This window comes from Silene latifolia, chromosome 2 (genome assembly GCF_048544455.1).
Source record: "Silene latifolia isolate original U9 population chromosome 2, ASM4854445v1, whole genome shotgun sequence".
Lineage (NCBI taxonomy): Eukaryota > Viridiplantae > Streptophyta > Magnoliopsida > Caryophyllales > Caryophyllaceae > Silene > Silene latifolia.
In genome coordinates, this window is record NC_133527.1 from 83,851,914 (window position 1) to 83,924,002 (window position 72,089).

The window sequence follows — 72,089 nt, forward strand, 5'->3', positions numbered from 1 at the left end:
CGAGCCATCTACCACATCAGCAAAAATTTCATCAAATACGAATCCAATTACACCCAACTGGAGAAGACATTTCTCGCCCTGGTTTGGTCAACAAAGAAGCTACGACATTATATGCTCAGCTACACGGTTCACATCAACTCCAAGATGGACCCCGTCAAATTTATCTTCGAAAAGCCCATGCTAAGTTGAAGGTTGTCCAGGTGGACACTCATGTTATCCGAATTTGACCTCAAATTCGTACCCCTGAAGCTTATCAAGGTAAGGGCACTCGCCGATTTCCTATCAGAAAATCTCACCAACGAGGTTCCAACGAGCGACATATGGTCACTCCCTGACGAAGACATCCTTTGTGCCGACACCGACGCATGGGACCTATACTTCGACAGTGCACCTAACCTGGGAGGCTTTAGAGTATGAATCCTTCTAAAATCACCCGAAGGGGGACACGTTCCGATCTCAGTCAAACTACACTTCGCCGTCACCAACAATCCCGCCTAATATGAATCATGCTTCATCGGCCTACAAGCAGCCATAACACTTGGCATCAAGAGGTTGAGAGTCCACGATGATTGAAGCACTCATCATCAATCAAGTGTCCGGATAATAGAAAATCCGAAGCGACAGCCTAGCACCATACCAAGAAAAAATTAACCAGGAGGCCGAATTTTTCGACCAAATTGACTACTTCTACTTGCCATGGAAAGAAAACCAATTTGTCGATGCCCTAGCAAAAACTTGTTGTACTCGTCAACATACTTAACGACATGATATCTATGCCTTTGTGTGTCGAAAGAAGGAGCGAGCCAGCTCACATCTACGCCATCAATAGCGACAAGAAAAACCATGTCGAACCTTAGTACGAAGCCATCCTTAACTACAAAACCAAAAACGAATTCCCTCCTAACTCTGATACAAGAGGACAAAGAGCCATCCATTTATTTGCATCACAATTCATGATAAACCAAGAGCGACTATACAAAAGAATACCCTAGGGGATCCTTCTCCTTTGCATTTACCAGAACAAAGCCAAGAAAGTCATGGAAGAGGTCCACGGCGGATAATGTGGCCCTCACATGAGCGCAATTATGCTAGCCCGAAAAATCACACGGTTAGGCTACTACAGAGCAACCATAGAAGCCGATTGCAAAAACTACGTCAAACATTGCCACAATTGCCAAATCTTCACCAACATACAACATATACCACCATCCCTTTTATACACAATCACATCACCCTGGCCTTTCTCGACCTAGGGCATCGACATCATCGGCAAAGTCAATCCGATAGGCACCAAAAGACATTGCTTTTTCCTCGTCGCAGTCGACTACTTCCCCAAATGGGTAAAAGCGCAATCCTATGCAGTCTTGATCGCCAAACAAGTGGCCATGTCCATCCAAGGCAACATCATCGGCAGATAAGGGGTACCCCATGGAAATCATTAGCGATCAAGGCTCCCCTCTTCCGGGCCGAAACACAAGCATTGCTAGACAAATACAAAATCAAACGACACCGTTCAAGTTTGAATAGTGTCCTCCGCAATAGTGCGTCTACATAATAAATCTCGTGAAAGGAATATTAGAGAAATAATATTTTATTTGTCAACTGATTAACGTAAATCGGTAACGCTCGGCTGACTAGAGTTTGACGTTACTGTCGTATGACGGCAGTGATCAATTGCTCCCTCGATGTCAGACCTATTGGATGGAGCCCAAATGGAAATCTAATTATTTGGATAATTAGTACCTTGAAATATATATTGACTAATGGTCAGTCAAGTGAGTTTAAAGCTTATTTATTATCATATTATGTGATAATTGACTAATAAATATTATATCTTATTAATGTGATTAAATGAGATAAAAATTTAGTAATTAATAGTTAATTGACTAAATTAGTATTATTTACTGATAAAGTATTATTTTTAATACGATGAGTTTATTAAGTTTGAGTCGGAGGTAATTAGCTAATTAAATTTACTAGAGGTTATAAAATTAGCTAATATAATTTTATGGGACACACTCAATATTGATAAAATGGTCTAATAATACTTAAAAGTTTGGTGAACATTATTTGTTAATTTATATTACTTAAGTGTTAAATAATTAAATTAATATTTAGTTATATAAGATAATTAAATATACGACTTATAAACATTTGTGGGACAAATGTCGGAAGTCGAAATGGAACCGATAATTACACATGTGCCGCCACTTTTGATGATGATAGTCATCACATGTGGTTTGGCAAGTCCCACTAACAAATGTTCTTCATTTGTTTACATTTCACCTTCTATATATACCCCCTACAACTTAATCATTTAAAGGGTTAGAAACATAAAAAGAGAAAAAATGGCCTTTTCTTCACTAGTTGGCCGGTTTTGGTCTACTAAGAACAGTAAGTTGTTCTTCATTTTTCTCTTCTTATTTTACACATATAACTCATCCAAAACTCACATAAAATAATAAACCATCAATTATTACTATAGTAATAATAATTTATAATATTATTTCAAGGTAATATTCTACATAATATCTAGTTAATATTAGTAGAATTTTTGGGTGATATCTTGGGTGCTATCAAGAGGAGATCACCCAGGTTGATGATTTGGGTTAAGGAGGTTCATCCATCACATTTAAGCTCAAGATCAACAAGAGGAAGAAGTCCTTCTTGTTGTGCCCATTTTTCCTTTATATTATGTAAGGATTTCTTATTTTTTAGTCATTTTATAAGTTTGCATGTAACTAGATCATTAAGACTAAATTAACAAGTAATTTAGTAACTACTTAGAGGTGTATAATTAGAGGTCCAGTACCTTCAAGTGATATCAGAGCATTGGTGTTTCATGCATGTCGATTTTAGGCAATTTTATCGTGTTATAAGATGACATTATAAAACCGGAATTTTTTAGTGTAAAATAGTTTGGCACAAAAAATTTGGTTGCATATATACATTCTGACTTAAAAATGATATTGGTCAAATTTGGTTAATTAGGGAATTTTATTGCTAATTAAGTGATTTTTCTGTCTTAAAATTCACTTAATATGCATAAAATTGTTTAATTGTTAAGTAAAATGAATTGCATGTTAATTTTGGCCATGAAAATTTCATATAGTTACACATGCATAATTTACTTGGAGTAAGTAAAAATTAGAAAATTAATTTGATTAATTTTGCATGGTTATTGATTTTAATAGTTAAAAGTCAATAAAATGTGATTATATTAGTTAAAAATCATAAAAATGAATTATATGGCATGAGAAATTTATCTATAGATACTTGCATGTTTTATAAATTGGATGTAAATTTAGAAAATTGATTTAATTGAAATTTCCATGTATTTTAGTTTTTTGAGATAAAACCGATAAAATGTAACCATTTTTTTCTCAAATTTTAATGGAATTTTTTGGATAATTTTTTTTTTTTTACATTTTTAGGTTATGGAAAATGTTTAAGAATATTAAAAAATTTATTTGATGATTTTTCGAAATTTTTGTATTTAATTCGGAATTAATACATTAAAATTGCGAAAACAAGGTTTAAATTGTATATTTGATACAAAATAATTTTTGGATAAATATTTTTGAAGTTTTGAGTTCCTATAAATGTTACAAAATAAACAAAAATTATATTTCAAAATTTCTTTTTATTTATTTAGATTTATTTCATAAAGGTTATGATTTAATAAGTTTTAATTAGCAATAATTCATAAAAAGTTATGAGATCATCATGAAATAGTGAAGACTAATTTTTTGAGTCCGAAAACAGGTTGGGAATTTTTTTAGTGCTTAAACTTGATTTAAGTACTAATTTGTGTTTTTTAATGGTTAAAAAGCGCTTAATTAACCAAAGTTACGAGCTTTATATCAAACCGATGGTTTATAGGGCGATTTGGCATTTTAGAGCATGTTTAAATATGATTTATATTCTGCATTTTTTTAGATGAATGTCATTTAAATTTATGTAATATATTAATGTAATTTGTCTAGTACGGCCTAATTAGTTAAATTGGTACTACCCGTGATATAAGGGAATACTAATTTGTTTTGTAATTAATTGCGATCTCGTATCGCCGTTTTGTAATATTAATAGATTTATTTTAATTTTAATTTTATAAATGGATAATAGGAATTGCTATGTAATTCATTTTATACTTGTATTTTTTTTTTTACGAAGTCCGGCGGAATCTTAAAGGCGGAGCCTTTCAGAAAGGAGTTCCCATGAAGACCGGAGTTTCCAAAAGACCAAGCTATATTGGAAGGCGTTCCAATGAAGTTCAAGGGACCAAGGAGTTGGTTTCCGAAGTTGTAATAGTTAACTAGATTAGGAGGCCATACTAGAAATTCTTTTTTACATGTGTTTTATTTTTGCATTCATGCCAAATCGCCAATACATGTATTTTTTTGTTTATTTTCGTCTATAGTCAATTAAAATTATCTATAATTGACCAATTTAGTTCACTTAGAGGTGATAGTGATGTGACTCTTAATTGCGCACATTTAGTCCCCTAATTGAACTCATTTTGCATACTAATATAGCATTTCATGGCCAATTTATCCGTCTATTCCCTCCTATTTTGCTTTCCTAGTGCACTTTATATGCCTTATAGGAAAGGAGATAATGAGGTGGAATTCTCGTCTCTCGCGCATATTCGGAAGCTTATTGACGATCCTAGATGGACTAGTATGAAGAGGAGGCAAGAATGATGACCGACGAAGTACAAATAAAGAGTATACATAGATCATGGGCCTTGAAGCAAGAGGATAGAAGACTCTGCTGAAATCCGAGCGTCCTGCACACAAAACGAGCGGGTTGCAAAGACCAGATCCGAGCGGCCCGACAACGAGACGAGCGGATCATTGACTCTTAATCCGAGCGTCTCCTCCCTATACCCGAGAGGATTCCTTCATAGACTGGCCGTGCTCCAAGTTGATCCGAGCGGAATGTGGTAGGACTAGCAACGTGATATGCGCATTTCCTTCGGGACTTGCATTTCCCTACTTAACACTTAGCAATTCTATTTACTAATCTACCCTTGCTTAACCTAATGATGTACCACTATATATACTCCATTTGTAATAATCAAGAGAAAAAAGCCCTCTAGAAGGAGTCAAACCTTCCTTAGATTAGATTAGGAGTAAATTAAAATAGATTAATCTCAACCATTCCACAAAATCACACATTAATCTTTCCTTAATTATTGTTCAAGCTTTATTATTATTGGGTAATTGAAGATTATTGGGTTATTATTGGAGAATTGACAACTCTTCATTAATCAAACAAGTTTTCAACTATTATTCTTTGCTTTATTATTTGGATCATCTATAGTTTTGTATAATCTCTTTACCTTATTCTCTCATCATGTTTATACTTGTTGTGATGATTGACACCATTAATGACATGTTTTCCATGATAATGAGTGAGTAGTCTTTTAGCTAGGATTAATGGGGAACTAGGGGAAACCAACATAAGGATTGATCCATGCTTAATCGTCTAATATGTTTTCATAGTTAATTTGCTTGCTTGTTGTGATTTCAACCTATGCATATGTTATGTTTGATGAAATGCGAGCCTATGAATCCTTGCATTTTCTACCCATCACCTACCTCTTTAATGAAGCTTATAAGCTTATGCACCAACTCGAGCCTCGTTAGACCATGCATATGAATAGGAAGGAATAAGTCGACTTGTAGGTGTTGTACAATCTAATCGATTCGGCTCTGGGACCCAAACCTTCTTAGGGATTGTAAGCTTATACACCAGCTCGATCCCATCACAATAATAAATGCTTGCTATATAAATGAGAGCATGTTTGTATGATCAACTCCCATGAATCCCCTATGATCCCATGACATCCTAGTGTCTCTAATAAATTGTTTACATCTCTTAATTGATTGCTTGTTTTACTTTATGACTTCTATCGGTTTAGACTCACCAACTCCAACCCAAATCAATTGTGACACTAGCATAAATTGAGATAGATAGACTTTGAACCCAAAGCACACCGTCCCGTGGATCGACCTCGACTTAACCACTAACTACTTGTTTGTTGATAGATATAAATGTGTTTGATTGAGAGCCCCAATGACACTCATCATCAAAATGGCGCCGTTGCCGGGGACGGTGTTATGTGATTAAGTTCTAACTTGTTTGTCTATTTTAATTGTGCTTTAACCTCGAGGAACTTGTTCCTCAAGGTTCGTTTTTACCGTTTTATTGTAGTTTCCATGTTGGTAGTTGTATCTTTATCTTAGCTATGATGGCTCAAGACTTGACATATGGAGTATCTGGCGGATCTTTTGTGTATGAGTATGGGTATAGGGAGTTTGAGGAGCAAGTCAACACAAACCTACCTTACAATTCATACAATTAAAATCCTAACTGCTACGCCAACTTTTATCACCAAAATCCCCACATACATTATCCACAATAACCACCCTCCCAATACCCACTTTACAACCAATTCCAAATGCCACAATACGACCATTTTCACACCCACCCACGACAACAAGGTGAGCCCATTCAAAATGTGATTCTCCAAATGATGGGAGATCAACAAAACTTCTTCAAACAAATGCTAGAGGAGAGCCAAAATAGGGACAATGTTCTTCAAGGCATTGTTACCCAAGGTGAGGAGTTGGAAATTCGAATTGCCCAAATAAAGGCAACCCAAGCAACCACTCCTCGCGAATCTTTGAGCATTGACCATGAATGTGAATTTGAGGTAATTCCCTTTGATATGGAAGAGGAGAAGTGGGAAGAGCCATTCCCCTTGAGCTCTTGTGAGTACGAAAGTTTTGTGTTTGATGAAAAAGACATGAGGTTGAGTACGCCAAATAATCTTAACCTTTGTGAGTATGAGGGTGTGACTTTTGATGTAAATATTGAGAGGGTGGAGGATGAATTATTGAAGAAAAGTGAAGCCCCCATTTATGATTCTTATGAGGATAGCCATGATGACAAGATCGTGTAAGAAGCTTATGACGAATATGTGCCTTATAAGGACCTTTGGAATAGGGGAGCGGAATGGACTTGTGGAATCACCTTACTTGAGGAGCCCATCGTTGTGAAATTTTCGAGATATCATATCATGAAGAAAATGAACATGCCCCCTATTGCCTATGAAGACCATTTCACACCCACCATGGAACCTATGATTGTTGGAGATGATATGCTGGATCTTCTCCAAAAAGTCAAATCGTCATATAAAGGGTACTTGGTGGAAAAGCTCAAGAACAAATTTGCTAATGAACTTAATTGTGGAGGTTTGGCATCCACAATTTCAACTGCTAAAGTGTCCGGTCATCAAAGTTATGAGAATTATCCTTCTACCTTGGGAGGATTGAATAATCAAAGAGCTATCGTTATCACCAAAACTAGAAGAGAAGTTGGTAAGTGGAAGTCTCCGGACAAAAATGAGCCATACTTCATTCCTTATGTTGACAAGAATCATGGGCATGTCGGTTTGAAGCATTGCAAAGATTCAAGTGCCAAGGGCAAAGTGAAAGAAAGAATGAACGAGAAGTTCCCTTCAAGCTTTATTTGGAATTGGAGCAAACCATACTTATGCTTATTCGGAGCTTGTTCACAAGCCTTTGATCTTCTTCTAAGAGTCTTGAGCTCTATGGACAAAGAATCTCGACATTTCAAACTAGTTTGGTGGAGTCTTATCTCAAACCACCATTTGTAATATATTCCTTCCCATGATCTTTACATTGACTAATATTGTATATACCCTTATTTTTTCTTGCATTTTCCTACATGAGAGTATTGAGGGAGGGTTGCTTACCCATTTATTGAGCATATTTTCAGAAAAAGATAAGAAGGAATCACAAAAGGGTGCAAGGGAAAGATTTCGAATGAAAGAAAGGAGGCATTGACGAAGGACGGCACGAGACGCTCGTCCCAACAATAAGACGCTCGTCCAGAGCCTTGCTTCATGCAAAAATCAGCTCTATGTAAGAATCCGCCCGGATTGTGAAGGAGACGCTCGTCTCAAAAGAATCCGCTCGGATTGGCCTTGGAACGCTCGTCCTGGGAAGTGCTTTGGGAACATATATGTACTGGATGAGAATCCGCTCGGATTCTCAACAATCCGCTTGTCCCAGCAGAGATGCCCGTCTCTCCCATGATCCGCTCGTCCCCAATTGGATTTAAAACACCCAGGCTCACTGACGTTGAATCCGCGCGTCCTCCTAGAAACACGCTCGGATTGCAGCTTCAAGACGCTTGTCTCGTGAATGGGATGGTCGGATTGGCACGGCTTTTTGCTAAATCCTCGAAATATCCGCCCGAGCCCGGCCCTGGACCGCTCGTCTCCTACCCCGTTTCCTTCATAAACACCCCCATCATCCCTCTTTTTCCTTATCTTATCTACTAAAAATCTCACATCATCATCTCTTAACAAACCCCATCACAAAAACCAACCCAAAACCATAACTTTTCAACCAAAAATGATGAACCTAAGAAGCAAAGGCAAGAAATCCGCCGAGGCCGCACCTAAAAAGCGCAAGGGTACTATTGGGATTCATTAATCTCATTTTTTTACATATCCAATATATGATAGTTTAATTTAGTCATAAAATTAAATCGGATCTTATGCATGCAAAACAAATACAAGAGTAAGGAGAAAATCGGTTCCTTACATTTGATATTTCGGATATATGGGCACTAGTAAGGTCGCCTACATTAGCTAGTTCTTGAGCTTTCCTTATGGATGAACAATATTCAAGTGTAGAATCTCTCCCCAAGGATTGTACCAAGATAATAACCTTAATAGTTTAAATTAATATGATACTAGTATTAATAAAAACTACCTTAAAAATTGACATAAAATAATTGTATTATACTCTTGAATATTTCGGTCAAGAGGGAGGATTTTGTGAGATTATTACTTTTGTTCAACAACAAAAAAACTAGAGAGATAAGTTAATCACCAAGTCAATTAACATATAAGAATGAATTATTAAAAAGAGAAGAGAAAACATTCTCTTTTCTTTAGGGTGGCCGGTTGGTCTAGGGTAGAATGCCCAATCCCTTTTCATGCTTGTTCATCTCAAGAAGTAGGCATGCAAGCCTATCATTAGTAGGTTCTGATTATGTTTCCTTTTAATTAAATAATCAAAACACAACTAACCCCTAAACCCTCCATTAAATCGGCACACCCATATAAAATGGGTCCATTTTAAGTTTGTCAAAATGTCAATTTGTGTAATGTGACACATTGGACATGTTACTAGACATGTTAATTAAATAATGCATTTTTAACAAATTAAAAATCATTATTTTAACAAAATAAATCACATACAAAAATTAACTAGTAATTCACAATTACAATTACTTAAAATGGGTCATAGAATTATAAATCACAACTACTTGTATTTACAATAACCATTCATTCTAATATTAATTGTTTCATAAACAATAAATAAACCTAAGTAATAAAACAATTTAATTACTTAATACGAACCTTATATAATTGAATTACAATAAGATACGTAATATCACTCACAGAATCATTTGTTCAATTTTAAGGAATTAATTAACTCGTATCGTCATTCAATTAATTAATTAATCAATTAAGAGCATTACCCTATAGGTATGACCTTAGGGGATCAACTTGTCGCCACCGTCGTACGACAGTAATGTCAAACTCTAGTCAGCCAATCATTACCGATATGTGTGGACCAGTTGACTAAGAAGTATTGCTTTCCCTTATGTATTCTTAATATGAGATTTAAACATGTGATCTCAATATGATCAACAATGTGATCGCATTATTGTCGGGGACACTCCAACATGTATTTCTTCATCCACCCCAAGGGAGGCAAGGGGCCATCACAATGTGGTGATACAAGGTGTTGAACAACTCGAATACTTCCCCGAGGTAATCTTCACTTGCGGTGAACACCGCAAAAAATTCGTACATTTGCTTTTAAGCATTACGAGCCCAATCAATTTTTTGATACCGCTGTTTTAGAAGTTCTCGATATAAGGTATCAAACCGAAATGTTCTTCGATGGTTTGGGTCTCGGGAAGTTATTCTATGCTCATGAGGATACCTACCTAAGTCTTACCCTCGAGTTTTTATGTAGTCTTCGCATCGTCACTAATACTCGGAGAAATGTTTGTTTGGAGTTCCGACTTTGTAATCAAGACCATAGGTTAACCATTGACCAATTTGCAAACGTTTTTGCTCTTGAAGTGCCGAGGGAAAACACCGATAAGTCCTCCGACTTCAATGTTAACCACATTTGGAGAGCCATCTCCGGGAGGGAACTCTTTGCCTTAAAACAATGCTATACCTTTGCCATCCAACATCCGGTGATTCGGATCACCGAGCGTTTTATAGCCGGAACCATCAATGAGAGGCTAGAACAAGATAGGTGCACCCTTCTTGACATGACCTTCTTAGAGTCCTACTTAAATGTTTAAGGGACAAGGGCTTACAATTTCAACACGCCTCTTGAGATTCTTACAAGGCTCTTTGATTATACTCAAGGGAATTCTAACATTAAGTCCTTTGTGATGGGAGGCCTAATCACAATGTTGGCAAATGATCTTTGCCCCGGGTTTAACCTTCATGGAGCCTATGAGAAGCTCCAAGGGAGCACATTGATTGACGAACCTTATATAATCGAATTACGATAAGATAAGTAATATCACTCACAAAATCATTTGTTCAATTTTAAGGAATTAATTAACTCGTATCGTCATACAATTAATTAATTGATCAATTAAGAGCATTACCCTATAGATATGACCTTAGGGGATCAACTGGTCACCACCGTCGTACAACAGTAATGTCAAACTCCATTTCATTACTCATCAAGTGGCCTTGAGATATTGTTTTAAAACTAACAAGGGGGTGGACAATTCCTATTGCACTATTCCCTTCGACTAGCCACAACTCATCATAACCCAAAATAAGTCCTTTTAACCCTATTTACGAAGGTCGTAGGAACATAAATCAAAGTTACTCTGAAATTGTGCCACCTTGAGCAAACAGTGTTTAGTCAAAATAATCGACTCATTAGAATACTATAGTAGCTCTCGCCACGACCAGGTTATATAAATTTGCCAGAACTCTATAAACGGTCATTAGCCCGACAGAGTGTTCCAAACCGTCTGCCTATGTGATCGACTAGTCATCTCTTATGACTCTATGGCACTTGAACTTGTCATCAATCACATCACACTCTAGTCACTTCGAGACGTCACCTCATACAAGTGACTATGGGCGAATACTATGTTAATCCTCGTTCACTTTAATGGGGTTCAATAATTGTCTCTACAACCCATTTGGATGTAACAAAGTAATAAAAGAGTTTTTAAAGTAAAAACTCGAACGACAAATGTGATTATCACATATGAATAGTCAATACCTGATTACTACTTCATATTCTTATAATCCAATTTGATCATGTATGTAGTTGTACATCTCAATCCAATTAAAATGACATGACTCATCATGTTAAGCCTATGAGAAGGCTTTGTTTAGTAGGTTTTACCAACTTCTTGTACCTTACTTAACCTTACTACATACTCGTTTTCCTTTGTAATGTATACATTTGCATTACAAAACTTTCTGAATACGTGTCTAGATCCAATCTAGACATAAGCTTCCACTATTTTCACAGTGTACGGGACCCATACCTCTCGCACATCTCATGATTGTAAGTGTACTTTTATTTCTGTGGTAACTTGTAAGCATCTCTCATTGTTCTTTATTGCCTAGAACAATTCTAACAAATCCATTTCGTAAATAACATAGCCACAATGGTTCCTTAACCATCTTTAGGTGTTTTGAATACGGTTTTTGTCCGAAACCTTATACAATCTCAACAATCATTAGTGTAAGCCCTTACACAAATTAGTGAATTGCATCAAAAACACTTAACTTTACATCCTTAATGCTTCCTCAAGCACTTAAGGATAATCTATATGGCTACTAGGTAACTATTACTTAAATTCGATTTGAAACAATTCATCATAATCAAAGTATATGAATTGTTATACATCATTACTCATTTAATTGATCCGGCAGCGGAAACTAATGGAATCAATCAAATATGTTCAGCTCGATTGAACTAATCATGAATCTTATCAACATAAGACTTCTTATTTGGCGCTAATATCATGTGGATTTATCTCCTTAAATCCGGATATTAAAGATGTATTATATTTATCTAGAGCTTAAATCATTCACAATGATCAATATGTCATCCACATATGAGACTAATAAAATTTCCGTAACTCCCACTAAACTTCATGTATAAACACAACTTCTCGACCCATCGAGAAAAGTTTTATAACATGATCAAAACATTGACTCCAACTCATTCATATCCTACTTAAGACTATCTCTTAAGTTGCACATTGTCTTAGGATTGTAAGAATCTATAAAACACATGACATGTATCGAATACATTCCTTCTTTAAGGAAGAAATGGGTTTTAGATTCACTCGCTATATATATATATATATATATATATATATATATATATATATATATATATATATATATATATATATATATATATCATCATAATGAAACACAATTCCTAAGAAGATCCGAATAGTGCAAAACACTTTGCAACTAATCAAGCTTTGATATCTCTCTTTGATATCCAACAATTCAACTAGGAATTTATTTTGGATTTTCATGGCTCTAAGTCTTGTTATGAGTTGTGACTTAAACACTCTCATGTAAGTCATATGTTCATTACTTTCCAGAAGTAACTTGAATCAAACAATTTCTTTGTAAGTTGCAATCTATTGACTTTCTAAAAGTAACACGAATTCATCATCTTCAACAAGTGATGAGTTCAACCTCCTAGGTTTCGAAGAAACAACATCATGTAGCCAAGAAAGACCAGTTTCTTGCGACATACAATTTTTGATACAATTCTTTTGTGGCTCTTAAATATTTTCTCCCACTCTGTCTTGTAGAAATAAACTTGTATTCTAGAAAGACAGCTTCACGAGCCACAAACCTGTTGTAGTTGTGATTATTGTAAGGAAAAATGAGCATTTGTTTCTTGTGAAAACTTACAAGCATGGTACTGATGTGACCATTATTTGAGCATATTTAGTCCCCTAATTGAGCCTATTTTGCATACTATTATATCATTCCATGACCATTTTATCCGTCAAATGCTTTCTATTTTGCTTTCTGACACGTCTGTCGCGTACCTGTCAAAAATAAAACCTAACGGTCTCAACTAAAATGTAGTAGAGGCAGTCGAGTATCGAATCCTCAGGGAGGTAATGCAACTACAGCTATCTATTTCTAATCCTATGGTAACAATTGGGTTTGATTGAATTTTTGGTTTCTAAACTACGGAGTTGAAGGGAAAGAGAAGTAAAGCAGAAGGCAGTAAAGCAGGAAAATGAATTAAAACTATCAATAAGAGGGAGACATGTCGGGAATTCGGTTCACTACGATAGTTCAACAACTTAGCAGTAAATGACTCAGATGAACTAATGCGAGACAGATATTAGAAGGTCCTTTCGGTCCACTTCCCACCCTAAAATACCACTAACTTAACCTTCGTCCTCATTAGGGTAGTCTACTGTTTATAGCAGGCCTATTTAGTCCAATCTTTCGATCCGGGATTAATTGTAGCGCTTTAATGTGTGACATAGAAGCGTGCACTCAACTAGGTCGAGAATTACAGTTATATTGCTATAGTGACAGGGTCTCTTAGTCAATTCGTCTAATTCATTCACTACGTCGTCATTTCACTACCGCAGATCCCCTAATCCCAACATGAAAGGGTTTAGCTACTCATATTCTTAATAAAACTAACAAAGAAACAATTTCCCGGCGAAGATGACATAATGAAATAATAAAAGAATTCAGTAACGGAAATTAGGGCAAGAAAGAACGATAACATAAACAAGAATTAAAAACGCAAGAAGGTTAATTATTATTAAGAGAAGAGAGGAGATTACAATCCAAGCAATTTCCGGCGTAAAGAACACGAAATTCAATGAAGCAATCCCGAAGCACGAGTAGCGATCGAAAAGTAAGAGTAACGTAGGAAAATGTTCTTCTGTAAAAGCTTTAGAGAGTCTAATGAATAATAGCTAAAAAATATAAGTAAAAGAAGATGCCTAATTAACCTAGTAAACATAGGTTAAATAGCCAAAGTCTAAGAGTCTTTGCGGAAAAATACTAAAACATGGACTAATTAAAGCCCATAGCGTCGAAGCCTCTCGATCGAGTGGATTACACCACTCGATCGACCATCGTCTCAGCAGAAGTCCCTCGATCGACCAAATGGGTACTCGATCGAGGACTTGTCATGTGCAGCTTACTCGATCGAGTAAGGAATAACTCGATCGAGCCTCAGGGAGCCTAGGAACTACTCGATCGACCACCAAACAGCTCGATAGACCACTTGGGTCTTCAATTCAGCTCACGTCTTCACCCAAATGCCTCGTAATGCGTGCAACGACACTTCCAAGTGCAACATCTCACTCTGGGACAATCCCGTCTCCTCTAAATGCATGCAAAAGGGACGAAAAGGAGTATGGTTCCGCTACTTCCGCGATCATTCCTACAAAAAGAACAAAAATACACCAAAGTAGCCAATTCGGGGCAAAATACTATAAAAACAAAGATAGAAATGCATAGAAATACGTCTTTGAAATAGGCCAAAAAGACTATACATTAGGCACGTATCAAATCTCCCCAAACCAAACCTTTACTCGCCCTCGAGTAAACTCAAAACTAAACTAATGGAACGGAAATGATAACTCAGAGCCAGCTTAACTTGTCTACTTGAACCAATTTAATGCAACAAAGATCAACAGTTGAGCCAAACAGTCAATACGCAAACGAATTATAAGTCGTTCATAAATAAAGTCGACCTATCGACCTTGCAAGACCAACAAAATCGGACTCTCACGTGGTCACTCTTCTCTCATGAAGCAAAGGGCAAATGTAATATGTAAAAGAGAGAAGAAAAGACAGTCACTCACCTAACTGCGACCTACATAGCATGCATGCAACAAATATGAAAGACAATTCAAGTACTAATGCACACACTCCAACCAATAATGTCCGTCACAGCCGAGGATTTGCAAATAATATGGGAATAGTGAGGTTCAGGTGAGAAAAGGCAAAACAAGTTATGGAAATGTGGAGGTAAAAGCGTCAAGCTAGTTCCTAACAGGACCATAATAAACCATCCGGATCTCAAACTGACTGAAAGACTAAACACGGGTGCCCTTCACTTGGCACAAACTCACTAGACTCAAAGCACAATCTCCTCAAAAAAAATAGAATAAGAGTGAGGAGTCAGACGGTCACAAAGTTCCCTTTTTTAAACACATCGTCTGAAACAGCTAACTGAAACAACCAACCCTCTTGTCGATTGTACATCTTCGAACATCTTCTCAACTCTGACAAGAGGGGACAACTTTTTACACAATCTCTATTTCTTTCTTTTGCTTATCAGCTCTTTTCTGTTTTTCTCATATATTTTCTCTTTTTTTTTTTTTTTTTTTTTTTTTTTTTCACGTTTTCCTTCTTTTTTTTTTCAATACTCTTTTTTTTTCTTTTTCCTCCTTCCTTAATACAGACACCAACTCCAACAAGAATGACGGACCAAACTGCAATGGAAAACATACCACAAGAGGACAAACTAACTGGCTTGACTAGGCAGGCTTAGTTTGGAATGTAGCTAATGGGTCAAAAAGGCAAGTTTTGGCTAAAGTGGAGCTAAATGGGTGAAAGATGTAAGAAAGGGGAAATTGCAAGACCCTCCCTGCATGTGACACCAACCACAAACCCGAATATGTGCATTTGACGAGAAATTGAATGTCATAAATGTGCAAAAGAGACAGACATGCTATGCAAGGAGTACTACTCAAAATTCCTAATGAACTGGTCATGAATGTCACCAGTTATGGCTCTAAAACTCAGAATTTTTAAGTAGTTTGCCAGTTTATGGGTCAAGTCTAAACAGTCAGCTATATTTGAACAGAAATTCGTAGACTATGCGTATCACAAAGCTAATGGCTATCAATACAAGTGCAAGGCTCAAGTAATATGACAAGCTATAGTGCAATTTCATCACGGGAATCTACCGTTCCGACTCAACCTATATGCTAAAATAAACGTGAATTTTTTTGAATTTTTGAAATTTCTAATTTTTTTTGTATTTTTGATTTTCTATGAAAATAAACAACAAATGCAAACTGAAAATTAAACGTGAATGCAAAACAAATGCAGATGCAGACTCAAAAGGATGCAATACACTCCCCAAACCAAAACGGACAACGCCCTCGTTGTCCTCCAGCATACACCAGCAGAAAAATGGGGGATGGGGGTATACAACCAACCAAAAGAAAAATAAATAAAGGAGACGAAATAAAAAGGAGTAAGGTACATACAAAAGCGAACTTCCCCAAACCAGCCAAAAAAACTGGGGAAGTGTGTAGACCAGTAGCTACTCGTCGTCGGCACCGCCGTCTCCTAGGTACTCCGACTCAACAAAACGGTCTCCCCAAACCAGCAACAAACAAGGGGGAGACTCAGTCGTCATCTCCAGGCTGATCCTCCGGACCGGGTACGAACGGAGGATCACTCTCCTCCTCTCTCGGCGGCTCGGCGTGCCGCCCGCTTCTCCCGTAATCGCACCTCTCATGCTACCGCTATCTCCTCCGCTCCTCCTCGAGTCGAAGAAAGTGGAGGGTACCCGTCCGCTGGGTATCGGTAGAAGGAAGGATGCGGCCACCCTCGGAATCGGTCGTCGGGCTCGGATATGGAACTCGTAGAGCGGGAATACGACCAAAGCCATATCCCGTCTCATCTCGATAATGTACCCGCACATATCCGAAAGCACGGCATCACGACGACCTTGGTCCATGACCTCGGGCGCCTCTAAGACAGGAGGGCAGACAAAATTGGCCGGAAAGGCCGGATCAGAAGGAGGTGGAGTGAGTGAGGGTGGAGGTGTGGGAGTCTGAGTGGGTGTAGGCTGAGGCGTGAGGGTCGGTCCGGCTGGGCCTCGAGTCGGAGCTGAGAGCTAGAGGATGCTCCGGCCTCCCGCTTCCTCTTCCTAGAAGAAGAAGGAGGGGTGAAGGTAAGGTGGTAGGTAGGTGGAGGTGGCCTCGCTCCCTCAGCAGCAGTGGGGAGCGATAGAAGTGGCGGAAGGGTAGAGCACGACAAGGTAACAGACGTGGAACCACAGATCTTCCACGTCCTCGCGCTCCCCTTCGCCTTTGGGAACCAGGCGAAGTCTGTCATGGCTCCCAGGTCAAGGTAAGAAGCCTCCCTATCAGGTGGAGTAAGTGAAGGGTCAGTGGGGTAAAGGTGGCGGGCAATCCTAGTCACTAGCCCGCCACAGACAACAGCGGTCTTGACCCGAGTCCCAATTCCGTTCCAATGCTGAGCTACCAGATAGGCAATGTTTAGAACAAACGGGGTACCGGAGTCAATGTTGAGGTACCCCGCGAGAATCGCTAGCTCAGTGTTGGTCACGTTATTGGGCTCAGGTCGCCCAAAGATGGTCTCTCCTATCAGACGCAAGTAGTAACGGGGCGCAGGTAAGTGAATGTGAGCTCCCTTCCGTGAGTGAAAGGGAGTGTGAGAAAGAGCAGCCCAGAGTGGCTGAAGGAGGTCTCGAGGTGGGTCGGTGGGACCGTCACTAACTAGTCCTAAAACCTGCCCAAACTTGGGCAAGGTCCGGTGGTGTGACTCATTGCGGAGTCGAAAGTAAATGCAGGAACTGGAGTGGTCAGCATCATAAGAGTCGGTGTCAAAGGAATAGGAGCTAAAGAACTCGTACGTAAGGGTACGGATAGTAGCCTCCTGCATGGTAATCAGACCCGACATACCCGTCCCGTTCAACAAACTACAGACCTCCTCATAAATGCCTAAGGTCTCTAGGTCAGTCCGCGCAAGGAAACGGGTGGGGGAGAGGGGGCAACGAAGTAAAGCGGTTAACCGTTTCCGGTGAGCCTCTGAAGTGAAACGTACCGTGGGCAGCTTCAGTAAAGGTGTGAGAGCGCCATCTCCCGTAACAACAGCCTCAGAAGGGCTGGAAGTGATGGCTAACTGGCTAGCCTGCTCGTGTGGCCTCGGTGGCAGCATACCAGGCTGCTGGAAACGGGGCGTGAATCCGCAGTCTAGCAGAGAGAAAGGCCTGGTAGGAGTAGTGGCCGGTGTAACCTGACCCGAGCTCCCGGCTGAGCTAGCCGCGGAGTAAACTGTCCCTGCAGCTGAGACAAGTAGAACTGGTGCTGCAGTGGTGACCAAGGCAGAGCTAGTGGCAACAGCAGGGACCACTGAATCGCTCACGGACGAGCTGGAGGACGTACTAGTGGAAGGTACAGAACTCGCGTCCATCCTGCAAGGTATCAAAGGCATGATAAGAGAAGATAGCTGCTAACCGTGGCTAAAATGAAGCGTTAACCAGCATGTGACAGCCAAAAAGAATGGCCCTATTAGTCGAAAAAATCGACTCCCAGAATGCAAAACCCAACAATTCCTCAAACTTCGAATTACAGCATGTGAGTGGTGGTGATATGATAAAATAATGACTGCTAAAGGCTAATATAGCATGAAAATCAAAAATGGGAGCATGTATGACTCCTAGCAGTCGAAGATTTCTACTCACAGCACGGGATTTCCCAATAATTCACATCAAGTAATGGCGATAGGGGATGGTAACGGCAGTTAACAACAGCGATAAGTAGGCATAGACTGAAGTTAAGCAAGCAAGGCAATAGAAAGACCGTCTGACAGTCGACATATTTCGACTTACAGGAACCCTAATCGCGGAAATCGCGAAAAATTCGAAGTAAACATGTAGACACCGCGAGGAATTGCGAAAAGATCATCAACAAGCTAATTAAGGGCATATAAACACAAATAAGTTGAAACAAAATCGACTGGACATGGATTTTCGAGCCCTAATTCAAATCACCTCAAAAAAAATCGAATTAAATGAAGAGAAGATGCAAAGAGTGTGATAGAAATACTTACTTGATGATGATTATCCTACAACAAGCAATTAAACTTCAAATAACAAGCAACAAAGGCGGATTATGATCGAAAAAACCGCAAACCCTAATTCCCTTTAAAATCCGCAAAAACGAGCACAAAAGAGGGGAAAATAAGGGGCTATTGAAGAATTAAGTGCTAGTAATAGAATGTAGGTGGTGGATTAGATAATTTTAGGCAAAAATTGGGGATTTGGGGGAAATGGGAATCGCAATTAAGGGAGGGTTAGACGGAAATTAGGGACAAAGTAGAAATAGAAATTAGAAAATAATAGTTTTAAGGAAAGAAAACTCCCATCTCCTGTTCATTTCACTCGATCGAGTGATTTTCAGTCACTCGATCGAGGACTTGTTTGATGTCCCTCTGCTCGATCGAATACGAAACCTCTCGATCGACCTGTTTCTTTTTGGTCTTCCTCGATCGAGTAACCAGCCAGCTCGATCGACCCCTTTTTTCACTCGATCGAGTACAAAAATACTCGATCGAGGACTTCCTCGTGTAGACTCTTTGAAATTCCGTCTTTACTTCCTCGAAATGCGTGACACTTCCCCAAACCTGCGTAAAACATATCCAAACACATCCCAAAATACCAAATGCGTAGAGAACACAGTCTAAAGTCTCAGTCTAAGCTAAAGGATTGTCTAAACTAATTGTCCTAATTAAAAACGTAATAAGGAAATTCAAAAGAAATTCAAACAAATATCTGTTACAATTCGTTACACGGGGCATTTCCCCGTTTAATTCCCATCAGCTTTCAGTAGCCCCTTCGTGGGCTTCTGACTGGAGGACGTCACTTCAGCGATACTGAACGTCCTCTTTGATTTCCATGAGCTTGAATTACTGTTTGCAAGAGGAGGAGGAACATAGTTCCAATCTATGTAGGTTCGAACTTTCTTCGTTCTCGCTCCTCTGTCATCTTCCTTGGCATCCTTGCTGCCACTTTGATTGATAAGGTCCACACCACTTCCTTTGACAGTCCCATTCTTGCTTTCATCTGTACCTGCAGTAAGGACAACAGACGAATTTGCCTCCTTCTTGCTCTCAGTGTGAGGCGGAGGGTTAGCGATAACAGCAATATTCTCCAAATTTTCATCTGGAGTGTCAATAATAGGGTCAACAGAAGAGAGGGCATTGCAAGGCTGAGCTTGCATGGGAGCCCTCCGGAACTTGGACTGATGAAAAGTCAGCTCCTCATCCCCTACCTGAAATGTCAAAGTCTTCCCACTGACATCTATCACTGCGCGGGCAGTGGATAGAAATGGTCTTTCTAAAATAATAGGGGTGTGTACATCTTCGGGGATATCTAAGACGACAAAATCAACGGGAATAAAGAACTTCCCGATCTGAACAGGTACGTCTTCTGCTACACCTAGTGGCCGTGATAAACTACGGTCGGCCATTTGGACAGTCATGTTGGTGCAACTCAGCTTTGTCACACCATGTCTCTTAGCTAGAGATAAAGGTAGAACACTTACGCTAGCGCCTAAATCGCATAGCGCATTATCAATCAATTGCATACCGATGTGACAAGGGATCGAAAAACTACCCGGGTCTGATTGCTTAGGAGGTAGATTATTTTGAGATAGGGCTGACCCCACCTCAGTCAAAGCTACAGTCTCGTTATCATTTATAGTCCTCTTACGTGCTAAAATTTCTTTCATAAATTTTAAATAAGAGGGTACCTTGGTCAGCAATTCAGTGAACGGCACGGAAACTTCCAAACTCTTCAAAAGCTCAACAAATTTGCTAAACTGTTGATTAATCTTGGTATTCTGCAGCCGCCTCGGGAAGGGAACCGTAATTGGAATCTCGAGCCCCTTGTTTCTCGCTTCCAAAGTGTCTTCCGGAGCAAGTTCAGTATCCTTCGGACGCTTCTTACCTCTCGAACGAGGCCTTTCTGGTAATTTCTCGCTTAAACGAGCACTAGCAGGCTTTCGAATAAGCTTCCCGTCATCAATATCACTCGATCGAGAACTGTGCTCACTCGATCGAGCAGTTTCTTCATCCGCGTCAGTCGATCGAGCAAACTTACCACTCGATCGACCATCTTCAGCTTCCTGTTCACTCGATCGAGCAGAAGGATTACTCGATCGAGGACTTTCTTCACCATTTCCACTCGATCGACCTCCAGATTTCAGACGATCGAGTAGCTGTTTTGTCGTGAGCCCTTTTCTCTTAACAGAACACTGTTCATCATCGGACACTTCCTCGGGTCGATTTACGTACTTCCGGTCCCTCATAAGAAAGACCGCTTCTCAACTCTATCAAATGTACCGTCTCATTTGGATTCTTCTCATTTTGAGTCGGTAAATGACCCGGCTTCCTCGAGCATTGATTCGCGGCGAGTTGAGCAACTTGAGTCTCAAGTGCCTTTATGGACGCGTCTCTCTGTTGATCACTTGTGCTTCTTTGTTGATCACTCGCATGAAGCTGCTTTGTAATGGCTTGCATCATAGACTTTAACTCGCCCATTTCACTCACCCCACTTGAAGATGAACCGTGGTTAGGAGGGTTAAAAGACGGAGGCTTCTGATAGCCCTGTTGAGTCTTATGGGGTGGAATATACGGCTGCTGCTGCTGATTCGGAGGAGCGGTGGGGTTGCGTACGTTCTGGTTACTCCACCTCAAATTGGGGTGGATATTCGGCTCGTAATGAGTGTTGTTTTGCCTGTAATGTTGAAAGGCAGCACATTGCTCATAAGGACTAGGACAATAATCAGAGACATGTCCATCTACCCCACACCTCGTATGCACGAAAGGGACCGTCTATCATAGCATTAACCTGGTACATCCCTCCCTTGAGAGCTCCCCCTAGTTCATACTTGTCGAACCTCGCGGTAAGGGCTTCTAATGCGGCTCTCGAAGAGGATTCAACGGCTCTCCTTTGGTTTCCTCTTGAATTCCCATATTCAGCCCTATGAGTGGCTAAATCATCTATGATTTTCCATCCCTTGGTCGCTCCCAAGTTGTCAGCAAATCGACCGTTGGCTGCAGCGTCTAAAATGGCCCTCTGATCATCATATAAACCATTGTAAAAATGGTTACACAGGCTCCACTTTTCGAAACCGTGATGCGGTATGGTCCGCACCAGTTTCTTAAATCGAAGCCATGCCTCGTGGAAGTTCTCGTCAGGCCCTTGTTTGAAACTTGTTATCTGAGCTCTAATGGCGATGGTTCTCGAAGCAGAGAAATACTTTTTATAGAACGCTAATGCTAGCGTATTCCAATCTGTTATGCCGTGAGCAGCTCGGTTCAAATCCCTGTACCACTCCCTTGCAGCATCGCGGAGTGAGAATATGAACATAGTTTCTTTGATCGATCGATCACCACGCCGGTGGGAGGGGGTATGGAGCGCGAATCAATGAAAGTCTCCATACGTGAGCTGCGTCTTCAGTTGCAGCTCCCCCGAACTGATTTTTCTCGACCATATTGATGTATGCAGGCTTAGGCTCGAACTTCCTAGCATCTCCCGGCAGTTCGAACCCTTTATAGAGGTTGTCAGCCGTGGGCTCGGAGTGACTAGCAATGGTTGCTTCCTCAGCCATTTCGGGAAATTCTGGAAAAGTAATAGATTCAACGATGAATTGGAAACTGGAGAAGACGGTGGATTGTCCGGTTCGCGTACTGTCAAAAATAAAACCTAACGGTCTCAACTAAAATGTAGTAGAGGCAGTCGAGTATCGAATCCTCAGGGAGGTAATGCAACTAAAGCTATCTATTTCTAATCCTATGGTAACAATTGGGTTTGATTGAATTTTTGGTTTCTAAACTACGGAGTTGAAGGGAAAGAGAAGTAAAGCAGAAGGCAGTAAAGCAGGAAAATGAATTAAAACTATCAATAAGAGGGAGACATGTCGGGAATTCGGTTCACTACGATAGTTTAACAACTTAGCAGTAAATGACTCAGACGAACTAATGCGAGACGGATATTAGAAGGTCCTTTCGGTCCACTTCCCACCCTAAAATACCACTAACTTAACCTTCGTCCTCATTAGGGTAGTCTACTGTTTATAGCAGGCCTATTTAGTCCAATCTTTCGATCCAGGATTAATTGTAGCCAGTTTAATGTGTGACATAGAAGCGTGCACTCAACTAGGTCGAGAATTACAGTTATATTGCTATAGTGACAGGGTCTCTTAGTCAATTCGTCTAATTCATTCACTACGTCGTCATTTCACTACCGCAGATCCCCTAATCCCAACATGAAAGGGTTTAGCTACTCATATTCTTAATAAAACTAACAGCAAACAATTTCCCAGCAGATGACATAATGAAATAATAAAAGAATTCAGTAACGGAAATTAGGGCAAGAAAGAACGATAACATAAACAAGAATTAAAAACGCAAGAAGGTTAATTATTATTAAGAGAAGAGAGGAGATTACAATCCAAGCAATTTCCGGCGTAAAGAACACGAAATTCAATGAAGCAATCCCGGAAGCACGAGTAGCAGTCGAAAAGTAAGAGTAACGTAGGAAAATGTTCTTCTGTAAAAGCTTTAGAGAGTCTAATGAATAATAGCTAAAAAAGATAAGTAAAAGAAGATGCCTAATTAACCTAGTAAACATAGGTTAAATAGCCAAAGTCTAAGAGTCTTTGCGGAAAAATACTAAAACATGGACTAATTAAAGCCCATAGCGTCGAAGCCTCTCGATCGAGTGGATTACACCACTCGATCGACCATCGTCTCAGCAGAAGTCCCTCGATCGACCAAATGGGTACTCGATCGAGGACTTGTCATGTGCAGCTTACTCGATCGAGTAAGGAATAACTCGATCGAGCCTCAGGGAGCCTAGGAACTACTCGATCGACCACCAAACAGCTCGATAGACCACTTGGGTCTTCAATTCAGCTCACGTCTTCACCCAAATGCCTCGTAATGCGTGCAACGACACTTCCAAGTGCAACATCTCACTCTGGGACAATCCCGTCTCCTCTAAATGCATGCAAAAGGGACGAAAAGGAGTATGGTTCCGCTACTTCCGCGATCATTCCTACAAAAAGGACAAAAATACACCAAAGTAGCCAATTCGGGGCAAAATACTATAAAAACAGTATAGAAATGCATAGAAATACGTGCTGAAATAGGCCAAAAAGACTATACATTAGGCACGTATCACTTTCCTAGTGCATTTCGTATGTTTTGTAAGAAAGAAGATAATAAGGCGGAAATTCCCGTCTTTCGTGCATATTCGGAAGCTATTTGACGATGTTTGATGGTCTAGTATGAAGAGGAAGCGAGAACTAAAGACCAATCCTACGAGAATAAAAAGAAAGTTAAGGAAAAGATTCTGAAGCAGAACCCGAGCGGATTTGCAGGTAAGACGCCCGTCCAGAACGACAACCCGAGCGTCCAAGCAACAAAGACGCTCGGATTCCTCCACTACACTCCGAGCGGATTCCCAGAAAGACGCCCGTGCACCACCTCAAGAATCCGAGCGTCTTCCCTTCCAAGACGGACGGACCGCAACGTCTTCAGCCGAGATGCTCATCCCTCCAAAAAGACTAGCATTCCCTGCTTAAAACTCAAAAATGTAATTACTAGTTTAGCCTTAGTTAACCTAATGAAGCTCTACTATATATACCCCATTTGTAAATAATCATGAGAGGGGGTTGGAGATTAGGTTAAGCCTCTACATTAGAATTCCTCTTATATTCAATTAGGAGTAGATTAGAATAGATTGCTTTTTAATCTTTCCACAAATTACACATTAATCTCTCCTTAATTATTGTTCAAGTTTGTTACTTTTGGGTAATTGAAGATTATTGGGTTTATTGGGAGATTGACAACCTTCCATCAATCAATCAAGTTCTCTTATATTATTCTTTGCTTTATTATTTGGAATCATCTCAAGTTTGGTATAATTCTTTTACCCTTTTACTCTTTATTGTTTAGTTCCTCATTCTCTTATCATGTTTACACTTGTTGTTATGTTTGACACCATTAATGACATGTTCTCCATGATAATGAGTGAGTAGTCTCTTTAGCTAGGATTAGTGGGTAATTAGGGGAAATAACCATGGGGAATGGTTCATGCTTAATCTAATATGCTTCCATAATTAGTTTGCTTGCTTGTTGTGATGTCAACTTTATGCACATGTTATGTTTGATGAAATGCCAAGCCTATGAATCCTTGCATTTACAACCACTCTTATCTACTCAACTTGAATTGTAAGATATAAACCAACTCGAGTCTTGTTAGACCATGCATAGAAGTTGAATATGAGGAAAGTAAGTCGACTTGTAGGTGTTGTACAATCTAATCGATTCGGCTCCGGGACCCAACTCTTCCTATGAACCGTAAGACATAAACCAACTCAGTTCCTCCACAACATTAATTGCTTGAAACTTTGTAAACGTGTTTGTATGAACAACTCCCATGAATCCCCTATGACCCCATGATATCCTAGCACCTTTAGTCGTTTGTTTACATCCTTCCTTTAATTGCTTGTTTTACCTTATTGCTTGCAGTAGCCTAGAATACAACTACAAACCCAAATCAATTGTGACACTAGCATAAATTGAGATAGATAGACTTAGAACCCAAAGCACACCGTCCCATGGATCGACCTCGAATTAACCACTAACTAGTTGTTTGTTGAGAATTATAAATGTGTTTGATTGGATGTGATCCGATGACACCACACCCATTAGGTACCCTACTTTTGCATATCTCATATGAATCGTTTTAGATTTAGTTGAAAAATAATTTAGACAAAATGATAAAATCCCCAAAAGGATCAAGTAACTCAAAGTAACTTAATTAAAGTCTAAACCATATCGAATAAGGTTTGATATTTTCATTTAACCACACTTTATCCCATAACGCGTGCTAAGAGAGATTAACTTGTGATACTATATCACATTTCTTTTGGCTTATATCAAAGTATTCACTTAGATAATCCCTTCACGACTAAATCGTGATTCCTAGAACTCTTTGAACTTCTTCAAAGATTTCTCTTTTCACCTTATTAAGTGAACACATTAGTGTCAACTTAAATCGTTGGCAAAAGAAAATGATCAAACTATTCTGGATCAATGATTTACATCCTCGATCTCCTTTTCAACCAAAATTCACGAGACATTTTGCTTTGAATACAAGATACGCATATACCATAAGATTGACAATCTAATGGTTCCAAGAGTACTCGCTTAACTCTTTGCGTTCATCATTCCAGAATTTAAAATTTAATCTTGGGTTACCAATTTGAGTCCTGCATCATCTACATGATATATCATTCTAGTTTGGTTTAAAATATAATCACCTTGATAATGGTCTAGCCATACATCAAATCGTGGTGTATAGGGTCACAAAAGTTAAACCTCTTTTGTATCTTAACAAGATTATATTCTTATTTAGAGTTTATGCACTTAATAGTCATAATTAAGTACAACTTTAAACCCAAAAACTAGATTGAGTACACAATGACTCTATCTCTCGGCATTATTTGATGCTAGTCGTCATATTATAATCATCTTATGTATCGAATACAATGATGAAAACCACCACCGGTTTCTAATATTAACGAAGTAGTACTAGCAAAATTTATATCAATCAAATAATCATTTGCAGAAGAAAGTCCCATTAGATGTCCCACATCTAACTTGTTGATTCTTCAATAAATTGGGGTAGTTTCCTTTCAGTGTCCAACACTTCCAAAATGGAAACTTTATCGGTTGGGATTGATAGGATTAGTATCGTTATTCTCAATAACTTTACTTTTATCATTACCTTGTATCAATTCCATTCTAATTTTACCTCTTTGAACCTCGTCCTTTTCTGAACGGTTAAGAGAATGCTCCCACTCATTTCAATGAGTCTTTGCTTGGAGAAGCAAAATTTAATTTCATGAAGACTACTCTTCAATTCATTCGTTTAGTCCTAAAACTTCCATTGAAGTGGTTGCGGTATTTTGGTCAATTTCGATTTCTAACAAATCTAGTCACCAAAAATGATTTAACGTTTCAAAGTACTTAACTTAATTAAGCACATGAGAAACAATCCATTGTAAGTAGATATGTTAGTCAAGAATCAAAAACCCTTTTAATCACGGATAACTTTTATCTATACTCTTCACAAGAGATCCTTGCAATGGTAAAAATGAGTTTTTAGAAGAAAATTCAATTTTTGTCTTTAGTTACGATGTTTTAATGGAGATTTGGACTAAAATCGAAATGATATCGTATATAATTTGAGGTAAAGAATTAGAACAATATGATAACGGAATAATGGAAAAAATTAAACATTTATCGTTAAAATAATACTTGTTAACATTTTAAACAAGTTTTAAGCATTTATATAGTGACCTCCACCAAATTATTATAAATGATCCCGAGATCTAAATTCATATCAACTCGGGCACGGTGAGCCGATTCATCCCTTGTCAATATAACTCGGTGGATTAACTCTTTAATCGATTCTACTTCTAGAACTCTCGGTCGATAAAATTACTCTTTAGCCCGGAACACATGCGACTACGGTCACGAATACTTCCGTTGAACTCAATCCAAATTTCGATGTAATAACATTTTACTACCGGCTTACCCAACGTAATAAGGTTTGTATTACGGTGAAGCCGGATTAACTCCCTTATGAAATTGGGATTCATTGTTTCTACTATTTGGTAAGGCTAAATCTCAATTATTAATTTAGCGAGAGGTCATGTCAATTTATTATCTATCATGTTTTAATTGAACTAAAGCGGTGAACTACGATAATTTTAATTGACACGGTCGATGACTCGATTAAAATAGAATGCATGTTTAGTTATGGCGATTTAGCGATGCATGCAAACATATAAATAAAATGCAAAGCATAAATATAAACTCCTAGTATGGCCTTCCTAAAACGAAAATTTAATTAAATATTACAAATTTGGAAACCAACTCCATTGGTACCTTGAACTTCACCTGGCACGCATTCCAAGGCAACACCATCTTGTCGAAACGCCTTTCCGAATGACACCGTCTTCAAGGATCTCCGGAATTACAAGTAATAAATAAAATTTACATAATTTCCTATTATACATTTGTAATAAAATAAATCTATTAAATTACAAAACGGTGATTCGAAATCACAATAATTACAACCGAATCGATATTCCCATACATTCCGGGTAATACCAATTAAAAACTAAGGCCATACTAGGTAAAATTAAATAATTCAAAAATTATATAAAATAAAAAATATGACAATCATAAATAAAATACAGCATTAAAATATGTATGAACATGTTTAATTTTATGCGAAATCGCCTTTTAAGAGCCAATACCGTATGTTTTATCGGTTTTTATGGATTTGCGTGATTTAACTTATTAAAATCACAATATGTTACATAAATTCATATTTATATTCAATTTAATTACCCTAACCATCTTAGGACTCAAAACTTAGTCTTCCCTAACATTTTGACAATAATTCAACTTGATTTCTTAATATTGTTCATAATGGACCCAAAAATAAAATTTTATATTATAAACTCCAAATTAAATTATAATAATTTCAAATAATTTCAAAATTTGAAATTAAAACTCATGAACATTATGGAAAAAATACCATGACACTCATAATGTTCAAAACTTTGGTTAAAAATTTCGAAAATTTTTCGAGAAAAACATCGTTGCAGTTTATCGGTTTTATCAAATATGACCATTAAAATATTAGAAAATTAATTTTAATCAACTTTTCACTTTTAGATCTGAAATATGGGATAAAATGCAACATATGACGTTTTTCTTTAGTCATGAAATATGTATTAGTATTATATACTAAATTAAAGCCACTATTTATCAAATTTTTACTCAAAAATTCATAAATCATGCAAAAGGAGGCCAATCCATCTAAAATTTTTACACACACTGAGTAAAAATGCATGTGACAACATATAAAATTTTCATGACCATATTCGAAATTTAACTCATATTAACCTAATAAACCCTTTAAATTCGATTTTGACTTATAAAATCCATATTTTAATTACATAATACGAACCTTATATAATCGAATTACAATAAGATACATAATATCACTCACAAAATCATTTGTTAAATTTTAAGGAATTAATTAACATACAATTAATTGATCAATTAAGAGCATTACCCTATAGGTATGACCTTAGGGGATCAACTGGTCACCACCGTCGTACGACAGTAATGTCAAACTCTAGTGAGCCAATCATTACCGATATGTGTGGACCAGTTGACTAAGAAGTATTAATTTCCCTCATGTATTCTTAATATGAGATTCAAACATGTGATCTCAATATGATCAACAATGTGATCGCATTATTGCCGGGGACACTCCAACAGGTACTTCTTCATCCACCCCAAGGGAGGCAAGGGGCCATCATAATGTGGTGATACAAGGTGTTGAACAAATCGAATACTTCCCCGAGGTAATCTTCACTTGCGATGAACACCGGAAAAATTCGTACATTTGCTAGGTAAGCATTACGAGCCCACTCAATTTATTGATACCGCTGTTTTAGAAGTTCTCGGTATAAGGTATAAAACCGAAATGTTCTTCGATGGTTTGGGTCTCGGGAAGTTATTCTATGCTCATGAGGATACCTACTTAAGTCTTACCCTCGAGTTTTTATGTAGTCTCCGCATCGTCACCAATACTTGGAGAAATGTTTGTTTGGAGTTCCGAATTTGTAATCAAGACCATAGGTTAACCCTTGACCAATTTGCAAACGTTTTTGGTCTTATGTGCCGACGGAAAACACCGATAAGCCCTCCGACTTAAATGTTAACCACATTTGGAGAAGTATCTCCGGGAGGGAACTCTTTGCCTTAAAACAATGCTATACCTTTGCCATCCAACATCCGGTGATTCGGATCACCGAGCTTTTTATAGCCGGAACCATCAATGGGAGGCTAGAACAAGATAGGTGCACCCTTCTTGACATGGCCTTCTTAGAGTCCTACTTAAATGTTCAAGGGACAAGGGCTTACAATTTCAACACGCCTCTTGAGATTCTTACAAGGCTATTTGATTATACTCAAGGGAATTCTAACATTAAGTCATTTGTGATGGGAGGCCTAATCACAATGTTGGCAAATGATCTTTGCCCCGGGTTTAACCTTCATGGGGCCTATGAGAAGCTCCGAGGGAGCACTTTGATTAACGAAGATGCTTTATTAAACCACCACCGGTGGTGCACTTACAATCAAGCCGGAAGTGTGGAGTGGTTTATAAAGGGATGCGCTTCAATTGTCCTCATGGGGTTGAACGTACCACCTACCGAGCCACGATTGAGTCGGTACTCACCTACACTGAACTAACTCCTCCCCATTGAGATTTATCCCAACCCACCACAAAGAGAAGAGGCACCTCGTCAACCTCGTGAGTTGCCGGAACGGGTTAATGCACCACAATCATATGTACCCATTCCGCCCTACCCCACACAACATGTGCCTTTCGCTCCCCAAGATCCAAGAGCTCCAAACATGAATGATTTAATTGAGCTTATGCAACGTGTCAATCATGGAGTTTACGATGGGAGGGTTGAAAACTACTTGGCTCAATACCCCTCCTACTACAACATGGCTCAACAAGGGTATATCAATCCTACAGGCGCTCGCCCATCTTGGGCTCAACCGCACCTTTTATTCCCCAATCAAGGGAACCAAGACGGGAACTTTGGTGGCCAAGGTGGAGGATTCGTTGGCCAAGGAGGAGGGTATGACCAAGGAGGTTCTAGCGGGCGTGGATACCGCAATGATGATGATGATGACGAGTGAAAGGGCAAGAGGTGTTTACCACACCACCTCCAATTGTATGATACTCTTTCGTTTCCTTTCTCTCATGTATAGTTGTATCGCATTTTCAATTATCTTGCATTTAGTCGCATTTGTATTATATTCCATATTGCATTAGTTAGTTCATATAGTATACTTGCATTGTAACATAAATAAATTAGTTTGCATTGTGATATATTTTATATAATTAGTTGCATTCACAAATGACCAAACCTATTCATTTCTACACTATAAATAGTGCATAAATCGGTTTGGGGAGGTTTGATCATAGGTGACCCAAGCATCTATATATATCATGCATCATCTAGTGTAGATTAATTGCATTTATTTGTTATATATGTCATATAGAATTGCATTTAGTTAGAGCGTTAATTCATTCATATCATATCATTGCTCTTGTACTTCATTTCCATAAATTCAAAAATCCAAAAAACATGTACTTTCTTTTTCATTCCTACTCCTACATGTACATTGAGGACAATGTCAAAATAAAGTGGGGGATGGGAATTTATATTCCAAAATACGTAAAAATTAAAAAATTTCGAAAAATCCCAAATATATGTCTTTTAATTTCATAAAAACAAAATCCATAAAAATTTGAAAATTACAAAAACCAAAACATGTTCTTTAATTTAGTAGTGTAGAATTGTATATACTTGTGTTTTTGTTCTCTTCTCACATAGATACAACACTATATTTGAGGCATTGTTAAGGGAATGTGAAGACCGCTTGGTATGATCGCTCTAATCTCTATTTCCCTTCCATTTATTTTCATTATTCATATGAGGAGGATGGGCTTACATGTCAAGGAGGATGTGGTGTATTTTGTTGTTGCGGGTTGTGTATCTATGTGTTGTTAGTAGTTGCATTTAGATTACATGACATACTAGTTGATAGAAGCATATGCATTAGGTTGTATATATTTTAGTTGCATCATGGCATGTAGTTTGCATGGTAGAAAATTTTGTGAAAATGCCTATTTAGGAAACTTGACAAGTGTATATAAGGCCCTTGTAGATAATTTTTCTACTTGAAACTTTGTTTGCTAGAATACCCTCAAGATACCCTAGGATGTGTCACACTAGTATGTTTTGACCCATGGACTAAGGCCTAGTCAAGAGTACCTTATGGTGTGATAACTCCTTGGCTACCGTTTATTCCAAGGTGACCTTTGAAGTCATGCAACCGTTCTTAAACTTCTATCATCATATTTTGCAAACAAAAAGGGAATGGGCACAAAATAATCAAATTGAGTTCAAGTACCAAAATCAAAATCAAAAAGTTTGCAAATTGCATCAATGAAAAGAGGAGTAAAAATAGACTCCTATGCTTTAATAAAAGTACCCTTATTACAAATGGGGTTACTTTGAAAAATGTTCAAAAATGCAAAAATTGAAATATTGCCAAGTATCAAAATGCCAATCATCAAAAAAAAATGGCAAAGAAATGTTCTCAAAAAGTCAAATGCCACAATTTGGGGGGAAAAACAAATCAAAAGCAAACTACCATTGTGAAACTCAAAGTGTATTGATCCCTTTTATCCATTGATCTCATTTTTTCTGCATGGTGGAGAGGGGATGACCCTTCTTCTTGTCTAGGCAAGAGGGGGAATTCCGCGATCCTACACGGTTTCTAACACCATAAGGAGACTAATCTTGACAAAAGCATTTAGCGATTGAGGATAAAAGTACCCTAGTTTGACACAACTTGGAGGTGATTTGTTGGTATCCTCTTAGACTTAGTAGCTTAGAGAAACAATATCTAGATGGAATGTGTACCCTTAAATTGCTTCCCTTGTAGATGATTTCCGCCACTTAGATAAGGAAAGTGGCTATTCATTTGTAGATGCATCCATTATGTGTTTTGAGTGCTTAATGCTTGGATGTATCGCCATTTTGGCAAGCCCCACCTTGCCTTGCAAGAAGGCATCTTACCTCATGGATGTCTTATTGTAACTTGAAGGGGCAGAGTGAGACCCGCTAATTGTCACACATCGGTTATATTATTAGGATAGTTTAAATAAAGGTCTAGTTCTAGTCACCTCTTTACTCGGGACGAGTAAAGGTTCGGTTTGGGGATGTTTGATGTGACTCTCAATTGCGCAAATTTAGCCCCTAATTGAACCCATTTTGCATACTAATATAGCATTTCATGGCCATTTTATCCGTCAATTTCCTCCTATTTTGCTTTCCTAGTGCACTTTATATGTCTTATAAGAAAGAAGATAATGAGGCGGAATTCCCGTCTCTCTTGCATATTCGGAATCTTATTGATGACTCTAGATGGACTAGTATGAAGAGGAGGCAAGAAGGATGATCGACGAAGTAAAAATAAAGAGTATACATAGATCATAGGCCTTGAAGCAAGAGGATAGAAGACTGTGCTGAAATCTGAGCGTCCTGCACACAAAACGAGCGGGTTGCAAAGACCAGATTCGAGCGGCCCGACAACGAGACGAGCGGATCATTGACTCTTAATCCGAGCGTCTCCTACCTTTGCCAGAGCGGATCCCTTCACAGACTGGCCGTGCTCCCAGCTGATCCGAGCGGATCGTGTTAGGACTAGCAACGTGATATGCGCATTTCCTCTGGGACTTGCATTTCTCTACTCAACACTTAGCAATGCTATTTACTAATCTACCCTTGTTTAACCTAATGATGTACCACTATATATACTCCATTTGTAATAATCAAGAGAAAAAAGCCCTCTAGGAGGAGGCAAACCTTCCTTAGATTAGATTAGGAGTAAATTAGAATAGATTAATCTCAACCATTCCACAAAATCACACATTAATCTTTCCTTAATTATTGTTCAAGCTTTATTGTTATTGGGTAATTGAAGATTATTGGGTTATTATTGGAGAATTGACAACTCTTCATGAATCAATCAAGTTTGCTTCTATTATTCTTTGCTTTATTATGTGGATCATCTTAAGTTTGGTATAATCTCTTTACTCTTTACTCTTTATTGTTTATTTCCTCATTCTCTCATCATGTTTATACTTGTTGTGATGATTGGCACCATTAATGACATGTTTCCTATGATAATGAGTGAGTAGTCTTTTAGCTATGATTAATGGGGAATTAGGGGAAACCAACATGAGGATTGATCCATGCTTAATCTAATATGTTTTCATTGTTAATTTGCTTGCTTGTTGTGATTTCAACCTATGCACATGTTATGTTTGATGAAATGCGAGCCTATGAATCCTTGCATTTTCTACCCATCACCTACCTCTTCAATGAGGCTTGTAAGCTTATACACCAACTCGAGCCTCATTAGGCCATGCATATAGTTGAATAGGAAGGACTAAGTCGACTTGTAGGTGTTATACAATCTAATCGATTCGGCTCTGGGACGCAAACCTTCTTAGGGATTGTAAGCTTATACACCAACTCGATCCCATCACAATAATAAATGCTTGCTATATAAATGAGAGCATGTTTGTATGATTAACTCCCATGAATCCCCTATGATCCCATGACATACTAGTGTCTCTAATCAATTGTTTACATCTCTTAATTGATTGCTTGTTTTACTTTATCGCTTCTATCAGTTTAGACTCACTAACTCCAACTCAAATCAATTTTGACACTAGCATAAATTGAGATAGATAGACTTAGAATCTAAAGTACACCGTCCCGTGGATCGACCTCGACTTAACCACTAACTAGTTGTTTGTTGAGAAATATAAATGTGTTTGATTGAGAGCCCTAATGACACTCATCATCAGATAGATGCTAAATTGACAAAATCTCTTATATTAAGTAATAATCGTTATTATACGTAAAAAATGGTTGGACTCAACGGAATTGCAAGGTTGGTATGTCTGGCTTGACCGGGCCCAATCTTGTATTTCAGGGCTACGAGATGGATTTACTTGAAATCTATCGACCGAGAGTTCTAGGAGTAGAATCAGTCAAGGAGTTGACACACCAAATTTATTTAGTTCTCGTATTTCTGGCATCACTGGGCCGAGATTTATCTAGAGACGGATCTCGGAATCATTTATATAATTTAGGTGAGAGATAAATGTTAATTTCTTTAAACTCTGTTGAAATTGTTTCTCGAGTAATTTTATACGATGAATGTTAATATTTCCTTTTTTCCGTTTTGTAGTATATCATCGCGCAATAATAATTATCGACAATCAATCCACTTCTCAAAATTCTCAACTACGTATGTCCTTGGGAAGTGTTTCCTTGGAAAATAATATTTATCATAATTGGGAGACAAACCTCCATAAAGACATTGGAATAGAAGAAACAATGCAAAATTTAGTTGAAACTCATTCTACGAAATCTTATAATTGTGCAACAAACGTTGATAAATCCTCTTACGAAGAGAATAATGCACAATTTAGTGGGAGTTTTGGGAAAGAAATCTTAGCTTTAAGTGTTAAAGATAAGAGAGGTTCAAGAGAAAATACCCTGAACATTTGGACGATAAAGTAGCTGAACGTATGACGCTAACGAGCTCTTTTTCCTCCAATCTTTATATGATAGACATAAATTATGCTAGTACCACGACATGGGCATTTGATACTGGATGTGGTTCACACCTTTGTAATCACTTGCAAGGGTTAGTTAACGTACAACGATTAGATAAAGGTGACATTGACCTACGTATGGGAAATGGAGCTAGAGTAGCCGCGGTTTCTGTACGAACATATGTAATAAAATTAACATCAGGCCAAGAGTTATACTTAAATAATTGTTATTATGTACCGACTCTAAGCAAGAATATAATTTCCATTTCTGTGTTAGACACGGAAGGTTTCACATTTGTGATTAGAAACAATTGTCTCAGCTTTTCATATGATGATTTGGCTTATGGTCAAGCCATAGCAATTGGTTGAATATACATTTTAGGTCTAACTAAAGATGTTTATCATATAGAAAATAAAAGGATCAAAACAGGTGATTGTGATCAATCTTTTCTCTGGCGCTGTCGTTTAGATCATATAAACGAGAAGCGTATAAAGAGACTTGTGTCCATAGGAGTTCTCAAGCCATTTGATTTTGAATCTTATGGAATATGAGAATTTTGTTTACTTGGCAAAATGACGATTCGTACTCCTTTTTCTGGAAAAGTTACACGAGCGAGTGAGTTGTTGGGTCTTATACATACCGATGTATGTGGACCAATGACAATCACAGCTAGAGGTGGTTATGAATACTTCATCACTTTTACTGATGATTTTAGTAGATATGGCTATTTCTACAGAATCGGACATAAAAGTGAAGCTTTTGATAAATTCAAGAAGTTTCAAAGTGAAGTAAAGAATCAACTTTAAAGAAAGATCAAAAGCTTACGATCAGATCGTCAAGGGGAATATCTAAGTTATGACTTTGATAATCACTTGAAAAGCTATGGAATAGTTTGACAGTTAATTCCCCCAGGCATGCCGCAGTTGAATGGGGTGGCTGAACGGAGGTATCAAACTTTATTAGATATGGTTCGATCCATGATGAGTCAAACTGAATTACCTGGCCCATTTCGGGGTTTCGCGCTTTTGTCTGCTATATTCTCACTAAATCGAAGTCCGACTAAAGCAGCCGAGTAAACTTCATATGAAATATGGAAAGGGAAGGTCCCTAACTTATTGTTTCTTCATGTATGGGGTTGCGAAGCTTAAGTCAAAAGAAAGTCTGACGATAAATTAGCTCCCCGATACGACAAGTGTTTCTTTGTGGGTTGTCCAAAAGAAACTCGTGGTTATTATTTCTATCACCTTAAAGAGGGCAAAGTGTTTGTGTCTCGAGATGCTGTCTTTCTAGAAAAGGATTTTATTTCTAGAAGACAGTGGGAGAAAATTTGAACTTTCTAAAGTTCAAGAGCCACAAACTGAGGAGATGACACAAGAAGATGTTCCTTCGGCATCTAATTCAGTTGTAATTCCTTCGGAACCTAGGAGATCAGATAGAATTAGTCACCAGCCTGATAGATATCTAGAAGTTATCGAAGTGGATGATGATTATGATGTGTTGCTTTAAGAAAGTGACGAGCCTGTAACCTACAAGGAGGTTATATCTAGTAAGAACTCAAAAAAATGGCTTCAGGCCATGCGATCCGAAATATATTCCATGTTCGACAATCAGGTATGGGACATGGTAGATGTACCTGAAGATGTTAGTGCTCTTCAGTGTAAACGGATCTTTAAGACTAAGGTTGGCATGGATAGACATAAAGATGTCTACAAAGCACGATTGGTGGCAAAAGGTTTTAGTGAAGTTCATGGCTTACACTATGACGAGACTTTTGCACCAGTTGCAATGCTTCGATCCATTAGGATTATGTTAGTGATTGCTGCATTTCATGATTTTGAAATCTGGCAAATGGATGTCAAGACCGCCTTCTTGAATGGGTTTCTAGAAGAGGAAGTGTATATGACACAACCTGAAGGTTTTAGTGGATCCTAAAAATCCTAACAAAGTGTGCAAGCTTAAGAGATCCATTTATGGTCTTAAGCAGGCATCAAGGAGTTGGAACCATATTTTCGATCAAGTTATTAAACAGAATGGTTTCACTCGAAGTGTTCAGGAGCCGTGTTTATACATGAAGTTTAGTGGGAGCAAGGTAGTATTCCTTGTGTTGTATGTAGATAACATACTACTCACTGGGAATGATGTACGTTTACTTACTTCAGTAAAGGAATGGTTGGGAAAACACTTCCAAATGAAAGATTTGGGAGAAGCTCAGCGCATATTGGGTATCCGGATCTATAGAGATAGATCTAAAAGAATATTAGAATTGAGTGAAGAGGATTATATAGATAAGATTATTGATCGGTTCAATATGAAAAACTCTAAGAGAGGATTTCTGCCGATAGGTAGTGGGATTACTTTGAGTAAGTCACGGTGTCCTACTAAGCCTGAGGATATTGAACGCATGAAATTGATTCCTTATGATTCCGCTGTTGGATCGATCATGTATGCTATGACTTGTACCCGTTGCAATGTCTCATTTTCTTTAAGTATGATGAGTCGTTATCAAAATAATCCAGGTGAGAGTCACTGGATAGCCGTTAAGAATATTCTTAAGTACTTCAGAAGGAGTAAAGATTCATTCTTAATGTTTGGAGGAGATACCGAGTTACGTGTAAAAGATTACACGGATGCTATTTTCCAAACAGATAGGGATGATATGAAATCCCAAGCTGGTTTTGTCTTTATGATCAATGGAGGAGCAGTTTGCTGGAGAAGTTTTAAAGAGTCGATCATTGCGGATTCTACAACGGAAGCTGAGTATATTGCAGCATCTGAAGCTGCAAATGAAGTTGTGTGGATTCGGTAATTTTTGGAAGGACTAAGGGTAGTTCCGACAGCTGAAGATCCTATCACTATTTATTGTGATAACAGTGGGGCAATTTTCCAAGCAAAAGAGGCCAAGTCTAGTAATAAGTCTAGACATGTACAAAGAAAATTTCATGTAATTAGAGATTATATTTAAAGGAAGGAAATAGCGATTTGTAAGGTTGGAACAGATGCAAATATTCCAGATCCTTTAACCAAGCCTTTATCGCAGGTTAAGCATGATGGTCATATAGCTTTTATGGGATTAAGGTGAATGCCTGAATTATCGTAGATTATAAGATATGTAATAATTAGATATTGTATTAATTATTTCATATATGATAATCATATTCATCGTTTGAGTTTTTATAGTGTATAAACTCTAGTTTTTCTGTTTTATCTGAATTTATATACTTTGTTTTATCCAAATAGAATGTATTGACAATGTTGAATTCTATTAAAGTGAACTGGATTAACATTGTATTTTGGTGCCTAGTTACTAAATGAGGTGACGTCTCAGAGTGACTAGATTGTAAGTCGATTGATGGTGTGTTCAACCACCATAAGGTCATAAAGATGACTGGTCGATTACATAGGCAGATTGTTGAGACGATCTGTTGGACAGTGACCATTCATAGAATCCTCATGTTGCCTGGTTGTGGCAAGGATTTCTATTTATTCCTTCGAGTCAATTTTTTAGACTTGCGACAATTTGTCAGGGTTGGTACGGTTTTCCGGTAGCATTGGTTTTTGTCCTAGGTCGCACCGTAAAAGGAGGCTGAAGGACATTTACTTGGTCATTATGATCTGTATTGAACGAAGAAAATAGGTCAACAAGATTGTCCACCCTCGTCAGGGTTTATTATCTCATGGCCACTCGAGAAGAGGTGACTGGAAATGCGTAGCCACGCTCGGATGAGATCTATTGTGTATTATCCGGTCAAACAGTCATTCTCCTGATCGAGGAAACCACTATATGATAACGTGCAAGAATGACCTGAAAGAAATTTTGCATTAAATGGGAGATTTAACGGATAAGAGAATTGGTAGCACACACTTGTGTCGGACAAGTGGAAGATTGTTGGAGTAGTGTCCTCCTTAATAGTGCGTCTGCATAATAAATCTCGTGAAAGGAGTATTAGGGACATAATATTTTATTTGTCAATTGATTAACTTAAATAGGTAACGCTCGGCTGACTAGAGTTTGACGTTACTGTCGTATGACGGCGGTGATCAGTTGATCCCTCGAGGTCACACCTATAGGATGGAGCCCAAATGGAAATCAAATTATTTGGATAATTAGTTCCTTGAAATATATGTATATATATATATATATATATATATGTATATATATATGTATATATATATGTATATATATATATAGATATATATATATAGATATATATGTATATATATGTATATATACATATATATACATATATATACATATATATACATATATATATATATTGACTAATGGTTAGTCAAGTGAGTTTTAAAGTATATTCATTACCATATTATGTGATAATTGAGTAATAAATATTATATCTTAATAATGTGATTAAATGAGATAAAAATTTAGTAATTAATAGTTAATTGACTAAGAGAGCACAGAGGGAACAAACAAGAAACACCCAAATCAAAAAAACCACGATTCTCTCTAGGGTTTCTATGAGGGTTTCTACTGGACTGAGTTCCTGAGATCTCGTTCTTTTCGAGGCTTCTCCCTCACTTTTGTGCAGGGATTTCGCTTATTTTTCGTCTTAATATCTCTTTTATCGTCTTGTTGTTAGGGTTTTCCTTATTGTCATTTATGGAAAATAGGGCACAAAAAAACAAAGCGATAGTCTGTAATCAGGAGTATGTGTGGGATGTGGGTGAACAGCGAGGACAGGAGAAAGAGATATTCATTCTTATAGGGCGCGTATGGACTTTGAAGGCCATCAATGTCAAAGCGGCGATCGACACCATAACAAGTCTTTGGCAAAGGAAAGGTATGATTGTTGCAAATGTCCTTGATGCTAAAGAAAAAGTTTTTATCTTCAAATTTGAAAATGAGAAGGATAAATCTAAGATTATTGACGGACAACCGTGGCATTTCGATAAGTTCATATGGTGTTTTAATGAACCAAATGGTGAAGGGAAACTGACCGAGACACCTCTGTACCATGTTCCTTTGTGGACTAGGGTGTATGATCTTCCAATAAAGGGCAGAACCATTGAGGCGAATCTTCGGCATTTCGGGGCGCAGTTAGGGCAGTTTGTGAGTGGGGAGGATTCGTCATCACCCGAGATCGATAGAGCAGTTAGATTGAGGATTGTTCATGATGTTAGGAAACCTCTTAAGAAGTATGTGGGTGTTCGAATTGCCAAGGGTAACCTGATTGAATTCAAAGTAAAATACGAGCGACTTCCTATATTTTGCTATGGTTGTGGAAGGTTAGGACATGGAGAGAAGGATTGCGAGGAGGGGCCATTTGAGGAGGGAGAATTGCAGTTTGGTGAGGAGCTCAGAGCCTCGCCATGGAAGCCTGTTAATACAGTGGCAGATGCTTCGAAGGGGAGAGGAAGGTCTTTAAGTGCGAAAATGGAGAATGAACATCAGCGGAGGGAAGAGGAGGCAGTGCAACATCTTATTGACAAACTCCAAAAAATTGTGGTGAAAGGGAAGGGAGGAGGCAGGCCTTTCAAACCGAGTGAGGATGTTAGGGGTGGTGAACATGCGGGGGTGCAGGGAGAGGATAGGAATGAGATGGAAAAGGAGATTGGGTTGGAGAGGCGAGAGCAGGAGCTTGTTAAGACTAAAGGGAGGGGTGATGAGCGTGGGGTGGAGGACGTGGAGGCTGTTGGGGGAGAAGGGTGTGATCATACATCTGAAAGGAGTAAGGCTGATGCAGCGGGGGTGGAGAAACGTGGAGGGTCATGGGTTCGAATTGGGCGTGAGAGGGAGAAGGGGGAGACACGGGATTTGATTACCAATCTGGGCAAAAGAGAACAAGTAGAGGGGGAGCAGGGGGATATGGTGAGTGGGAAGAAGCTTAAATCTATCATGGGTGTCAGTTCACCTGAGGCGGAGGCTGAGATAACTCAGCCCCGCCGGGCATTATGAGTCTTTTGAGCCTTAACTGCCGGGGCTTGGGCATCCCCGATGTAGTAGGCGGTTTACGAAACCTCCTGAGGAGGGAAGCCCCTACTATAGTATTCCTTTGCGAGACGAGACTTAGCAGTATGGAATTTGGGAGAGTTAGGGCGTGCTTGAAAGATTATGAGGGCTTTGAGGTGGATAGTACGGGGAGATCGGGGGGTCTTCCATTTATGTGGAAGAAAGAGGTAGGATGTCAGCTGAGGTCAGCATCGATCCATCATATTGATATGGACGTGTCATGGAACAATAAGATGTGGAGGGTTACGGGTTTTTATGGGTGGCCGGTTGTGAGTGATAGACATCTTTCGTGGCAACTTTTGAGAATTTTGAAAGACGAGTATGATGGACCGTGGGTTTGTGTAGGGGATTTCAACGAAATTCTATACGCGACTGAAATGAAGGGTGGAACTCAAGCTCAATGGCAAATGAACAATTTCAGGGAAGCGGTAAATGACTGTGGGCTGAGGGATGTGGTGTTTGAAGGATATGAATTTACTTTTGATAATGGGCAAGCTAATGAGGCGAATAGGCAATGTAGGCTTGATAGGGCTATGGGAAATGAGGGGTGGTTTGAATTGTTTCCTTATGCGCGGGTTGAACACTTGGTTAGGGAATGGTCCGACCATTCACCTATCAAGCTATGGCTGGAGAGACGAAGTGATGGCAGGCAGGGGAAGAAGCTTTTTTCGGTTCGAGCAGCTGTGGATTGGTGAAGAGGAGTGTGAGGATACGATTCGTTTGGCATGGGGCGGGGGAGAGGGCGAGATTATGGATAAACTGAAAAGGTGTGGGGATGAGTTAATGGCGTGGAAAGGTGTTAGTATTGGCAAGGTAATGCGTGACATTCATAGGAAAAGAAGGAGAATCGGTATTCTTAATGAGGGCGCGAGGTCACCGGCGCTGCTAAAGGAACGAAAGGAGCTGGTAAAGGAAATTTCGAATTTGCTTAAACAAGAAGAAATTTTTTGGAGGCAGCGGTCGAGGGCTATTTGGTTACAGGAAGGGGATAAGAACACAAAATATTTTCACCGAAAAGCGTCACAACGCAAGCAAAAGAATACTATTCTGAAATTGATTGATGACGGGGGTGTATGCCGTATGGGAGCTGAGCAGATTGAAGCAGTGGCGTGCGGATATTTTGAAAATTTGTTTCAATCTGGGGAGCCAAGTGATTTTGAGGCGGTTATGGATGGGGTGGATGGGAGGGTTACAGAGGCTATGAACGGTGTGCTGCGAGCTGATTATACCGAGGACGAAGTTATGAGGGCTTTGGAACAAATGCATCTGGATAAAGCACCGGGTCCTGATGGCATGAGCGGATTGTTTTATCAGACTTATTGGCACATTGTTGGCCCGGCTGTTATCAAGACGGTGCTAGGAATCTTGAGGGGTGGGGCGTTCCCATCAGGTATGAATAAAACTTTTATTGTTCTTATACCTAAGGTAAAGAGTCCGGATAAGATGTCTGAGTTCCGGCCTATTAGCCTCTGTAATGTTGTGTATATGCTCGTGTCAAAAGTCCTGGCGAATAGATTGAAAATCTTCCTTGGAGAGGTGGTCTCGGAGAACCAAAGCGCTTTTACCCCGGGGAGATTAATTACGGATAATATTCTTATTGCCTTTGAAATTTTCCATCATATGAAGAATACACGCTGGGTGGAGGGACATATGGCTCTTAAACTTGACATGGCAAAAGCTTATGATAGGGTGGAATGGGGTTTTTTGGAACGGGTCTTGCAGCGAATGGGGTTTGATGCTCGGTGGATAAATAGAGTGATGATGTGTGTTCAGACGGTCTCCTTCGCTGTCCTTATTATTGGCAAACCCACGAGAGAATTTCGACCGAAGAGGGGACTACGCCAAGGGGATCCTTTGTCCCCATATCTCTTTATCTTATGTGCTGAGGTGCTTTCGAGTTTAATGCGGAGAGCTGTCGAAAATAGGACGATACATGGTATTAAGATTTCGCACGAAGCCCCTATCATTTCCCACCTCTTGTTCGCTGATGATAGTCTCTTCTTTTTCAAAGCAAATTTGGGTGAAGTACGGGCAATAAAGGGGATATTGACAGCGTATGAGATGGCGTCCGGTCAACAGGTAAATTTTGATAAAACCACGGCGTCTTTCAGCCGAAGTAAGGGGACGTTGAGAAAGGGTCAGTTGGCTAACGAGTTGGGGGTGCGTGTGGTCGATAATCCGGGCAAGTATTTGGGTTTACCCACTGTTTTGGGCCATTCGAAACAGACCCTTACGAGCTTATTACGGGACAAACATAGCAAGAAATTACAAGGGTGGCGAGGGATGTTACTTTCGAAGGCCGGTAGAGAAGTCTTGATAAAGGTCGTTGCCCAATCAATCTCTACCTATGCAATGAGTGTCTTCAAACTCCCTAGTGATTTTTGTGAGGAATTGCGATCGTTGGTCTCAAGGTTTTGGTGGGGGTCGGAAAATGGAAAGCGTAAAATTTCATGGGGTGCTTGGCAAAAGCTAAGTAGGTCGAAATAGCTAGGAGGTTTGGGTTTTCGAGATTTCCACAAATTTAACTTGGCAATGCTCAGAAAGCAAGCATGGAGACTATTGACGGAAACTGACTCGCTTCTTGCTCGGCTGCTTAGGGCGAAATATTACAAAGGAAGGTCGTATATGAAGGGGAGCTTAGGATATAATCCCAGCTACACACGGAAAGGGATATGGGAAGCCAAGGAGGTTTTGAAGAAGGAAGCTTTGCGGCGTATATGGAACGGGATGGGTACCAAAATTTGGGGTGACCCTTGGATTCGACACTCAAATTCGGGTTATATGCTTTCTTCTAGAGTGCCGGGGGGTGTGGACCTAATGGTTGCTGATCTTATTGCTGCTGATGGTAACTCGTGGATAACGCATAAGGTGCGGTCCCTCTTTTTACCTTTCGAACAGGAGGAGATTCTTAATATGCGGTTGTGTGGCGGAAACGTGGAGGATATTTGGTGTTGGAAATTTGAAAAAGATGGAATGTACTCGGTTCGCTCTGCGTATCATGCTCTTATGAATGAGGAGGGTTTTGATCAAGGGCCATCCGACTTTACTCGGAGTAAATGGGTATGGAAGGGGATATGGAGTGCGGATGTGTTGCCTCGGGTCAAGGTCTTCTTTTGGCAGCTTTGCAATGAAGCGATCCCCACAAAAAGTAATATTGCAAGACGCATCCAAGTCTTCGACGCTATTTGTCCCGTTTGTTTGGCTGAGGTGGAGACTTGTCTCCATCTCGTCAAGGGTTGTGGTTGGGTGGGAGGGATTTGGGATGGGTTGGGGGTGGAGCCAAAGAAGGAAGTGGGGCATGAGAGGGTGAGGGAGTGGGTGGAGGACTTATGGAGGGAGATGGGGGTCGAGGAGCGAGGGAAGTTTATGACGGCTTGTTGGGCAATTTGGGAGGCTAGAAATGGTTTGGTTTTAACGGGAAGTTGACGAATATAGAGAAGACGAGGAGGAGGGTGGAGGAGCTTTTAATGGAGATGGAGGCAGGGGTAGCTGGGAGGAACAGAGGGACGATGGGGAGTGGAAGGGGAGGACAAGACAAGGAGGGTGAGGGGAGTAGGAGGACAAGAAGGGAGAGGGCGGATAGTAGTTTGGAGGAGGGTTGGGTGCGTGTTATGTGTGATGCGGGGTTCAAGGAGGGATGGGGTGTAGGTTTGGGTGTCGTGTGCTGGGACCATGAGGAGGGCGTGCAGTGGACGGTGATGGAAAGGAGACGTGGTATGGCGGAAGCAGATGAAGCAGAGGCCGAAGCTATTCTTGAAGGTGTAAAGGAAGCAGCGAGGAGAGGAGTTAAACGGATTGTGGTGGAGAGCGATTGCAAATCCGTTATCGACATTCTTCGAGAAGGCCTACAGGGACGGAGCTTTCTTTTTTTGGTTATTGATGAAATTCGAAATGTATGCAATAATTTTGATTTTATCATTTGGCACTTTTTAGGTCGTAAGGACACTAAGATCGCTCACGATTTAGCTCATCTTTCGAACTCAGTTATAGGCGGAAAGATGTGGGAAGGTAGAATTCCGTGTAGTTCTGAGTTTTCATATATGCAATTCTAATCCCGTTTTGGGGTTTTCAAAAAAAAAAAAATAGTTAATTGACTAAATTAGTATTATTTACTGATAAAGTATTGGTGTTAATACGATGAGTTTATTAAGTTTGTGGCGGAGATAATTAGCTAATTAAATTTACAAGAGGTTGTAAAATTAGCTAATAGAATTTTATAGGACACATTTTATATTTATAAAATGGTCTAATAATAATAATTAAAATTGGGTTAACATTATTTTTTAATTTATATTATTTAAGTGTTGAATAATTAAATTATTATTTAATTATATATGATAATTAAATATACGACTTATAAGCATTTGTGGGAGAAATATCGGAAGTCGAAATGGACCCGATAATTACACATGTACCCCCACTTTTGATGATGATAGTAATCACATGTGGTTTCGCAAGTCCCAATAACAAATGTTCTTCATTTGTTTACATTTCACCTTCTATCTATACCCCCCACAACTTAATAATTTAAAGGGTTAGAAACATAAAAAGAGAAAAATTGGCCTCTCACTAGTTGGCCGGTTTTGGTCTACTAAGAACAATAAGTGGTTCTTCATTTTTCTCTTCTTATTTTACACATATAACTCATCCAAAACTCACATAAAATAATAAAACATAAATTATTATTATACTAATAATAATTTGTAAGATTATTTCAAGCTAATATTCTGCATAATATCTAGTTAAAATTAGTAGAATTTTTGGGTGATATCTTGGGTGCTATCAAGAGGAGATCACCTAGGTTGTTGATTTGGTTTAAGGTGGTTCATCCAATATATTTAACTCAAGATCAACAAGAGGAAGGAGTCCTTCTTATTGTACCCATTTTTCCTTAATATTATGTAAGGATTTCTTATTTTTTAGTCATTTTATCAGTTTGCATGTAACTAGATCATTAAAACTAATTGAACAACTAATTTAGTAACTAATTAGAGGTGCCTAATTAGGGGTCTAGTACCTTCCGTTCATCCCCCTATCGTCCCCAAAAGAATGGAGCGGTGGAGGCATCAAACAAAACACTCGTCAACATCATCAAAAAGATGGAGGATAATTACCGCGATTGGCCGAGCAAACTCCCATTCGTACACTAGGGATACCGAACCTCCATTCAAACACCAACAAGAGCAACACCCTTCTACCTAGCATACGATATGGAGGCAGTACAACCAGTGGAGTTGGAAGTCCCATCTCTACTCATCAAACTAGAAAGTCAAGTCTCTGAGGCGGAATGGACCCGTTGAAGGTTCGAGAAACTCACCCTACTCGATGAACGACGACTCAGTGCCTTGCACAATGTCCAACTATACCAACGACGTATTCAACAGGCATTCAACAAAAAAGTCAAACCCAGAAACATCAAAGAAGGCGACTTGGACCCCAAGTCGGTTCGAGCACCGTTAACTGTCAACCCGAGGGGGAAATTCAATCCAAATTGGGCCGGGCCATACCTGGTCAAGAAAATTGTAATACTCCGCATTTTTAATTAATAATTAATAATTTATAAGATTTGAATAAATAATAGTTGGTTTAGGCCATGTAAGAACACGGTTGGTTTAGGCCACGGTGAACAAGGGTGGACCGAGTGGTGAAGAGGAGGTGGTAAGTGGTGTGGGTGTTATATATGTACTAAGATATTTTCATTAGTTTAATATTAAAGGCAACTTCCTAGAACCTTCCACCTTCACCTACCAATTTATATAAATACATAATCTATGCCTCACCATCATAATTATTCCACTTCAAAAACACAACACATATGTGGACATGGACCACCTAAACGCCAAGCCAATCCGTGGACGTGAAGCAGTCGGAAAGCCACGCTCGGGCCGTATGAAATGCTTTCGATCGGATCGTTTTAGATCGGTCGGTTTCGTCTCGACAAGTGTCTCGAAACGATGTTAAAGATGATCGGAGTCGCCACCAAGAAATTGTGCGATGCTTGGAAACTGTTCGAATCCACTTTATACCTAGGTCAACCAAGCCAAAAAGTGGTGTTTGACATAGGTACTAAAGATAAGGAGTCATCCCTCTTTAGCATCCTATCTCTAGAATGACTCTCGTTTGCCCTGTATAAGGTCGTATACTATCCAAAGTTTCTGAGTAAGAGGTGAAGGTACGTATTGGGAAGCCCTTTTATTGGACACCCAATCCCGCCCGCGGTAGCGGCCTCTACTGATCGATCTTGGATGGTTGAATGCAAAAGTTGATAAAACGGGTAAATGCATGAATGCGCATCCACAAGTTTAAACCTAACATGTGAGCTTACTATGTCGGTTGTTTATCCAAATATCAAGTAATTGATATCGATTTGGATTTATTGTTGATTTTCATGCAAGACGGAAATTAAACATCCATTTATAGAGTTAGGTTTATGGTGCATAACGTGATCCATTTGTCTTAGAAAGGCTTTTTCAAATACAGGGTAAAATGCGGACATCGTCAATCTGATCCGTCCTGTATTCGGGTTAACCGAACTCGGGATCATCCAAGATAAGTGCTGGAAAGGAAGCAGGACCTGCATCAGACATGCTATTGAGGCGCGAGCCTTTAGGCGAAGCATAGGGACCTGTCATGGTTTGAAAACTGGAAATCAGTAAGCTTGTTTAGGCGCGAGGCAGCAGATGACACAAAGGGGTGTCTCTTGGTTGTTGAAAACGTTTATGAAATGGTTTGTAAAATGGTATTTGAACCCGTCTTTGTTAGAACGGTCGTTTAGACCGCTTTTATGCTAATATGAAGAACGAGACTTGAATAATCATAATTCAGTTTATGATATTTGATGTCGGGTTCGGTTTTGTGATTCGGTCTAAACATTTTCTTCCAAGCTAACCAATCAAACCAATATTTATAATCTCAACTAACTACTCTTAGTAGAGTGGCAAGTAAAGGTCGGATCCTAAGGGACGAGTATTGTATTGATTTATCGGTTGTAGAGGGTTATGTTTTAGGGTGTCACAATTTGGGTTGAGATTAAGGTTTGCAAACTAAACTACTTGACAATGAAATGTAAAGAAATCAAAGCAAAACAAAGCAAGTAAACGATTAAGGTTTGTACACAATTCATTAAGACACTAGGGTGTCATGGGTTTATAGGGGAATCATGGTGAAGATCATACAAAAAAGTTTATATAGTTACAAGCAAATTATTGCTGTAGTGGAATCAAGTTAGTTTATGTCTTACAATTCCTAGGAAGATTTGGGTCCCGTAGCCGAGTCGGTCAAGACTTTACAACAACTACAAGTCGAATTAGTTTCTTCCTATTCAAGTATATGCATGGTCCAACAAGCCTTGAGTTAGTTTATATCTTACAAGTTTTGTTGAATGGATAAGAGATTCATGCTAGGTTTTCAATCAAGCAATTCATCAAGCATAACATGTGCATAAGTTGAAACTACAACCAACAAGCAATCTTTTGAAAACATATTAAATTAAGCATGGATCTACCCCCATTATTAGTTCCCCTAATCCCCCATTAACCCTAGCTAGAAGACTACTCACTCATGGTCATGGTAAATATGCTAATAAGGGTGTCAATCATACTAACAAGGTTAAACATGGTGAATGAGTAAAACAATAAATAATAATTAAGCAAAAGGGTAAAAGAGATTATACCAACTTAAGGATGATCTAATTAATAAGCATAGAATAATAGAAGAAAATATGATAAATGATTAAGAGTTGTCAAGTGTTCAGTAAACCCTAAATAGTCTTCAAATTACACAACTAAATCTAAGAACACTTGAAAGATTGAAGAGAGATTAAGATTTGATTAATATTAAATTGTGTAATTACAACTTGATTAATACTAATAAGACCTACTAAACTAGATTAAGAATTGGTAAATTAACTTGATGATTAATCCCCTAATACAATGGGGTATTTATACTAAGTACAAGTATTAGGGTAACTAAGGGCTTAAATGACGATTAAGTCCCTAAGAAGAAGATTAACGCCTTCCAAGTCTTTAGGGAGTCACACGACCTTCCTTCAATAGACGCTCATACTGCATAGGGAACCGCCCGGCCTGAGTGTGAGATGCTTGGTCTGAGCTTTGAGACGCCCGAGTTGTTCTTGGGATGCCCGGTCTGAGCCTCGGGCCGCTTAGGCTGCTCCCGGGACGCCCGGATCATAGATCAGCATAGTTTCCTCTTCTTTGACTGCCTCAAGATCCGTGGGGATCATTGAGGGATCGTGGGGGTCTTCATCATTGCCCATTATACTTGTTCTATCTACTTAGGCCTTTAGTATTGTCTCCTCCTTGTTGCTTGGTCGTTAGATGCGATCCATTTAGCTCCAAATTGCTCCATAAATGCAAGGTTAGCAATCCTCTCCTACCAAGGACACAAAACCTCAAAGAATATGCAAAATGTGAATCTAAAGATAAGAAACGACCCTGATACATGCAAGAAAGCATAGGAACGAGGCTAGTTCGGGGACTAAAAGTGTGCAAATATGAGTCACATCAAATATCCCTAAACCGAACCTTTGCTCGTCCCGAGTAAAGAGGTGACTAAAACTATGACCCTTATTAAAACTACTAGCCGATGTGGGACAAATAACAGGTCTCACTCCGCCCCTTCAACTCACAACAAGACACCTATGAGGTAAGATGCCTGCTTGCAAGGCAAGGTGGGGCTTGCCAAAATGGTGATGCATCCTAATATTTAAGCACACAAGATCAAGTAAGGTATGCATCTACAAAAAGAATAGCCACATTCCTTATCTAAGTGGCGGAAATCATCTAAAGGGGAAGCAATCAAAGGGTAAACATTCCATTGTAGATAATATTTCTCCAAGTTACTAAGTCTAAAAGGATACCAACAAATCACCTCCAAGTTGTGTCAAACTAGATTACTTTCGTCCACAATTGCTAAGTGATTTCGTCAAGAGTAGTCTCCCTATGGTGTTAGAAACACTGTTGGATCACAGAATTCCTCCTCTTGCCTAGACAAGAAGAAGGATCGTCCCCACTCCACCACGCAACAAAAATGAGATCAATGGATAAAAGGGATCAATATGGTTTGAGTTTCACAATGGTAGTTTGCTTTTGATTTGTGTTTCCCCCCAATTTCTTGTGGCATTTGTCTTTTGAGAACATTTCTTGCCATTTTTTATGTTTCCCATTTTGATACTTCCCAATTCTTTTCGATTTTGCATTCTTTTTGAACATTTTCAAAGTAACCCCATTTTGTAACAAGGGTACTTATATTGAAGCATATGAGTCTATTTTTGCTCCTCTTTTCATTGATGCAATTTTTGCAAACCTTTTGACTTTCACTTTGGTCCTTGAACTCAAATTGGAGATGTTTGTGCACATTCCCTTTTTGTTGGCAAAACATGATGATAAAATTTAAAGAACGGTTGCATGACTTCAAAGGTCACCTTGTAATAAATGGTAGCCAAGGAGTTATCACACCACAAGGTACTCTTGACTACGTGTGACACCCCGCGATTAAGCGGAAAATATAACTAATAAATTAAAGCGGAATTTGTAAAAAAATTTTAAAAAAATTTGTTATCTGATAAAGATCAAAACGCGGGTGCCAAAAACGAAATGAAACAAAAACAATAATAGACAAATTTAGGTTATTACAACCCATGTCTAGAAGGCGGGGAAAAGATATCTCATGAATAAACAAATAAAGCGTTTCTAATTAGCAAACTAAGGTCCAAGGGTTTAGTTCTCGCTAGCCCACACGTCTTCCCCACGTAAGCATCTTCACCACCTGTCATTCATGTAAACATGAACGCCACAATCAGTGGGGAGCAAATCAAGGTTCTCCCAGCCACAATATGTCGAAATGCAAGTAACAAACACTTAATTAAACATATTAATCATGCATCATATATGAACAATAAAGAACGAGGGGATATAATGAATAATCATTAGTGATTCTACCAACTAATATGACATATAAACTAAATGCAAGTCCTAAGTTCACATTGTTATACCGCATCAATCAAAATAAAGCCACATAGTCATTAACATAAAGAGGAAAAAGGAGATTGGAAAGATCATACGATGCGGTCTTCAATATCCTCATGTCTCGGATGTGGCGTAGTCGATCAATGTGAACAAGGATAGAACAAACACAATATATACAATAATATATACTTGACTACACTACAAAGGAAAATAACATGTTTTTGGTTTTTCAATTTTCAGATTTTTATGGTATTTTTTTTCGAAATTTTTCATTTTTTTTGGTTTTTTGAATAAAAGTTAGATTAGAATTCCCATCCCCACACTAATATGGGCATTGTCCTCAATGGCCAAAATGATGGGAAATTATGCAAACATGATGCATGATTTCTACACTAAATCCAAGCTACACTAATCTACACTACATGATGCATGGTTTTTGTTTATGACGGAGAGGATAATTTAGATTACCTCCCGTTGTGTATGTATGTACTTCCCCAAACCGAGTTAGACATTATTGCTAATGTCCTAAGGTTGGGTGTAGTTCATGCACGCACTATGCAATGCATGAAACTAAACTTGTCATTTTGGATTTTTAAAAGTGGGAACAATAAAATGAGAACACCTCAATGGGGCCGAGGTGTTAGTCCTCTATGGTGCTAGGACTACTCCAACAATGATCAAGATTAATAAAAAAAACAAGTTAACAAAACACAAACTTCTTTTCATGAAACTTTGAAAATTAAAGAGAGGAGATGAGGAAACTTCACTTAAACTTAGGTGGGTGCCTCTTGCCCGCTCCTCCTAGCTATGAAGTAATCCTCTAGAGATCGGCATCATCTCCTTCTAGATCGCTATCCCATATTTCCTTTGATGCATCACTCATATTCGGGTCCATGAACTCGTCATCTTCACTTCCAAGCTCCACCGTGTCCCCTCCGTAAGAATGGTTGCTCCCCTCCTCTTGTCTCCCGTTTGCCCCTTCGTTTGCCCTCTTCGAATTGGGGAAGAGTAAATCCATTTGAGCCCATGAGGGAAATGCTCCCTCCTCACTAATTTTTCCCTTTTGAACCATATCGTGGTATTGAGGATAGAGTGCATAGTAATTGTCCACGTTGGTTTCGTATTGGCGGAAGTGCAAATCTTGTAGAATTCCCGTGACAAAGTCGTCACGATGAAGGATGAAGGGGTTGGGATGGTTGTACGGTTGATAAGGAAATGGGTAGGGAGGCACTTTGATCTTCTCATCTTGGGATTGTTGCTCTTGTTGTTGTTGTTTATTTGGAGGTGGTGGTGCTTGTCTTGGTTGGGTTGGGTTTGGAGGGATGAGGTAAGATGGTATTGTAGACAAAGGTCCTCTTCTCGGGGAAATCCGTGGTAGGCCGTTCATTGGAAGATAAATCGGATCACTTCCATTCGTTATCCACTTGATGCGCTTTTCAACCCCCTCAAGGGTTATCCAATGATGATGAATGAGAATAAGGTCTTCATTTATCCTCGTGTTTCCCGAAAGTGGAGCATACTCATTATTCTCATTGAACCTCAGAATGAAATGTCTTGCAAGCCTAGTAATGAGTCCTCCATTCACAATGTGTTTCATCCCGTCATCATCACCATTCCTAAACTTTGCCCATTTCTCGAGTAACACTAGAGGTGCATTGAATTGGTACAAACTTTTTCCTTGAATATTGAGGTAGGATTCCATAAACACAAGGTCTAATTGGTTCATGATCGCCGGATCTCGGCGAGCAAAGAGAGTGCCCGAGAGGAATCGATAAGTAAGTCTCAAGATCAGATATTGAATATGAAAAGCGAGACATTCCTTGTTGTGTATGAAATCCCGGCCGGTCATGGCCCTCCACAATGGCTCAACACTGTATTTCTTTGGCTTCGATGTTCGGGTAGGCGAAACATCGAGTCCAAGCACATTTGCGAACTCTACAAGGGTCATCATCCTTGAAATATTTTCTAACCTAAATTCTATGCAAATTGTTTTGTTCAAGGTTGTAATCTTCAAAAAGCTCAAAAACTCCAGCACAAGGTGTAACACCCCCTCATACCAAGGTGCCTTACCAGGACCACCTTACCATGAAAGTGTGTTACCATCTCGGTTGCCCGAGGTTAGTACATATCAAAAGCGTCTGAACTGAGCACATTTATTAAAGTAATGTAAAGCATAAAGTTTACAAAATCCCAAATCCAAATACTGGTTTAACAAAATACAATCTCCAAAGTTTAACAATAAAAGAAATCCAATCTAAGACTCAGACGGTGATGCTATGACTGGTGATGGCGATACTCCCAAGACAGTCCCCAAGCTCACACTAGTAATACCTATCAAGTCTGCTCACCATCCCCGAATGGATCACCGCAGATTCCACAAACAACACGGGGTCAGTATTACTTAAACATTAAAACAAACAAACGGAGAAATCAGCTAATCATCGCCAATTCCCAATCCTCCATACTCACACCGTAACCGACTACACACTGAAGTGTGTAGCCCTGCCAGATTACCCATCGCAACAGGTAACCCTCGCCGCCAGTGGGTGACCGCAGCCGATCCCACCTAGTCCAGCTCCTCAACGAGCGACAACAATCCCTGTCCCTTAATGTGCACATCCCCTCCCGTGGCGGGTTCCACGGAGGGCTGACTAGGGTGTGAAGCCACTCCCGCAAGTGACTCCACCACAATCACAATCACAAGATATCACAGCCATCTGAACACCCTTACACCAACATCGTCACAACAATCTCCACACTCCGATGATCAACAGATAACAATAATCACAACAACATGTCTTACAATAACAGTAAACTGAGTAGGAAACCCTACCTTAGAAATCAACAGTGGGAATGAACTTGCACACTCAGAAAGGCTCCTCTACGAAGTCTTCTCCTATACCATAATCATATCACACAATTACGCATTGCACAACCCCCATATTCCCAATTCCGTAATTATACAGTAACCCCAACGAATACAAACAACATAGAAAAAAACTTACCAACAGTAGGATGAGGAATTGTACGTAAGGACTACGAAGGTTTCGCAAACAACAAAGCAATGGGATGATTAGGGAGTGATTAGGGAGAGATTAGGGTTAACGTAAAATGATGAAGTAGAAATGATGTTTGAAAACTGACGCGGGATATAAATAAATCTTAAACGCTCCTTAATCAAACCGTCAAAATAATACTCGCCAGACCGAATACTCGGTCGAGTAAAGTTATACTCGGCCGAGTATCCTCTACTCGTTCGAGTATTCACTATACTCGGCCGAGTATTCATCGGCAGAACCAAAACAACTCATAACAACAGCACTACTCGGCCGAGTAGGCTCTACTCGGTCGAGTAGTCACCAAAGAAAATCGGTAGTCTTACACAAGGGATCGATAAGTTTGCTCATTCATGTGGAAAAGGGTAGAGAGCCCAAATACTTCAAAGAGGGCTTCCACTTGGTGATAAACTCCAAGTTTCCTCAAAGTATCATGACATAAAAACTTAGTAGGGAGAATGTTCTTACTTAGAAGCCGGTGGAAGACTAGTCTTTGCACATCATTGATAAACTCAACATTTGAGAAGTCATCAAGTCTTGTAAGATCCACAATTTCTTCATGCTCCCTTCTTAATGTGTTGACATGGGAGGTGGAAGAAATTCCCCTCATCCCTGGTCTCCTCCCATTCCTAAAAGAGGATCTCCTTGGTGCCATTCTTTGATTATTGAGCTGGAATTTTGATTTGGTAAAGAATAAAGATACTCCTTGTAAATTGAATGTTGCCGTTGGAAACCCTAGAAAATTGGGGCTTTTTGATTTTGTGGGGTTAAAGAGTGATTTGGATATGCTTGGGAGTCATAAGGAGCTGGGTTTTATAATACAAGTGGAAGGAAGAGTGATGTGCCACTAAATGTGTGGTGGGGTGTAATTTAATTAAGAAAAGATGGGTCAAATCACCGTGGGAAGACGGGCGGATTCGAGCAGAAGACGCTCAGATTCTTTCATATCGGGACGGGCGGATTCTGGTGAAAACGCCCGGATTCTGTCACAGCAAATTTTCCAAAAATATGACGCCAAAAGGACGGGCGTCCCGAGCCTAAGACGCTCGGATTCTTCAAATGCGGGACGGGCGGATTCTGCTGAAGACGGCCGGATTCCTTTCCAGGAATTTTTCTTGAAACGCACAGGTAGAAAGACGGGCGTATTTCAGCAAAGACGGTCGGATTCTTCAGGACGAGCGTCTTCCCTTCTGAGACGCTCGGTTTCTTCTACAGTCCAAAATTTTCAATTTCTCAGTTTAGACTGCCGGACGGATTCTTCACAGGACGCCCGGATTCTTGCAAGACAGCCGGATTCCAGGGAACACGCACGTGTTCAAGCTGTGAATCTCCCTTTGACTTTCTTTCCTCTCGTAGATGCTTCCCCACACTTAAAAATTGGTTCCTTCCTTCATTCAAAATTCGTTAGTGACCCTCCCTCACTTACTCTCATGAAAAGAGCTTATGTTTATTATTAAAGAAATGCAATAAAATTATAAATATAAGTTAGAGGGTTAGTATATTTACAAGTGGTGGTTTAGGGAGGACTCCACCAAACTCTCCCTTCGTTGGTTCTTTCAAGGATGAGAAGGCCCGAGGTAGGTGACCTCGACCTCTCCAATAAACGCTCCTTCATAGTATGGCTTCAATCTTTGACCATTGACTTTGAACTTGCTTCCATCTTCCGCTTTTAGTTCAAAATCTCCATATCTTCCAACTTCGGTTATCACATAGGGACCCATCCATCTAGAGTTCAACTTTCCCGGAAAAAGTCGGTAGCGGGAATTGAATAGAAGGACTTTGTCCCCTTTGTGCAAGGCCTTTTGTTTAATCCTTTTGTCATGGAGCAATTTCGTCTTTTCTTTGTAGATCTTGGCATTCTCATAGGATTGTAGTCGGAATTCCTCCAACTCTTGAATTTGAATCATCCTCTTTTGGCCACTTAACTTGAGATCGAGATTAAGAGCTCGGATTGCCCAAAAAGCTTTGTACTCCAATTCGATTGGCAAATGACATGCTTTTCCATAAACAAGCTTGTAAGGGGAGGCTCCTATGGGAGTCTTATAGGCCGTCCTATAAGCCCAAAGAGCATCATCAAGCTTTGTGCTCCAATCTTTTCGGGCCTTGTTCACAACTTTCTCAAGGATTTGTTTGATCTCTCTATTTGAAACTTCAACTTGACCGCTTGTTTGAGGATGATACCCCAAGCCGGTTCTATGTTGGAAACCATACTTGGTCAAAAGAGATGCAAGTTTCTTTTCATGAAAATGCGTTCCTTCATCACTTATGATTGCTCTAGGGACTCCAAATCTTGGGAAGATTATTTTCTTGAAGAGCATGGTGACCGTTTTTGCATCATCATTTGGAGTGGCAATTGCCTTGATGTGACCATAATTAGCGCATATTTAGCCCCCGAATTAGCCTTGTTCCCATGCTTTTTAGTGTATATTTGGGTCATTTATTGTCTTTAGTTCTTTGTTTTGCATATTCTTTGAGATTTTGATCCCTTGGCAGGAAAGGAGTGCAAATCTTGCATTTTCGTGGCAAAACGAGACTAAATTGATTGAATTCAATGACCAAGCATCAAGGAGAGACAAGATTAGAAGGCCTTTGTACATATTATAGTAGATGAGAAATGTTGAGAAAGGATCCTTGAGTCCCCGAGGAAATCCCCAAGGATTTTATGAAAAAAGGGAAGAAAAGAAGAAGAAATAGTGCTGAGCTACAATCCGAGCGGATTGTCCACAATCCGTCCGTCCTCCTCAAGCACTATCCGTGCGTCTTCCTTCAATGACGCCCGGACAGCAGCCACAGAATCCGCCCGGATTCACCTGAAGACGCCCGTTTTCCCTCGCTTGAATCCGCCCGTCCCGACTCCAAAACGCACGGATTCCAGTACAGCGAAATTTCGTCTTCTCCAAGCTACAAAGAAAGAAGCCCTTCCTTCGAAAAATACCGGCTCCTCCCTGCTCAAACTAAAAAAGTGTAATTACTAGTTTAGCCTTTAGTTAACCCTAATGCATCCACCTAATTTCCACTATAAATACCCCATTAGTCTAATTAGAAGAGCATGTTCTTCTTATCAATAATTAGAGTAGTTAATATCAATCAAATCTCTCTTTAGTATTGTAATCAACAATTAATCAAGTTCTAATACAAGTTTTATTTCCTTAATCTCTCTTTTGTTCATCCTTTATTTTGGGTAATTGAAGATTATTTGGGTTATTATTGGGAGATTGACAACCTCTCAATCAAGCATCAAGTACTTCTTTTATTCTTTGCTTTATTATTGGAATCATTAGTAGGTATAATTCTCTTAATCCCTCTTTAATTATTGTTAATTACTTTCATTTATTCATCATGTTTCCTTTTGTTGGTATGATTGACAACCTTGCTAGCATGATCAACATGATAATGAGTGAGTAGTGACCTAGCTAGGGTTAATGGGTAATTAGGGGAAACCAACATGGGGAATGATTCATGCTTAAATTAATATGCTTTCATGGTTTATTTGCTTGCTTGTTTTGATCTCAACTCATGCACATGTTATGTTTGATGAAATGTGAGCCTATGAATCCTTACATTTTTTACCCATCACCTATCTTTTCAATGAGACTTGTAAGACATAAACCAACTCGAGTCTCATTAGACGATGCATGTTGTTGAGTAGGGAAGACTAAGTCGACTTGTAGGTGTTGTACAATCTAATCGATTCGGCTCCGGGACCCAAACTTTCCTAGGATTGTAAGATATAACCCAACTCAATCCATCACAACAATAATTGCTTGCTTATAATTTGAGAACATGTTTGTATTATCAATTCCCATGATTCCCCTATGACCCCATGACACCCTAGTGCTTTTTATCAATTGTTTACAACCCTTTTAATTCATCTTACTTATTTACTTTCTTCGCTATTTAGTTTAGTGACCTTCTACATCAACCCAAATTGTGACACCCCTAAGACACCACTAGTTTCAATTGAAATCTCATCTCAATTCCCGTCCCTTGGGATCCGACCTTTACTTTCCTCTTTACTAATTGTAGAGTTGTTTGTGAAGCTATAAATTGTGTTTTGATTCGGACGTGACCCAACGACAACACCTATTCTATTGTGAACACGAAACGGACCGATCAAAAATGGCGCCATTGTCGGGGACGGTGTTAACTTGATTTAGATTTTCTTTTATTGTTATTAGTTGTGTCTTTCTTTGCCTTGGGGAAGTAAAACTCCTCAAGGTTTGTTCTAATTGTTTTCGAGTTGTTTGATATTTTGCATGTCTAGAAGGTCACAAGGTGATTTGTTACCTTTTGATCGTGAAATTGAAAGAACCTTGACAAACAATAGGAGATTTGCTAGGAGGAATTTGAGAGGTATTAGTGAGGTTGTTCAACCAACTATTGAGTTCATCAACCCTTTTGCAAGAGAAGGTGAGGAGAACCCATCACAAAATACCCCACAAAATCAACCTACAATGCCTAAATTTTCATCGCATTCCGTACCCACCGAGGAGAACCTACCCAATGGTACTCCCACACCACAACATCTAACCGGAAATGTTATTGCTAAATCCGCCTTTATCCAATTAGCCGAAAGGAGCCAATTTGTGGGGATGCCTAGTGAAGACCCTCATTCTCATATGGAAACCTTTTGTGACTATTGTGATGCGATTTCTCAAACCGGTGTGACTCAAGACCAAATTCGATGGGTCTTATTTCCTTTTTCTCTAATCGGCACCGCGAAACAATGGTTGAAGGGCCTTGATAAGGCCACTATCGGAATAGATTCTTGGAAGAAGTTGGCTCTAGCTTTCTACAAAAAATTCTACCCACCGGAAAAGACTAACATGCTAAGAGCTCAAATTACGGGTTTTAAGCAAAGGGATGAAGAATCTTTGTATGAATCTTGGGAGCGGTTTAAGGGAATTTGTCGCTCATGTCCTCACCATGGACTTAGCGAATGGTTCTTGGTACAACAATTTTGGAACGGTTTATATGAAGATTCAAGGAACATTCTCAACATGGGATCAAATGGAATGTTCACCGAAGTTGATGACAATCAAACATGGAACAAGATTGAGGAAATGACGGTCCATAACTCACAATATAGTAGACCTCGCAAGGCTACTAGAGGAGGAAGGCATGAAGTGGACTCCGTTACTCAATTGGGTGCTCAACTTAGTGATCACATTGACACAATCAATTTGAAGTTTGAACAAGCTATGGCTAGACTTGAAGAAGCCTCAAAATCACCAAAGCATCATGTTAATGCCATGACGGCATCCTCATCAATCCCAAGTGGGATATGTGAGAATTGTGGAACTTTGGGACACAACCAAAGTGAATGTAGGGGAACAAATGAACAAGTAAATTCTTTCTAAGCATACAAGAGTGGTACCCCTTATTCCAATTATTACAATGAAAACACCAAGTTTCATCCAAATCTCTCATCCAAAAGCCAAAATGTTCAAAATCCTCAAACAACTTACACCCCACCTCCCATGAGAAACCAAAATCAAAGACCCTTTTACAACCAAAACCAAGGTTACCAAAATCAAAATCCATACAATCACCAAAATGACCAAGGTTTTGATGTTCAAAAAGCGGTCCTCCAAATGCAAAAGAATCAACAAGAGTTTTTCACTCAAATGCAAAAAGATAGTCAAGCAAAAGAAACCACCATCAACAACATCCTAGCTCACACCAAGATGTTGGAAACCCAATTGACTCAACTAGCATGTTCAAGCTCACAAAGACAAAAGGGGCAATTACCACCTTAAAGTAATCCCCCAAGACATGAAACGGTTAGTGCCATTCACTTGAGAAGTGGTACAAGGTATGAAGCACCGAAGAAGCAAGTTGAGGATGAAGTTGTGGAAGCTAGTGATAAGGAAGAAATTGTGCAAAACTCCAAAGATGGAGAAACATCAAAAGAAGAGATTTCAAAGAAAAATGAAGACAAGGTCAAGGAGAAGGAGCCCATTGTGATTAGACTTCCTTTTCCAAGTCGTCAAGCCAAGCCCAAATTTGATGACCAACTTGGAAAGTTTATGGAAATTGTGAAGAATTTGGAAGTCTCAATTCCTTTCACGGAATTAATCAATCACGTGCCTGTTGGGAAATGTGTCCTCAACAATAGTGCGATCACATGATTTAAATATCATTATTAAATCTCATTTTAAAGAATACAATTGGGAAGTAATTTTTGTTACTGTCAACTGGTCAACATATATCGGTAATGATTGGCTGACTAGAGTTTGACATTACTGTCGTGTGACGGTGGTGATCAGTTGACCCCCTAGGTCATACCTATAGGGCAACACTCTTAATTGATTATTTAATTAATCGTATAACGTTACGAGTTAATTAAATTACTTGAAAAATTGACGGACGATTTTGGAAGTAAAATTTACGTATCAAATTGAAATGTGATTAAATGAGATACGGTCTGAGTAATCGAATTGTATCATTACTCGGATGAAATTATTGTTTAAAGAAACGATTGGATTTGAATGAATTATTATAAATACAATCTGTTGTGATTTATAAATGGTAAAATATTTTGGCACAAGTAATTATGAAATTACTAAGTCAATTTTTGTATGTGACGTGTTTTTATTAATACGTTGATTTTTAATATGTTAAAAATACATAACAAATTTATGTCACACATGACATGTGACATATTGACAATTGACAAAATAATATGGAATCCATATTATGTAAAAGTGCCGAAATAATGGAGGAGCATTAGGCTAAAATTATGTTTATATTTAAAATAGAAAACATAATGATTAAAAAGCTATAGTAGCCATGCAACCCTATTCATCTTGTGAAGACAAATATGGGCATGCATTGGCTCCCCAAAAAGCTCCTCCCCACCGGTTTTCCTAGGGGATATTAGAGAGTTTTTCTCCTCTAATTTTATTCATTCATTCACATTTTTATTTCTAGTGTAAGAAACAAAAATTTCCTCTCTACTTTCAATGATAAATTAGAGAGATTATATACTCCAAAATTCCTTCTCCTCTACACGGTTTTAGGAGCTAAAAACCAAAATAATTTTGGTTCAATTTTTCACTAGATTAATATTATACTAGTATTTGTAATATTAATTTAATTAAGAGAAGCCTTGGGTATAAAGCTTAGGGAGAGATCTTATACTTAGATCTTGTTCATCCATTGGAAAAGCTCAAGATCAAAAGAGAAAGGTGATCTCTTTTGTGCCCTTATATCCGAAATCAACAATGTAAGGACATTATTTCTCTTCTTTTATATTATTGTTTGCATGCATAAAATCCGTTTTAATTTTATGACAAATTAGTTTAGCATATATGAGTATGTTAGTATGTATATGAATCTAACTTTCCTTCAATCGGTATCAGAGCCAGGTTGTTTGCATGCAAATCGGTTAAAAGTTTTTCCGAGTTATAAGAATAACAAATAAAACTTGAAAAATTTGTGTTATTATGATATATCACGAAATTAATCCATGCATGTTAATATTTCTGGTCCTAAAATGTTTTAGGATATTTTGGTTAATTTTTCGGATTTTTATTGTTCATAATTTACAATAACGGCATTTAAATGTGATTTTATGAGTAAAAATGTCATTTTTGGTCGAAAATTAGCTATACTTCGAATTTTAAGTTGGTTTTTGGATATCTTGTTACATATATTATTTTGAGATAACCTGTAAATTTTCATAATTTTTGGACTTGTTATGCTCGAAAAATGAATTTTTCATTATTAAATTCGGATTTAGGTGAAAAATAGGTTAATATGAGTTAAATTTCGAATCTGGTCATAGAAATATAATATGTTGTCACATGCAATTTTACAAGATGTGTGTAAAATAATTGGCTATAAGGAAGTCTTTTTGCATGATTTATGAATTTTTGAAGAAAAATAGCATAAATAGTGACATTATTAGTGGAAAATTAATAAAACATAATCTATGACTTAGGAAAAACGTCTAATGTTGCATTTTATTATCTTTTTCAGATCTAAAATTGAAAAGTTAGTGAAAATAATTTTTCCATGTTTTTATGATTATTTTATTAAAAACCGATAAATCGCAACATTGTTTTTCCGGAAAAATTTCGAAATTTTTAACCTAAGTTTTTTGAACATTATGAGTGTCATGGAATTTTTCCATAATGTTCATGAATTTAAATTTCAAATTTTGAATTTATTTGAAATTTTGTGATTTATTTGAAGTTTAATAGCTTATTTTTGTAATTTTGGTCCATTTATGAACAATTTTGTAAATAAAGGTTAATTATGGTCAAATTATTAGTGAAGACTATATTTTGAGTCCTAAGAGGTTAGGGTAATTAACTTATGCATAAATATGAGTTTATGTATTTTTGTGATTATAAAATGTTGAAATCACGCAAATCCGTAAAAACCGAGTAATATACGATATTGGCTAATTAAAGGCGATTTAGCATAAAAATTGAGCATGTTCATACATATTATAATGCTGCATTTTCTTTATGATTGTCATATTTTTTAATTTATGTAATTTTTAATTATGTAATTTTACTTAGTATGGCCTTAGATTTGGATTGGTATTTCCCGAAATGTATGGGAATATCGATTCGGTTGTAATTTATTGTGATCTCGTATCACCGTTTTGTAATTTAATAGATTTATTTTATTTTAGTTACAAATGTATAATAGGAAATTATGTAATTTATTATATAATTTTATTCATTCCGGAGTTCCCAAAGACGGATTTCTTCAAGAATGGCGATACATAAAGACGGTGTTACCTCGAGATGCGTGCCACAACCGAAGTTCAAGGGACCAATGGAGTTGGTTTCCGAATATGTAATAGTTAAATAGTTTTTCTATTTTAGGAAAGGCCATACTAGGATTTATTTATTTTTATGCTTGCATTTTATTTTATGTCGCATGCATCGCTAAATCGCCATAACTAAACATGCATTGTCTTTTTATCGAGTTTTTCGACCGTGTCAATTAAAATTATCATAGTTCACCGCTTTAGTTCACTTAAAACGTGATAGATAATAAATTGACATGACCTCTCGCTTAAATAAACAATTGAGACATAGCCTTACCAAATAGTAGAAACCATGAAAACCTATTTCGCGAGGGAGTGCACTCGGCCCTACCGGGGTACAAACCTTGTTACGTAGGGGAAGTGGGTGATAAATGTCAAATCCACCGAATTCATGTTGATGAGGGTTTCATCGGCCATACCGTGCCCAAGTTGATGTGGATTTGGATCATGGACACATTTATTCGAAATTTGGATTGAGCTCAACGGAAGTATTCGCGACCGTAGTTGCATGTGTTCCGGGCTATAGATAAATATTAGAGTAATTTTATCGACCAAGAGTTCTAAAAGTAGAATCGATTAAAGCGTTAATCCACCGAGTTATATTGATAAGGGTTTCATCGGCCATACCGTGCCTAAATCGATATGAATTTGGGTCTTGGAATCATTTATCATAGTTGGGTAGAGGTCACTATGTAAATGCTTTACTTGTTGTTTACAAGTATTAATAAAACGATAAATGTTAAGTTTTCCACTATTCCGTTTTTTTTTTATATTGTTCTATTTCTTTACCACAATTCATATACGATATCATTTCGATTTTGATACAAATCTCCATTACAACATCGTAACTAAAGACAAAATTTGAAATTGCTTCTAAAACCTCAAACGAACCATTACTAAGGATCTCTTGTAAAGAGTATAGATTAAAGTTATTCATTATCAAACAGGTTTTTGATTCTTGACTAACACTTCTACTTACAATGGATTATGTTTCATATACTTAATTGAATTAAGTACCTTGAAGCGATAAATTTGGTGATTAGATTTTCAGAATTCGTAATTGACCAAAATAACGCAACCACTTCAATGAAAGTTTTAAGACTAAAACGAACAAATGAAGAGTAATCTTCATGAATTCAATATTGCTTCTCAAAGCAAAAGACTCATTGAAATGAGTGGGAGCATTCTCTTAAACCGTTAAGATGAGGACGAGGTTCTGAAGGAAATGTAGATCTATATACATATTAAACATACTCATATATGTCTAATTAATTTGTCATAAAATTAAAACGGATTTTATGCATGCAAACATTAATAAAAGAGAAGAGAAATAATGTCCTTACATTCAATATTTCGGCTATATTGGGCACAAGAGAGATCACCTTTCTCTTCTTGTTCTTGAGCTATTCCAAATGGAAGAACAAAGATCTAAGAATAAGATCTCTCCCTAAGCTTTATACCCAAGGCTTTCTCTTAATTAGAATTAATATTATGAGTACTAGATAATATTAATTCTTGTGAAAAATGACCCAAAAATATGGTTTGTGCTCTTGAATATTCGGTCAAGAGTAAGGGGATTTTGGAGTTTATTTCTCTAGAATTCTCATAAATTATAGAGAGTATTTTTAATTTTCTTACACTAGAAAATAAGATGTTGAAGGAATGAATTGATTAGGAAAAGAAAAACTCTTTCTTTTCTCTTCATTTGGCCGAAATAATGGCATTGGGTAGGTTGCCCAATAGCTTTCATTTTTGCTCTTCACAAGAGACCAAGCATGCAAAGCCAACTACCCATTGTTATGATTGTGTTTCCATTTAAAATAAATAACACAATATAAACTATATGTCCACCCACATTTTCGGTTTTAAGACATAAAATGGAGAATCCATTTTATTTTTGTCATTTGTCAAATTTGTCACATGTGACATGTTACATGACATGTCACAATGTAATGTATTTTTAACATATTAAAAATCACATACTCATAAAATATGTCATTTTACAAAATCGACTAGTAATTCGTAATTACTTGTACCAAAAATGTTTCCAAATTATAAACTACAACAATCTGTATTTATAATAAATTATTCATTCCGTTTTAATTGTTTCTTTAAACAATAATTTCATCCGAGTAATGATACAATTCAATTACTCAGACCGTATCTCATTTAATCACATTTCAATTTGATACGTAAATTTTACTTCCAAAATCATCCGTCAATTTTTCAAGTAATTTAATTAACTCGTAACGTTATACGATTAATTAAATAATCAATTAAGAGTGTTGCCCTATAGGTATGACCTAGGGGTCAACTGATCACCACCGTCGCACGACAATAATGTCAAACTCTAGTCACCAATCATTACCGATATATGTTGACCAATTGACAAGATAAATACTTCCCAATTGTATTCTTTAAAATGAGATTTAATAATGATATTTAAATCATGTAATCGCACTATTGTTGAGGACACATTTCCTAACAATCTCCCACTTGTCCTCGACAAGTGTGCGTTACCAATTCTCTTGTCCTATTACTATCTCCCACTCAATGCAAGGTGTCTTTCAGGTCGTACTTGCAAGTGATCATATCGAGAGTGGTTTCCTCGATCTGGAGAATAACCGATTGACCGGATTTATCCACTCTGGATACCTTCCGAGCGTGGCCACGCATTTCCAATTCATTACTCCTCGAGTGGCCCCGAGATATTGTTTTAACCCGACAAGGGGGTGGACAATTCTATCGCACTCATTCCTTCGACTAGCCACAGCCATCATAACCCAAAATATGCCCATTTGACCCCATTTACGAAGGTCGTAGTAACACAAATCAAAGTTAATCTGAAACCGAGCCATCTTAGGTGAATAGTCTTTAGTCAAAAGAATCGACTCATTTGAATACTATAGTCGCTCTCGCCACGACCAGGCTATATAAATTTGCCAGAACTCTATAAGCGGTCATTAGGCCCGACAAAAAGTTCCTAACAGTCTGCCTATGTGATCGACTAGTCATCTCACATGACTCTATGGCATTTGAACTTGCCATCAATCGCATCACACTCTAGTCACTTCGAGACGTCACCTCATACAAGTGACTATGGGCGAATACAATGTTAATCCGTGTTCACTTTAACGGGGTTCAATTGTCACTACAACCCGTTTGGATGTAACAAAGTATAAAAGGAGTTTTTAAAGAAAAACTCGAACGACAAATGCGATTATCACATATGAATAGTCAATGCCTGATTACTATTTCATATCCTATAATCTAATTTGATCTTGTACGTAGTTGTTCATTTCAATTCAATTGAAATGACATGACTCATCATGTTTAGCCTTTGAGAAGGCTTTGGTTAGTAGGTTTTATCAATTTCTTGTACCTTACTCAACCTTACTACATACTTGTTTTCCTTTGTAATGTATACATTTGCATCACAAAACTTTCTGAGTACGTGTCGAGATCCAATCAAGACATAGGCCTTCTATCCTTATAACAGCTCCCACTGATTTCAGCAGTGTGGGGACTCTTCCTTCTTGCACATCTCATGATCGCAAGTGTACTCAATTTCCGTTATAAATATCTCTCATTGTTCTTTATTGCCTAGAACGATTCTAGAAAATCTACTTCTTAATTAACTTTGCCACAATGGTATCTTAACCATCCTAGTGTGTTTTGATTATGGTTTTGTCGGAAACCATGCGCAATCTCAATTGTCAATTGTCACTTGTGTAACACCCTTACACAAAATTGCATCATAAACACTTTGCATTATAGCCTTAATGCTTCTGCAAGCACTTAAGGACAATCTTTATGGCGTACTTGGCAAAGATTACTTAAATTCGATTTTGAAAACAATTCATCATACTCAAAGCATATGAAGTGTTATACATCATTACTCATTTAATTGATTCGGCAGTGGAAGCAAATGAAATCAATCAAATATGTTCAATTTAATTGAACTAGTCATGAATCTTATCAACATAAGACTTCTTATCGATGCTTATATCATGTGGATTTATCTTCATAAATCCGGATATTCAAGATGTATTATAATACTCCAAAAGTCTTAAATCATTCGCAATGATCAATATGTCATCCACATATCGGACTAATTAAAACTTCCGTAACTCCCACTAAACTTCATGTATAAACACAACTTCTCGACTTATCGAGAAATGTTTTATCACATGATCCAAAATGTTGATTCCAACTCATTGATGTCCTACTTAAGATCCTCTCTTAAGTTTCACATTATCTTAGGATTGCAAGAATCTTCAAAACTCAAGATATGTATTGAATACATTCCTTCTAATTGAAGAAGTGGGTTTTAGATTCACTCGCTATGTATTTCATAATAACGAAACACAATCCCTAAGAAGATCCAAATAGGCTTAAGCATTTCAATTGGTGCAAAACCCTTTGCAACCAATCTTGCTTGAAATATCTCTTTATTAGTGCAAAACCCTTTGTCACTAATCAAGCTCTTTTGTTTCGGATTTTTATGGCTCTAAGCCTTGTATTGAGTTGTGACTTAAACACTCTTATGTAAGTCATATGTTCATTACTTTCTAGAAGTAATCAATTTGAATCAAACGATTTCTTTGTAAGTTATAAGCTCTTTACTTTCTTAAAAGTAACATGAATCCATCATTTTTATCAATTTGACGAATTTAACCTCCTAGGTTTTAAAGGAACAACATCTTACACAAAACGTCTCATGTAGCCAAGAAAGACCAGTTTCTTGCGACATAACATTCTTTGTGGCTCTTGAATAATTTTCTCCCACTCTGTCTTCTAGAAATAAACTTATATTTTAGAAAGACAGTTTCACGAGCCGCAAACCCGTCGTACTCGTGTTAATTGAAGAGGGAAAAATGAGCATTTGTTTCTTTGTGAAAACTTACAACCATGGTACCCTTACCATTTCATATCTCATATGATTCGATTTAGTGGAAAAATAATTTAGACAAAAATGATAAAATCCCCAAAAGGATCAAGTAACTCAAAGTAACTTGATTGAAATCCAAACCATATCGAATAGCGTTTGATTTCTTATCTAATCACACATTATTCCATAATGCGTGCTAGGAGAGATTAACTTGTGATACTATATCACATTTCCTTTGGCTTATATCAAAGTCTTCACTTTGATAATCCCATCACGACTAAATCGTGATTCCTTGAACTCTAAGAAATTCTTCAAAGATTTCTCTATTTACCTTATTAAGTGAACATATTATCGTCAACTTAAATCGTTGGTAAAAGAAAATGATCAACCTATTTTGGATCGATGATTTACAAACTCGATCTCCTTTTCAACCAAAAGGCACGAGACATCTTGCTTTGAATACAAGATACGCATACACCATTAACAACCTAATGGTTTCAAGAGTACTCGATAACTCTTTGCGTTCATCATTCCAAAATTTAAGGTTTAATCTTGGGTTACCAATTTGAGTCTTACATCATCTTCATGATATATCATTCTAGTTTGGTTTAGAATATAATCACCTTGATGATGGGCTAGCCATACATCAAATCATGGTGTAAAGGGTCACAAAGGTGAAAACCTCTTTTGTATCTTAACAAGTTTATATTCTTATTTAGAGTTTATGCACTTAATAGTCATAATTAAGTACAACTTTAAATCCAAAAACTAGATTGAGTACACAATTACTCTGTCTCTCGATATCATTGTTGCTAGTCGTCATATTCTAATCATCCTATGTATCAAGTACAATGATGAAAACCTCCATTGGTTTCTAATATAGACGAAGTAGTACTTAGCAAAATTTTATGTTTAATCAAATAAACATTTTTAAAGAAGAAGGTCCCATTAGATGTCCCACAACTAACTTGTTGATTCTTCAATAATTTGGGGTAGTTTCCTTTCTCGTGTCCAACATTTTAAGACAATGGAAACTTTATCGGTCGGGATTGATAGGTTTAGTATCGTTATTCTCAACAACTTTACCATTAACATTACCTTGTATCAATTCCATTATAATCTTTACTTCTTGAACCTCGTCCTCATCTTAACGGTTTAAGAGAATGCTCCCACTCATTTCAATGAGTCTTTGCTTTGAGAAGCAAAATTGAATTCATGAAGATTACTCTTCATTTGTTCGTTTTAATCTTAAAACTTTCATTGAAGTGGTTGCGCTATTTTGGTCATTTACTTAATTAAACAAAACTAATTACCAAAACAATTTATCGCTTCAAGGTACTTAATTCATTTAAGTATATGAATAACAATCCATTGTAAGTAGATGTGTTAGTCAATAATCAAAAACCTGTTTGATAATGAATAACTTTAATCTATACTCTTTACAAGAGATCCTTATCAATGGTTCATTTGAGGTTTTAGAAGCAAATTCATATTTGTCTTTAGTTACGATATTTTAATGGAGATTTGAATCAAAAACGAAATGATATCGTATATGAATTGGGTAAAGAAATAGAACAATATAAAAACGGAATAGTGGAAAACTTAACATTTATCGTTTTATTAATACTTGGAAAAACAAGTATAGCATTTACATAGTGACCTCTACCCAACTATGATAAATGATTCCAAGACCCAAATTCATATCGACTTAGGCACGGTATGGCCGATGAAACCCTTATCAATATAACTCGGTGGATTAACGCTTTAATCGATTCTACTTTTAGAACTCTTGGTCGATAAAATTACTCTAATATTTATCTATAGCCCGGAACACATGCAACTACGGTCGCGAATACTTCCGTTGAGCTCAATCCAAATTTCGAATAAATGTGTCCATGATCCAAATCCACATCAACTTGGGCACGGTATGGCCGATGAAACCCTCATCAACATGAATTCGGTGGATTGACATTTATCACCCACTTCCCCTACGTAACAAGGTTTGTACCCCGGTAGGGCCGAGTGCACTCCCTCACGAAATAGGTTTTCATGGTTTCTACTATTTGGTAAGGCTATGTCTCAATTGTTTTGTTTTAGCGAGAGGTCATGTCAATTTATTATCTATCACGTTTTAAGTGAACTAAAGCGGTGAACTACGATAATTCGAATTGACACGGTCGATAAACTCGATAAAATAAGACAATGCATGTTTAGTTATGGCGATTTAGCGATGCATGTGACATAAAATAAAATGCAAGCATAAAAATAAATAAATCCTAGTATGGCCTTTCCTAAAATAGAAAAACTATTAATCTATTACATATTCGGAAACCAACTCCATTGGTCCCTTGAACTTCGGTTGTAGCACGCATCTCGAGGTAACACCGTCTTTATGTATCGCCATTCTTGAAGTAATCCGTCTTTTGGAACTCCGGAATGAATAAAATTACATAATAAATTACATAATTTCCTATTATACATTTGTAACTAGAATAAAATAAATCTATTAAATTACAAAACGGTGATACGAGATCACAATAAAAATTACAACCGAATCGATATTCCCATACATTTCGGAAATACCAATTAAAATCTAAGGCCATACTAAGTAAAATTACATAATTCAAAATTACATAAATTAAAATTATGACAATCATAAAGAAAATGCAGCATTATATTATGTATGAACATGCTCAATTTTTATGCTAAATCGCCTTTTAATTTGCCAATATCGTATATTACTCGGTTTTTACGGATTCGCGTGATTTCAACATTTTATAATCACAAAAATACATAAACTCATATTTATGCATAAGTTAATTACCCTAACCTCTTAGGACTCAAAATATAGTCTTCACTAATAATTTGACCATAATTAACTTTTATTTACTTAAATTGTTCATAAATGGACCAAAAATTACAAAAATAAGCTATTTAACTTCAAATAAATCCAAAATTTCAAATAAATTTGAAATTTGAAATTTAAATTCATGAACATTCTGGAAAAATTCCATGACACTCATAATGTTCAAAATCTTAGGTTAAAAATTTCGAAAATTTTCCGAAAAACAATGTTGCGGTTTATCGATATTTAATAAAATAATCATAAAAACATGGAAAAAAAATTTTCATTAACTTTTCATTTTAGATCTGGAAAAATATAATAAAATGCAACATTAGACGTTTTTCCTAAGTCATAGATTATGTTTTATTAATTTTTCAACTAATAATGTCACTATTTATGTCATTTTTCTTCAAAAATTCATAAATCATGCTAAAAGACTTCTTTATAGCCAATTATTTTACACACATCTTGTAAAATTGCATGTGACAACATATTAATTTTCTATGACCAGATTCGAAATTTAACTCATATTAACCTATTTTTCTCTTAAATCCGAATTTAATAATAAAAAATTCATTTTTCGAGCATAACAAGTGCAAAAATTATGAAAATTTACAGGTTATCTCAAAATAATATATGTAACAACATATCCAAAAACCAAGTGAAAATTCGAAGTATAGCTAATTTTCGACCAAAAATGACATTTTTACTCATAAAATCACATTTAAATGTCATTATTATTAAATATGAACAATAAAAATCCGAAAAATTAACCAAAATATCCTAAAACACTTTAGGACCAGAAATATTATCATGCATGTAATTATTTCGTGATATATCATAATAACACAAATTTTTCAAGTTTTATTTTGTTATTCATATAACTCGGAAAAACTTTTAACCAATTTGCATGCAAACAACCGTGGCGCTCTGATACCAATTGAAGGAAATGTAGATCTATATACATATTAAACATACTCATATATGTCTAATTAATTTGTCATAAAATTAAAACGGATTTTATGCATGCAAACATTAATAAAAGAGAAGAGAAATAATGTCCTTACATTCAATATTTCGGCTATATTGGGCACAAGAGAGATCACCTTTCTCTTCTTGTTCTTGAGCTATTCCAAATGGAAGAACAAAGATCTAAGAATAAGATCTCTCCCTAAGCTTTATACCCAAGGCTTTCTCCTAATTAGAATTAATATTATGAGTACTAGATAATATTAATTCTTGTGAAAAATGACCCAAAAATATGGTTTGTGCTCTTGAATATTCGGT

General features: G+C 37.9%; 2 protein-coding genes and 1 non-coding gene across 3 annotated transcripts; 2 read left to right on the forward strand and 1 right to left on the reverse strand.

Moving 5' to 3' along the window:
• Window positions 1-41,301: 41,301 nt before the first annotated feature.
• LOC141641022 (uncharacterized) lies at window positions 41,302-41,931 on the forward strand. Its single transcript, XM_074449699.1, has one exon. It carries the CDS (start codon window positions 41,302-41,304, stop codon window positions 41,929-41,931), a length of 630 nt encoding a protein of 209 aa, XP_074305800.1.
• Window positions 41,932-44,703: 2,772 nt separating this feature from the next.
• On the forward strand, window positions 44,704-45,288 carry LOC141641023 (uncharacterized). The gene has a single exon (XM_074449700.1). The coding sequence runs from the start codon at window positions 44,704-44,706 to the stop codon at window positions 45,286-45,288; it is 585 nt and encodes a 194-aa protein (XP_074305801.1).
• Window positions 45,289-59,104: 13,816 nt separating this feature from the next.
• On the reverse strand, window positions 59,105-59,211 carry LOC141644635 (small nucleolar RNA R71). Its single transcript, XR_012544247.1, has one exon. It is a non-coding gene; the product is annotated as a small nucleolar RNA R71 (small nucleolar RNA).
• Window positions 59,212-72,089: the final 12,878 nt, after the last annotated feature.

Coding starts and splice junctions, on each gene's coding strand:
- LOC141641022 (XM_074449699.1), top strand. CDS start 41,302: ATGGAATTTGGGAGAGTTAGGGCGTGCTTGAAAGATTATGAGGGCTTT.
- LOC141641023 (XM_074449700.1), top strand. CDS start 44,704: ATGGAGATGGAGGCAGGGGTAGCTGGGAGGAACAGAGGGACGATGGGG.